Below are 71,388 nucleotides of genomic sequence, written 5' to 3' on the forward strand. Positions count from 1 at the left end.
GGTGGATAAAATTATCCGAACTATCACAATCCATCAAAATTCGGACCTCTCTACCCTGAACATTCCCAGAGAAGCGAATAGACCTCTTGGTCAGTCTCCCCGTTAGCACATTATAGGACAAGTGCAAGGGTTCTGGTGTTGCCACTACCTCAGAAGGCTCGTCTGGCTGCTTAATCTCATGAATTTCTTCTGACAGGGGTTCATCAGATGGCACTTCTTCCATTGTCTGAATTAGAAAGTAATGCTTGGCTGTACATTTGTGGCCAGATAAGTACTTCTCATCGCATGTAAAACACACCCCCTTCTCCCGTCGAAATTGAATCTCAGTAGGGGTTAATTTGCGCAAGGTCCCTGTCTTAGTGGGTGTGGCTAGTAAAGGGGCATTTTGTGGCGAGGTGACCGCAGATGGAGGCGAGAGGGGAGGTTTGGGGGAAAGAGTAGCGGGCGATTTCAAATAAGGGGGAGACGAGAGTGAGTTCCGCCAACGCTGGGGCTGTGGTAAAAATTTTTCGTCAAACAATTTGACCAACGACACCGCATGCCACAGAAATGTGGGGGAGCGAGACTTGACCTCGCGTTTGAGCTCCGGGATTAACCCACCAATAAAACAGTCTAACAACAGGGTATCATCCAATCCATATGCTCTCGCGGCCAGGTCATTAAAAGCATCAAAGTATTTTGTGACTGATGAAGATTGTTTCAGCTTAAACAATTCCTTGCGAGGGTTCTCAAATTGCGATGGTCCAAATTTCTCCCAAGTTTGGAACCAAGCCAGAGCTTTGCCTTCTAAGCTGACCGCAACTATGTCGAGTTTCTGATCCTCGGGAATATCATAAATCCTAAAGAATCTCTCAGCCCTAAAACTCCACTGCAACACATCATCACCGCCGGAGAAGTGTGGAAAGTCCACCTTCATCTGGCGTGGCGGAGCAAAGACGGAGGGCTGAGCATATGGTTTTGGGGATTCCTCCACTCTCGGGGCTAGGTGGGCCTGAGTCGCTGCCAAAGATTGTGCCATCGCCGTGAGTTGTTCTTGCTGGCCATCAACCTGTTCAGTCAATTTGGTGATAGCCACCTGCATCGATTGTAATCGAGTATTTTATGCCATGACTCAACGAGAGCATCAATTGTTACCAAATAAAAAAGGAACAAACGTATAGCTGTATGGAAGTACACAATTAAGACTAGGTATAAATCTGTGGAAGTGTATATGGTATAAAATTAATGAAAAAATTGGAAATGTGTACAAAATTTGGGTAAGATAGGAAGTTCCAAGTTCACCTGTGCAAAAAAAGGAATGAATCAGCACAGAGTAAGTAAATAGAAGGAAATGACAGAGAGAATGAAAGATAGATGCAGAAAGAAGGCTCTCACAATTTCCTCCCCTTTCTCAGTCCGCTGCTGCTCCTTCATATTGGCTCCTCACTCCTCTCCTTCCATGTGAAAGTTTGTTAGATCCCTTCTGTTGCTCCCCTTTTTCTAACGGTTCTTTCTCTCTCTCACTTGTAACAGATATCTCATGCAAAAAAATCTTTTTATCTATCAATTATGTTTGGGTATAATAATATAAAAGTACTTTTTTGTTTATTTATTATGTAAAAATATCTTTTTTTTTAAAAAAAAAAAAAAGATCTTTTAAAAAAAGATGTAAAAGTTTCAAATTCAGTCAGAAATAAATAGCAAAAGAAGTTGCAAAAGGAGACATAGATTCAACCTCTTTCTCTAGGCCATTCACAAACTAACCTTTAATGTACATTTTAATTTTCGTTAGTTATAAATTTTAATGTTTAAAGTTATTTGCGAACTTTTAATAATAAATTATTGACAATTTATTATGTAAAATTATAAAATCTTAAATTTTATTAATTTAAAAATTATTTAATTAAATATTTAAAATTATATATTAAATTTTTAATATTTTTATATTTAGTTAAATCGATAAACTCCAGTTAAATTCTAATTGAATTTTTGAATTATTAAACCAATCGCTGTACGAATTTGGTTCTCGCAACCTTTGGTTAATAATCAACTATGAAAATCTTAGCAGTTAGGAAACCAACATGAGTCATATAAATTGCACAATTGATTTTAGTTCCTCATAATTGATTAGAGTAAAGTATTGTTTTTATCTTTTAACGTTTGGGGTAAATTCTATTTGTGTCCTTAATATTTAAATCATCCTATTTGTATCCCTAACGCTTGTAAAAGTGATTCAATGTTATCCTACCGTCAATTACACATCATGAGCGCTTTAGTTTGAGTTTTAAAAATCACTTCCTGAAGTTAGAATACAAATGTCTGGGATAGAATCGATGATCTATTCCAAAAAGTAGCTCATTAAATGTTGAAACTAATTCCTACAATATTTACATAATTCTCTTTTCTAGGGACATAATTGAATCTAAACACAAATAGTGAGTATAATATTAAAATCGAACACATCCAAGTGAGACCTAATTGAGAATGAATACATCCAACTGAGAATAATTGAAAAATATAATATGATTTGTTAGTATAATTGATAGTAGGATAACATTGAATCACTTTTATAAACGTTAAGGATACAAATAGGACGATTTAAACGTTAGAGACACAAATAGAACTTACCCCAAACGTTAGAAAAAAAAATGATACTTTACTCTAATTGATTATGGATCGATTGAGATCTTCAACACTAATAAAAACATGCTCTCTAACTATATATTTTCTATTTTTAAAATAATTATATTTATATTTTTTAGATTTATTAAAAATTAATGTATAAAATAAAAGAGACATTTATTTTAAAAGGTGAAAAATTTAATTAAAAAAAGTAACATTATGTAATGTAGGAATAATTGTTAACACGTAAAATTATTATAATAATTATTATTAATTTTGTTTAAATCTAATCCCACAACTCTACAAATAAGAATGGATGCAGGTCGGACTATTCAACAAGAATTTGTGACTCTGTTCGATTTGACTTATTTTATTAAACAGGCTAAATTTAAATTTTTTGTAAAACCTATTACTTAAAAATATCAGGTCATAGGCTTTAAGAAAAAGCCTATAAAACTTGTTACATCAGCTCGTCAAAATATCTTTTGTAAAAATAAATTATTCTTAGAGTAAATTATCATTTTTACTCACGAAAATTGAAAACGCTAGTATATTTATTCATAGAAGACATAAATTATCATTCATATCTATAAAAAATAGATTTTAGTTGGCAAAATTATTCAAACTTTAAAAAATAAAATAAAATTCTCAAATTACCCTTATTTCCACCTTTATTGCCATCATCTCTCTTCTCTTTTCTCTCTCTCTCTCTCTTTCTCTCTAAATATTCTTAGGGACTCCAATCCCAAACTCTACCACCATTATCCTTCCCACCTACTACCATTACTGCATCCATTACTATCACCACCACCGCCATTGCCACCCTTTCTCCTCCCTCCACCTCTTCGACCCTGATCTCAACCTCAATTGCAGGCTCCGCTTGCCCCTTACCTTTCTCCCTTCCGAAGATTCAATCCCGTCACCTCCTCCTTTATTGTTTCTCTCTATATACAAAGAAACAACACAATAAACTATACAAAAAGATTCAAAAACACCCTTACACTCAAAATAACACAACAAATTCCAAAATTTTTTTTTCTTTCTACAAAAAAAAAAAAAACTTTTTTCACCTGTCTAAATCACTAATGTTCCAACTAATCTGATACTACGTTCATTTAATGCTAATTTGATTCAAATAAATTTATGAAGATAATAACATAATAATGAAAAGAGGGATCTTTACTTGAGGAGGCAAAGATCGGAGAGAGTGTGTGAGAGCTTGATGTGGCCGAACTCGAAGGCGTGCATGGTAGGTAGATGCAGAAAAGGTCGGTGGCGAATTCGCAGCTATTGAGAGGGAACTTCTCTGATTTGGGCTACTTGGTGGCGGGAGAGTTTTCAAGGTCCCTGAAGAGTAACCTACCGGTATCGACCGCCGTGACGCTCCGTGGCATCCTTAGATTCCAACAAATCACTCATACTACTCGCAGCATCCTCAGATCTAGGATTTCTTTTCGGCATAGATAGAAGCTGAGCTTGCGTTAGATGATTATGCTGGTGATGGTGGTGCTGGTGTTGTTGAGACGCGACCGACACCGATAAGGGAGTGTGTGGCAAAGGGGTTAGAGTGACGGTTGAGGAGGAGGGCAAGGCGGTGGTATTGAGCGACGATGTTGAGATTGGAGTCGCCGAGAACATTGAGAGAGAGAAGAGGGAGAGATGATGGTAGTAGTAGTAGTGGAGAGAATAGTAGTTTGAGAATTTTATTTATTTTTTTAGGTTTTGGATAATTTTGCTTGCAAAAATCTATTTTTTATGGACTAATCCAAACTCAAAAGATTGGATTGATAGTAGATGTGTAATTTTTGTAAGGATTTAGCTAATATGTATTATAAAGACACATGTTAAAATTATTGTTAGTAAATATTTTTAATTTTTATTTAATAAATATATTAAAATTTAAATTTTGTATCTTTTTCTATATAAATTTTTTTAATTAGTAACTTTAATATGTGTATTGTGTTAATTAAATTCTTTTTAATAAGAATTTTAGCTAAAAGTTATTATAAGAATACTCTATAAAGTGTTAAAATTAAAATTTTTATGTTTCTGGTAAATGCACTACAAAATTTTATTTTTAGATTTTTATGATATTAACATCTATAATTTTATACAAATAATATTTATAATTATATATTAGGAGTGTTAGGAGATCAGTAAGTTTTGTGATTTATAGTTATTAATTAATAATTAGTCATCATTGGTATTTTTAATGGTCTGAAATTTCATCTAATGTTATAAAATTATTCACTTTTCTTTTCCTAGTTAAGTGCTGGCAAGATTTTAATAAAAGTGGTGGCCCCTAGACTTTCTCATTATATATTTATTATATTTAAAATACATAATTATTCAACAATAATTAATAAATACTAAATAAAATAATTTTAAATTATTTAAACTGAGTTGTTATTATCTTTCCAACATCATTTTTATATTAAAGAGTCTTTAATTTCATTAGCAAAACTCTCTTGATAAATGTGTGTATCTTAATTACACATGTGTCTATGTCAAGTTATGTGCGGGTAAAAAGATTTCTCGATCAGGAAAAAAAGGCCCAAGGCAAGAGTGTAAGAAGAAGGACTTTAGCCGAACACAGCTAATATAGTTTTTGTTTCGTTGATTTTCTGAGAAAACTGAAAAAGTCTCCATTTCCTTGAGTTGAATTTTGAAGAATGTTAGGAATTCCTAGAGCCACATATGTAACACGTAACAGAGACAAGAAGGAGAAAGACAGAGAGAGGAAAATTAAGGAAGTGGTGGAGGTAGAGTTATTAGAGGCAGAGTGTATTAGTATTATTTGATTTGAGTCCATGGATGGGAGTGGTGGGGATGAATCCCCTTATGGAAATGAAATGATCTCATTATTCAGTATTCACCACGAAATTAATTTGTTGTTTCTATGCAATATCGAATTTTTCTCCACCCGAGAATAATCAGGACATTAATCTTACACCTCAAATATTACTAGTATAATTGAGCCTTAAAAACGATGTCTACATGTTCTTATCTAGAGAAGTTGTCCTTTTAGTAGAGAACAACAGTGACCATAACCAATGCTGTAGAAAGATAATGAGATGAGTCCCAAAGAGGGTTGTGTGGTAACAAAGTCTCCTCAGCATTGGTGGATTAGGGAAAAGATTCAATGGCAACCTCAAAGTATTGGGCCAATAGAGTGTGATGAAGAACTTGAAGCAATATATGTTTGCCACGTGGCAGGGTGCGTAATCTTGGTTGTGTGGACGTTAGAGCCCTAACCACCAATCCTGAGGATGTGAATTTGTGTACACTCAACGAGGCGACTGCTATAAGTCCAAGCCTTGCATCATTTCTGCTCCCAGTGGTAGGCTTCCTCTGCATTTTCTCTCCAGTCTTCCCTTTCTTTGCTAATCGCTTGCTACAAGAGTGCTATGGCTTCCTCCGTCTCCACAGTCGGAGTTGTGAACAGAACCCTAGTACGATTCAGTCTCTTACACTCTACTTATTTGATTTTATACAAGTATAGTATTAATTAAGTATTGCATTGCAGCTGAGCTTCAATGGATCAGGAGGAGGAAGCTCGGTTCCAAGCTCAGCGTTCTTGGGAAGCAGCTTGAAGAAGGTTCAGTCGAGAATCCCAAACACGAAGGTGAGCCCTGGATGCTTGAAGATTGTGGCGGCGAAAGAGATAGACGAGGAGAGCCAGACAGATGGGGACAGATGGAGGGGTCTGGCATACGATATATCGGATGATCAGCAAGACATCACGAGGGGTAAGGGTATGGTCGACAGCCTTTTCCAAGCCCCTATGCAAACCGGAACTCACTACGCTGTCATGAGCTCTTATGAGTACCTCAGCCAGGGGCTTCGCCAGTCAGTCTCTCTTATTCATTAACTCCCACCTTCTTTCTTTCTTTCTTAACCTCATTCATTCATTCTCTTATTCTTATTCATTAGGTACGACATTGACAACATGCTTGACGGCTTCTACATTGCCCCTGCTTTTATGGACAAGCTTGTTGTTCACATCACCAAGAACTTCATGACCCTCCCCAACATCAAGGCATGAGTCTCTTACTTACTTATTTTCACACCTCATTCAATCAACTAATATTTGAGCATACAGGTTCCTCTCATTCTTGGTATCTGGGGAGGCAAGGGTCAAGGAAAGTCGTTCCAATGTGAACTTGTTTTTGCCAAGATGGGAATCAAGTGAGTTGATTGCTTACACACACTACTACTAGAATACCCTATCATTCCGTTTAATTAATGAATGTATATATGCAGCCCAATCATGATGAGTGCTGGAGAGTTGGAAAGTGGAAACGCAGGAGAGCCGGCGAAGCTGATCAGGCAGAGATACCGTGAGGCGGCAGATTTGATCAAGAAGGGGAAGATGTGCTGCCTCTTCATCAACGATCTGGACGCAGGAGCTGGTCGTATGGGCGGAACCACCCAATACACAGTCAACAACCAGATGGTCAACGCCACCCTCATGAACATTGCTGACAACCCAACCAACGTGCAGCTCCCCGGTATGTACAACAAGGAGGAGAACCCACGTGTCCCCATCATCGTCACCGGAAACGATTTCTCCACTCTCTACGCTCCTCTTATCCGTGACGGTCGTATGGAGAAGTTCTACTGGGCTCCCACAAGGGAAGACCGTATTGGTGTCTGCACCGGTATCTTCCGTACCGACAATGTTCCCGCCGATGACATTGTCAAGCTTGTTGACACTTTCCCCGGCCAATCCATTGGTAATTAACTAAATCCATATACATACTTGTGTTGTGTTGTTTAATTCTAAGTAACTCTGATGGGAAATGAAATTATGATGTACAGATTTCTTCGGTGCACTTCGGGCGAGAGTGTACGACGACGAAGTTAGGAAGTGGATCTCAGGAGTTGGAGTGGAGGGAGTTGGAAAGAAGCTTGTGAACTCAAAGGAAGGACCACCAACATTTGAGCAACCAAAGATGACACTGGAGAAGCTGTTGGAGTACGGAAACATGCTTGTGCAAGAACAGGAGAACGTGAAGAGAGTCCAGTTGGCTGACAAGTACTTGAATGAGGCTGCTCTTGGTGACGCCAACGCAGATGCCATCAACAGTGGAACTTTTTTCGGCGCCCAGACATAATTCATCATGTTTCTTAGCGTTTTCGTTTCTGTTATTACGTGCACGGACAACAACATGTTAAGTGTACAATAATTTTTCTTCTCTTATCCTCTTTTATATTCTGGATTCCTGTCCTCTATAATTTTGAGTTATATTGTCTACCATGTTACTGAAATCCACTTTTCTGCCCTTCTCTTTAATTTCTCTGCCTATGTTACTCTATTCTACATATCGAATTCATTCGGAACAGATATCTTCTTTCAAATTCACTGTTAAACTTATCGAGTTTCTTCCCTCCAATTTCAAACAAACATCGCTGTGATTATCAAACGCATGTGGAAGTAACGCTGCTTAGTTACATATACTCAGCTTGTTATTTATGCACGAAAAAGAAAAGGGAAATGCTAACACTAATATTTTATTGAAATTGATTTAAATGTTAGATGGATATAACAGAAAATTATTAGTTAGCTAACAACAAATCCGACGTTATTTTTATTTCAATTTTATTTTGGGTCATATAACAGGCAACATAAACATTTGTGAAATTATATATCATAAATAATAATTTAAGATTTAATATAAAATTTATCACTTTAATGTTTGGTCTTAATTCAATTTAAATTAAATTTTATATTATTTTTAATTATTCTATCAAAATAATTATATAACTAATAAAATTTTATTAAATTTTCATCAAGACGATATTATCTCTTTAAAATAAAACCGATCTCATTTTAATACTCCAAATATTCTATCCTAATTGCTTTAATACTTTTTTTCACTATTTTTTCTCATCCAATATTTTCATGATTGAACTTTAAGAAAATCTGTTAGAACTTAGAATATATCGTTTGAAAGAAAATGGTAACCAGAGAACAAGTGTGTGGGTCCAAACCATATATGTCCTCGTAATAAATGAGTGATTCATTTGTTTATATTTTAGACTGGAAACGAGTGATCCATATTGAAAGTCTCTCTTTTTTTTGGTCAGGGGAAAGTCTCTCTTTTGACCTTATACTGCAAGTCAAGACCAAAAAAAAAGAACTTATACTGCAAGTCTTTTAAAATATTAGCCTTTTTTTTTTTTGGTGACTAAAATATTAGCCTTTGATCCATAGATTGACCATTGTGCTTGTAAAATATTTAAAAAATATGTAACTTGAATGGACCTAACCTAAATGCAACGCAAAATGCCGTGTTGATTTTTTTATTTTAGTTTTTCATAGGTCCAACATGCAGTAAATAAACTGGCCTTTTATTACTGACCAAAAACAAAATTAAAATTAGCCTTTTATTGAATAGGTCCAACAAGAAGATTATATTTTTATTCTTGATCAAATCTTAATTTTTTTTTAAATTTAATTTTGCCTATATACAAATAACTCCCCCCTCTTTTATTTATACAAATAAATTTACAAGTAATTATGACATCAAAAGTATTTCTCAAATCAAGTATTCAAATATAAATGACTTTATAGTTTATACAAGAATAAAGCTCTACTTTAAAAAGAAATTTAAACAAAAAAGGGAAAAAAATACTTTTCCTTTTCTTTGCCACAATGTAATGAAAAATGTTGATTTTACCATGAAAGAAACGATTTTATGATGATCAGAACCAAACATTACGCTGAACATGATTCACAAGATACATACTCATATATGAAGGCTTGATCCTGTGATCAATGTTATTTATAAAATATTGGTGGAGTCATTGACCGAAAAAAGTAAAACAAAATAAAATAGTGCGTGATGAAATGCGTGCCTTTTTACCTAAATGCGCATCTAAAAAACATTAATTCTCAAAATGCGCATGGCTGAAAATTTTTCTGTAAATACGCATAGCCATTTTGTGGCCGCTGCCCGTGAAATGGAAATGAACTCCATTTCAACTATGGTGCCCACGAAATGGGCCACCAATGTCATGCCAACCACACACGAAATGGATATTCCATTTCCATGAGGGCAGCAACGAAATGGAAGGTGATAACTTCAATTGTATAAAATTTATAGTGCTTGGTTTGATTGATTAGGTGTTTAATAATTTTATACTTAAACATAAATAATTAAGATTAATGTTATAATATTGAGTTAAGATGATGCAATGATTGGCCAAAAACAAGAGTAACATATATATATATGCAAAAATAGAATAATTTGAGAATAGATATAATTTCAGATGAAAAAATTAGTAAAAATATTTGATATGTGCTGAATGCTATTTAATGAATTAGAAAATTATATTTTTTTAAAGTAGTTTTTATATTATTATATTTATTAAATATTGTATTTTTTTAAATAATAATTTTTTTATGCGAATAAAATTGGATAAGATAGAATTAGATGTAGAATTTAAGGTGCAAGTAAAATTTGAAAAGAAAAATTGTTGCTAGCGATTAATACGTTATTATGAATTACACTAAAAAAAATTAAATATTGATATCAAATTCTATATTGTTAAAAACATATTCATTAATTCATATACCTTTATATTAATATCAAATTTCTAATTCATTAAATAGCATTCAGCACATATCAAATATTTTTACTAATTTTTTCATCTGAAATTATATCTATTCTCAAATTATTCTATTTTTGCATATATATATATATATATATATATATATATATATATATATATATATATATATATATATATATATGTTACTCTTGTTTTTGGTCAATCATTGCATCATCCTAACTCAATATTATAACATTAATCTTAATTATTTATGTTTAAGTATAAAATTATTAAACACCTAATCAATCAAACCAAGCACTATAAATTTTATACAACTGAAGTTATCACCTTCCATTTCGTTGCTGCCCTCATGGAAATGGAATATCCATTTCGTGTGTGGTTGGCATGATATTGGTGGCCCATTTCGTGGGCACCATAGTTGAAATGGAGTTCATTTCCATTTCACGGGCAGCGGCCACAAAATGGCTATGCGTATTTACAGAAAAATTTCCAGCCATGCGCATTTTGGGAATTAATATTTTTTAGATGCGCATTTAGGTAAAAAAGCCTGAAATGCGTTTTAGTATTAAGTAAAACACTTTTGAAAAAATTTAAAAGTCAAAGACTTGTCTAACTCAAATAACTTACTTATTTTTATTGGGAAATTATTGATGAATTGTTAAATTTATCAAGAATATTATGATCTTCTAATATTGATATTAGAATAAAAAAAACAACTAAGACCTGTTTAATTCATTCGCATACCTTTTAATATGTTATAATATTATATTCGGATTCAAATTTTAGCAATATCAAGCAATAAATAAAAACTCTTAAAAATATTAGATATATAAATAAATAATGTATATAAATTTATGATGTAATGTCTAAAATTTGAGTTATCCAATCTATCTAAAAAAAACAAATCCCACAATTAGTTATTGAAAGAAGAAGAGAATTTTGAAGAATTTATGAAGTAACTTTTATTGAATGAGAAAGAATGTGTACAGAAAGAAAAGGAACCATATTTTTAATTCTAACAAAACTGATTCTTTTTCACACCCACACTTATTAACTATTCTTGAGGGATATTAACTTGATGGGCTGCTCCTGGTTTATTGAGCTACAGTTGACTTATACTTTGGGCTGTCAATACTCCCCTCAAGCTCAAGTTGCTCCTTGGAACAACGCTGAACTTGTCTTTGAGCTTTTCATAACTGGTTGCTGACAAAGATTTTGTTAAAATATCAGCAACTTGTTCAATTTCAAGAATATGTACAACTTGTAATGACTTCTTGTTGATCTTTTCTCGAACAATTTGGATATCTAACTGAAAGTGTTTCGTTTTGTCATGTAAGACTGGATTTGCAGTGAGCAAAATAGTACTTAAATTGTCACAAAATATTGACAGAGCAGTAGTCAATGCAATTTTCAACTCAGACAGCAAATTCTTCATCCATGTAATCTCTTCTTCACAGGCTGCCAAGCTTCGAAATTCTGCCTCAGTTGACGACCTACTTATAGTTGTTTATTTCCTGCAAGACCAAGTAATCAAATTAGCTCCGAAGAATACACAATAACCCGAAACAGACCTCTAATCCTCTAGATCTGCTGCCCAGTCAGAATCAGAAAAATCATTCAACCTATAGTCATTGCATTTATGTAAGAGCAAACCATATTCTTGTGTTCCTTGAAGATATCGTAAAATCCTCTTCACAGCCTTCCAGTGAGCAAGTAAAGGGTTGTGCATGAATTGAGAAACCTTCCTCACAGCAAAACTCAGGTCAGGCCTAGTGATGGTAACATATTGCAATGTACCTACTACAGATATGAAGAGCTTCAGATCCTCAAATTGTTCTAAATCTGTAGACAGTAACTGCAAAGAGGAGATCATAAGAGTAGGCATAGCACTTGCTATACTCATTCCTAATTTAGACAGTAAGTCTTTAATGTATTTAGTTTGAGATAAATGAAGCTGTCCAGTTTCAGTTTTATGAACCTCAATACCAAGAAAATAGGATAACTCTCCCAAGTCTTTTAGAGTAAAAATCTTGTTTAACTTTTGTATCATAACATCAAGTTCATTCGAATCATTACCAGTGATGATAATGTCATCAACATAACATAGAATATAAATGACATAATGAGAGCCATGTTTGATGAATAAAGATGTATCAGACTTAGTACTAACAAAGCCAAAACTGTTTAGAGTATTACTAAGTTTTAGAAACTATTCTCTCGGAGCCTGTTTGAGGCCATAAATAGCTTTATTTAATTTACACATTAAACTGTCAGAATTATGAGAGAAACCAGTAGGTTGATGCATATATATAGTTTCATGTAAATCACCATTAAGAAAAGCATTATTAAAATTCAATTGTCTTATAAATCAGTCTTTAGATAAAGCTATACTTAACACAGTTTGAATGGTGTCAGGTCTGATAACAGGACTAAACACATGTTCAAAGTCAAAACCTTCACATTGTTGGAAGCCTTAAGCCACCAATCTGACTTTGTACTTTTGTATGGTACCATCAGGAAGCCTTTTTATAGTAAAAACCCATTTAGATCCAATAATTTTGGCATTTTGAGGTTTTGACACAAGTGTCCAAGTATGATTTTAGATTAAGGCATCATACCCCTCTTGCATAACATTTTTCCAATGAGAAATAGCTAATGCAGCACTAGGTGTTTTAGGAGGTTTTCATGTAAAATGTTTAAATCAACATTACTAATTAAGACTTTAGGTTTAGAATTTTTAATTTTAGACCTAGTGAGTATGGGATGTTGATTTAGAAATTTAGGAGATATAAGAGCATCTGCAGATGTAGAAACGGGTGCAGAATTATATTATTATTATTATTATTATTATTATTATTATTATTATTATTATTATTATTATTATTATTATTGGTAGGATCAATAGATGGAGGGCAAGTTTGTATCCTAGAGATGGGAATAGGATGTTGTGTTTCAATAGTAAAGTGTATGAAATTAAAATTATTAGGAATATTTGGATTATGACTACTAATATCGCTAGGATTACGATTTGTATATTGAATATTCGAAATAGAAGAACTATGAGATGAAGAGCCTAATACAGAACCTATACTAGGAATAAAATGGTTAAAATAAAGAACTAGATTTATCAGAATCTTTAGAGGAGTCATTCTTATCAGTTTTAACAAATAATTTCTTGTAAGGAAAGGAAGTTTCATCAAATTAAACATGTCTTGTGGTATAAAGTTTACCACAAGGTGAAAGACATTTGTAGCCTTTTGAGTTTGGGATATAACCAAGAAAGACACATTTATGAGATCTAAAATCCAACTTTGTTTTATTGTAAGGCCTTAAAAGAGAAAAACAACTACTACCAAAAATTCTTAGAGAAGTATAATCAGGGACAGTGTTAAATAAGGTCTCGTAAGGAGATTTGTTGTCCGAAATTGGAGTTGGGATACGATTAATTAAGTAAGTCGCTGTTAAAACAGCTTCATCCTAGAAAATAAATGGCAAAGAGGTTGTAGATAGCATGGCAAGACTCATTTCAATGAAGTGCCTATGTTTTCACTCAGCTTTGCCATTTTGTTTTGGAGTGTAAGGAGAACTAAACCTTTGAACAATACCTTTTGTTCATACCCTGGCCCAATAATAAAGGTCCAGGATCCAAGCAAAGAGGCCCAACCCAAAGGGTTGGCCCTCACCCAGTACCAGCCTTCATCTCCAGAAGTCGGTACTGGACACGACCTGCTCCAAAGAAGTCGGATACGAGGGTTAGCTGGCAGATAACACTCATTCGAATGAGTAACTGCCCCTAGAAACTCTCTAACCACTTCATAGAGCCATATCTTAACCTCCCTAAGATATGGGAACGGTTATCCACCTAAAAAGGTGGCACTACTTCAGCGGTGGTTATTGGTTCACCACTATAAATACACTGACACCATTCAGGTATCTCTAAGTTCCAATACTCTCTAACCTGCTCACACTCTTGCTAACTTAGGCATCAGAGTGTCTTTGCAGGTACCACCCCCCATTCTCTCGCACGTACAAGTCGGACGGAAGAACGCCGAATAACGGATCCCCTCGAAAGCCACCTCCTTCATCCGTTTGGGCCAACCAACGCCATCCAGCCCATTAATCTCCGGTTACCCACCGTAACATTGGCGCCGTTGCCGGGGACCCGAGAGATCAACCAGTGATGGCGGATAGATCCCCTGAAGAGGGTCATGTGGAGACAGATTCTGAACAAGAGAATCTGAACACTGGAAACAATGAGGCAGACCAGACCCTTCACCAGGAAGCCAATGATCAACACAGGGAAGGCACCTCCGGAATCAAAAACCCGAAGGTGAATTCCTCGGAGGGGCGCGAATCAGAAAAAGAAGGACCATCCCACGCAATTGAGCTCATGGGATTAGTCCACAGTCGCCTCGAGCAGCTAGAACAGGAACGGGAACGACAAAAGGAAACCGAAAAGAACCTAAAAGAGGAGATGGAGCGACGAAAAGAGTTAGAAAGAAAACTCTTAAAGTTAGAATCCTCCCTCAAAGGTCAGAACTCCCACGACGGTAGAGAAGATTCGCCCTTAGGGGAGAAAGATCCTTTTAGCGAGGACATAATGAGGGCAAAAGTTCCGAGAAACTTTAGAAGCCCCGATATGGACCTCTACGACGGAACCACTGATCCAAAGCATCATCTGAGCAACTTTAAAAGTCGGATGTATCTGGCTGACGCTTCTGACGCTACGCGATGCAAAGCTTTTCCGACAACCTTGTCAAAAGCAGCGATGAAGTGGTTCGACAGCCTCCCTCCGAGGTCGATTACCAGTTTTGAAGACCTCTCAAGAAAGTTCTTGATGAGGTTCTCCATCCAGAAAGACAAAGTAAAACATGCACCAAGTCTCCTGGGAATAAAACAGGAGGTCGGGGAGTCCTTACGGGCCTATATGGAAAGGTTCAACAAAGCATGTTTGCAGATTCAAGACTTGCCTACCGAGGCAGTCATCATGGGGCTAGTCAATGGTCTTAGAGAAGGTTCCTTCTCACAGTCCATATCAAAAAGACACCCCGCCTCTTTAAGTGATGTACAGGAAAGAGCTGAAAAGTACATCAATATGGAAGAAAATGCTAGGCTAAGAGACCCGAGTTGGCGACCTGGTCACCCTCCCTCAACGAAAGAGAGGGAGAGGGAAGCTAAGAAGAAGGAAGAACTCGGCCTCGATAGGCCAAGAAAATATCACTCTTATACTCCACTGAAAGTTCCTGTAGTGGATGTATACAGAGAAATTTGCAATACCGAAAGGCTGCCTCCTCCCAGGCCCATTAAAAATAAAAGAGGGGGGAGCCGCGGTGATTACTGTGAGTACCATAAGATATATGGACACTCCACAAACGACTGTTACGACCTTAAAAATGTGATAGAAAAGCTGTCCAGAGAAGGTCGGCTTGACAGATATCTCATAGAAAGGTCGGACAGTCATGGAAAAAGAAAGCGAGATGATGTGGAGAGAAGAGATCCACCACCACAAACTCCGGAGAGACATATCCATATGATCTCAGGAGGGTTTGCGGGAGGGGGACTCACAAAATCTTCTCGCAAAAGACATCTCAAGAGAGTTTACCAGGTCGGAGAGGGGTCATCCGACCTTCCAACCATTTCATTCACAAAGGAAGATGGGCGAGGAATAATCCCTGGGCACGACGACCCAGTGGTAATTACCATGATCCTGGCAAATGCCCATCTCCACAGAACACTAGTAGACCAAGGAAGCTCAGCGGACATCCTCTTTAAGCCCGCTTTCGACAAACTAGGGTTAGACGAGAAAGAGTTAAGAGCCTACCTCGACACCTTGTACGGATTAGGCGACACGCCAATAAAGCCACTAGGATTTTTGCCCCTCCATACCACCTTTGGAAAGGGGGAAAAATCAAAAACTCTGAGTATAGACTTCATAGTCATCGATGTGGGGTCGGCTTATAATGCTTTAATCGGCAGAGCTACACTTAATCGACTCAGAGCGGTGGTGTCGACACCTCACCTCTGCATGAAATTCCCGACCTCAGCGGGGATAGCAACGGTGAGGGGAGATCAGAAGTTGGCAAGAAAATGCTACAATGAAAGCCTAAACCTAAGAGGAAAAGGCAAAGAAGTTCACACAATAGAGTTCGGTGGAGCAAGGATTAAAGAAGAACTGCGACCACGACCCGGAGGAAAAACCGAGGAGATTCAGGTCGGAGAAGAGGAAGGAAAAAACACTCACATAGGAACCAACCTGGGGGAAACCCTAAGACAAGAGTTGACTAAGCTCCTAAGAGATAATTCCGATCTCTTCGTCTGGAAGGCCTCCGACATTCCTGGGATAGATCCCGAGCTCATGTCCCACAAGCTCTCGGTCTACTCGGGATCCTGACCTGTACAACAAAGAAGACGCAAACTCGGCCCAGAGCGAGCTCTAATAGTAGAGGAGCAAGTACAAGCGCTCCTAGAAGCCGGTTTCATCAGAGAAGTCAAATATCCAACATGGCTAGCCAATGTGGTGCTAGTCAAAAAACAAAATGGTAAATGGAGAATATGCGTCGACTATACCGACTTAAATAAGGCATGTCCCAAGGACCCTTATCCACTACCAAGCATTGACACCCTAGTAGACTCTAGCTCGGGGTATCAATACTTGTCGTTCATGGACGCCTACTCGGGGTATAACCAAATCCCGATGTATGAACCAGACCAGGAAAAGACATCATTCATCACGCCCAGAGCCAACTTTTGCTACGTGGTCATGCCATTTGGATTAAAAAATGCAGGGGCCACATATCAAAGGCTGATGAATAAGGTGTTTGCCCCTCACCTAGGGAGCTTAATGGAAGTGTACGTCGACGACATGTTGGTAAAGACCAAGAAAGAAGCCGACCTCTTGTCTGACCTTTCACGAGTCTTTGACACCATAAGGTTGCACGGGATGAGACTAAATCCTGCAAAGTGCGCCTTCGCGGTGGAGGCAGAAAAATTTCTAGGATTCATGCTAACACAAAGAGGGATCGAAGCCAATCCCGACAAGTGTAGAGCTATCCTGGAAATGAAAAGCCCGACTTGTTTGAGAGAGGTCCAACAACTAAATGGCCGGCTAGCAGCTCTCTCCATATTTTTGGCAGGATCAGCACTAAGATCCCTTCCGCTGTTCTCCCTATTGAGAAAGGGACACCAGTTTGAATGGACTCCCGAGTGCGAGGAAGCGTTCTAGGAGTTCAAAAAGTTTCTGAGCCAACCTCCTATTTTGACCCGACCTGTAGCCGGAAAAGACCTCGTCCTATACCTATCCGTGGCAGACAAGGCTGTCTCAGCAACCTTGATAAGAGAAGACGAGGACGGTCAACACCCCATCTATTTCATCAGTAAAGTTCTACAGGGCCCTGAACTAAGGTATCACAAATTAGAGAAATTTGCCTATTCCTTAGTGGTAGCCTCTCGAAGGCTACGGCCTTACTTTCAAGCTCACACAATAAGAGTCCGCACGAACCAACCCATGAAGCAAATCCTCCAAAAGACGGATGTCGCAGGAAGAATGGTTCAATGGGCAATAGAGCTCTCCGAGTTCGACAAGAAGTACGAAACTCGGACGGCGATTAAAGCCCAGTGCCTCGCCGACTTCATCGCAGAATATGCAGGAGATCAAGGGGATAAACCAACTACATGGGAACTCTATGTAGATGGATCCTCCAACAAAACAGGAAGCGGTGCAGGCATAATATTGGTAGATGAAAGGGGAACCCAGATAGAGGTTTCCCTCAAGTTTGAATTCCCAGCTTCAAATAATCAGGCAGAGTATGAAGCCTTGATCGCAGGATTGAAGCTGGCAGAAGAAGTCGGTGCTACAAAGGTGATGATATGCAGCGACTCCCAAGTGGTGACCTCCCAAATAAGTGGGGAATATCAGGCAAAGGACCCAAATATGAAGAGGTACTTGGAAAAAGCTTTGGAGCTCCTGGGGCGCTTTGCAGAAACCGAGGTGAAACACATAACTCGGGATCTAAACAGCAGAGCAGACGCCCTATCCAAGTTAGCAAGTACCAAGCCAGGAGGAAATAACAGAAGCCTAATTCAAGAGACTCTCCAGGAACCTTCAGTGGTAAAAATGGAAGACAAACAAGAAGTCTTTGAAGTGGTCGGATTAAACCTCGGATGGATGAACCCCTTAGTCGAATACCTGAAATTCGACATCCTCCCTAAGGAGGAAAAGGAGGCCCAGAAAATCCGAAGGGAAGCACAACACTATACCTTGGTGAAAAATGTTCTCTATAGAAGGGGGATATCAACACCATTGTTAAAGTGTGTACCGACCTCAAGAGCCACCGAGGTATTGGAGGAGGTACATAGTGGAATCTGCGGGAATTATCTCGGAGCAAGATCATTAGCCAGAAAGGTGATCCGAGCTGGATTCTACTGGCCAACCTTGCAAAAAGATGCCACAGACTTTGTGAAAAAATGCCAACCGTGTCAAATGCATGCAAATTTCCACGTAGCCCCCCCAGAGGAGCTCATTAGTATCACCTCCCCATGGTCCTTTGCAAAATGGGGAATGGATTTGTTAGGTCCTTTTCCCCAGGCGCCAGGACAAGTCAAATACCTAATAGTGGGAATAGATTATTTCACAAAGTGGATAGAAGCAGAACCACTGGCCACCATCACTGCACAAAGAAGCCGGAGGTTCCTCTACAAAAATATAATCACAAGGTATGGGATACCTTATTCCATTACCACAGATAACGGAACCCAGTTCACCGACTCCACTTTTAGAAGCCTAGTAGCCAGTATGAACATCAAACACCAGTTCACCTCAGTGGAACACCCACAAGCCAATGGGCAAGCCGAAGCAGCCAACAAAGTCATACTGGCAGGGCTGAAGAAAAGATTACAAGATGCGAAAGGAGCTTGGGCTGAAGAGCTCCCACAAGTACTATGGGCTTACAGAACAACCCCCCAATCCGCCATTGGAGAAACACCCTTCCGACTAGTTTATGGTGTAGAAGCCATGATCCCAATAGAGGTCAATGAGCAAAGCCCAAGAGTGATTTTCCACGACGAGATCGGGAACGTACAGGGGTACAAAGAGGAGCTCGACTTACTCCCTGAAATCCGAGAAGAAGCCCAGATAAGAGAAGCAGCGTTGAAGCAAAGGATGGCCGCGAGATACAACAAAAAAGTCATCCGAAGGAATTTCACCCCAGATGACTTGATCCTAATCAGAAACGATATTGGAATCAACAAATCGGGGGAGGGAAAGCTCGCTGCCAAGTGGAAAGGACCATACAAGATCAACGAGGTCTTAGGAAAAGGCTATTATAGGGTAACCGACTTCGACGGCATCGAGTTACCAAGATCATGGCATGCTTGTAATATGAAAAGGTACTACAGCTAAAAGCGAACCCTATTCCCTGATGTACTCTTTTCCCAATTTCATGATTTTTCCCAAAATCAAAGGGTTTTTTCTGAAAAGGGTTTTTAACGAGGCATCATAGTAGGGGCTAAGGGAAAATAAATTATCAAAAGCCCTTAGTAAGCAAGAAGGTACCTCCTCAATTAATAAAGATCTCTTTCATTTTAAATATCTCTTTTAAATTCCCTTTTTATTCTCTTTCTACAAAACGCGCCGATTTAAGCTCGACAAAACGTGAAAATCCCATGAACCGACCTAGATGGTCGTCAGGATAAAACGACGAGGTACAAGTCGGCGTAAAGAGGCTATAGAAGTCGATCATGATAAACTCGGGAGCAGTCCGACTCATAAGTCGGAAAGCGAAGCCGAGTAAAATTAAAATGAATCGCAAAAGTAGCCTAAGTCACGAAAAACTCAATGAAACAAAATTGAGTACTAGGAATAACAAAAAGAGATAGGAAAAACTAAGAAAAAGTTATAAGGCTGCCTTGAAGATTAAAAAAGATTTAGAAAAGCAGGCAAGCCCCAAAGAAAAGGTTTTTTCCAGAAAAGATCAAAGAGTCAAAAGAACCACGAATAGAAAAGCATGCGCGCATAAGGTAACTCAAAACCCTTATCCAAAAAAGGGCATTTATTTAAACGCCAAATTAAACCCTTATTAAAAAGGGTATCGAAAATTTGTTTTGTTTACGGCCCTAAAAGGCCAAAAAATTGTTGCAAACATCAACAAATAAATATAAAAGAGTTTAAAAAGAGGGGCCCACAGGCCGGGCCCCAATAGCCAAAATCACTTCTTAGCAAGAGGAGTAGAAGGATCACCACCAGCAGAATCGGAAGGAACGCCAGGAGCAAGGGCTGGAGAGGAAGTCGGAGGAGCAGTAGAAGAACCCGGAGCGTCCTTAGAGCGAGGAGGGGACTCTATGATCCTCTGCCCCCGAGTCTTCAAATCGGACTCGGACTCCACAACGGGGACAGGAGGATCCACGATGGCACCATCAATAACAATCTTATCAGGGTCCAAGGGAGAAAGGTCCAAGTCAGGAGCAATGACTCCGACCTGTTCCTTAAAAACCCGCCAAGCCTCATCAGCACCATCTGCAATAGAGTCCTCTAACTCAGTATAGGCCTTCCGGGCATTTAGCAAGTCATTCTTTACAGACACAAGATCATCAAATAAACTGTTGTAGCTGGCTTGCGCTGCCTTCCTCAAATCCACCTCCATGTTGCATTGGGCTTGCAACTTCCTCCCACTCTCTCGGAGATTATCTCTCTCCTCCCTCAGCTTGGCGACTTCCTCCTTCAACTTCCCCTCATGCTCCTGATATATGAGAAGCCTTCCTTCCATCTCTTCGACCCTCGAGGTCATCCCTAAAGAGCTGAGAGGGGCCTTCTCAAAAATATCCAAGAGTTTGCCACAAACCCCCGCCGCCTTCAGGCTCTCCTCAACCAGAGTGGTAAGGTGGCGCCGAACAGAAACATCATCCATGTTTATGCGAACGTTGGGATAGATGTTCTTTCGGACGAATGTAAGAGCATCCGCCTTCGCCTCACCAGAAGAGCCAGACTCTAAGGTCTTGCGCTTCTTATTATCTGGTTCAGAAGAAGGTCGAGCAGGGGGGGTGGCTGAGAGAAAGTTGAAGAAGAAATTACAATGGGCTGAGAGGGAGTCCCAACATTCCGAGGAGGAGGAGGAGGAGGAGGAGAGATAACTGCCCTGGCGCCACCAGTCCTGGCGCGAGACCTTGCTTTAGCCTCCTGGACCCTTTGGTAAGATTCTTGAGCGTTTGCCTTTACCATCTCTGAAAAAAGCAACAAATGATAGATTAGACAAGTCGGATGAGACAAGTCAGAAATCCAGCAAACAAATAAAAGCTACCTAGCTGTGCCTGGACAAAGGTCGGAGACCCCTGGAGAAACTTTTTTGTGTCCAAGTATGGGGCCCTCCCCCACACTTCTCGGAGGAACCCCACAATGGCTGCTTCTACCTCATTTAGGTCATCCAGACCATATTTCTCGCAGGGGGAGGCCTCCAGCCAATATAAAGGAAATCGGGGAAAGGAATTATCATCCAGGAAAAAGGGGTGGTGACCCTCTACAGCTTGCACTTTGAAAAAGTAGTTCTTGAAGTCGTGAAAGGATTCGTCAAAAAGGGTAAAGATTCTCCGACCTTGTATGGCTCGGAACGACACCCACTGTTGTTTATTGTTTAGCCCATTGAAGGGTTTTGTCATATGAAAAAGATGGAAAAAAATCTTTAAAGAAGTCGGAAACTCTAAAGCCTGGCTGATGAATTGATAAATTTTCAAAAAACCCCAAGAGTTGGGGTGAAGTTGGGTGGGAGCGACTCGACAGTGACGCAAAACAGATATCTCAAAATTTGAAAAAGGAAGAAAAACACTCAAACGGGTGATCATGCACTCATACATAAAGAAAAAATGAGGGGCCGCCTCATTGACTCTTCCAAAACAAACCCAGTCTTCAGGACCCGGGACTACCAATTCATATTTTGGTTCGTCATCCTCAGAAGTACAAATTCTGTGATGAGTGCGAAGGTTGGTAATGAACTCAGAATCGACTGAGGGCTCCTCCCCTAAGACCGTGACATCAACCCAGTGAGAGAGAGCATCTACAGAAGCCATTTCTTTTTATAAAAAAGGGGGCAACAAAACCTACAAGGGGAAAAGAAAAATCACCAACACGGTCTCTAAAGGGAGGAGGATGCGAAACTAAAGTCTGCAAATCAAATTTATCTACAAGAGCGTACTAAATAACTAACCTTTATCCGGAAATAAGGGTTGGAAGCAAAAGCCTTCGAAAACGCAAGAATGCAGCACGAACGAATGCAAGGAAAATTTGAAAGATCGCAGAAACGAAACAACGAAAGAGAGGGAAAGTATTTATAAGAACGTTAGGGGCATAATGGTAAAATCGGGGCAATCATTAATGAAGATGCACCGTTACCAAGGCCATTAAATCCCTACGCACATCCCTAACGGACACGACGCTTGATTAGATGTAACTGTCAGAACCAAAAGGTCACGAAAAATCACGTCGGTTCTTAAACCACCACGTCGGTCCTCTTGCAAATCGGCTACGACCCCGAGTTGAATACTCGAACCCAAATCCTAAAAAGAAATTGGGCTCGAGTAGGGGCACTGTTCATACCCTGGCCCAATAATAAAGGTCCATGATCCAAGCAAAGAGGCCCAACCCAAAGGGTTGGCCCTCACCCAGTACCAGCCTTCATCCCCAGAAGTCGGTACTGGACACGACCTGCTCCAAAGAAGTCGGATACGAGGGTTAGCTGGCAGATAACACTCATTCGAATGAGTAACTGCCCCTAGAAACTCTCTAACCACTTCATAGAGCCATATCTTAACCTCCCTAAGATATGGGAACGGTTATCTACCTAAAAAGGTGGCACTACTTCAGCGGTGGTTATTGGTTCACCACTATAAATACACTGACACCATTCAGGTATCTCTAAGTTCCAATACTCTCTAACCTGCTCACACTCTTGCTAACTTAGGCATCGGAGTGTCTTTGCAGGTACCACCCCCCATTCTCTCGCACGTACAAGTCGGACGGAGGAACGCCGAATAACGGATCCCCTCGAAAGCCACCTCCTTCATCCGTTTGGGCCAACCAACGCCATCCAGCCCATTAACCTCCTTCATCCTATGTTTTCACTCAGCTTTGCCATTTTGTTTTGGAGTGTAAGGACAACTAAACCTTTGAACAATACCTTTATTGGCCAAGAATTGATTGAACTGATGAGAAGTGTATTCCAACCAAGAAATTTTTATCCTTTGTGAGGTTGAAACTCAAATTTTGACTTTTGATGATATGCTTGATAAATTCCGAAAATCCACAACCTCTATGATTCAAGCTAATATCTCTCAGAGTTCATTTCCTTCCAATTCCAATTCAGGTCGTAGTTTTGGAGGAAGCAGAGGTAGAGGTGGTAGGTTTTCACGAGGAGGCAGATCCTTTTTCAATCAGAATAGGCCACAATGCCAGGTATGTGGTAGATTTGGCCACATTGCTTGGTATTGTTTCAACAGATTCAATCAACATATACCTCCTGCATCACAAAATTTTCAGACTCCCTCTTCCACCTCTTTTACTAATTCACCAAACTCTTCTAATCTGTCACAAGCCAATACCACTACAACTACACCACCACTATCCCCTCCATCTTTTCATCATCCTACTGCCTACATAGCTGCTCTAGGATCTATTGCTGACTTCTCCTGGTACTCAGATATTGGTGCTTCCCACCACATTATTACTCCTAATTCATCTTCGTTTATCACATTTTCAGATTATTCAAACCTTGATCAAGTTTAGATTGGGAATGGCTCAAATTTGCCTATATCTAAAATTGGTACTTCTTTATTATATGCTTATGATTCTAATAGATATTTCAGATTACAACAATTAATTTATTCTCTAAAAATCACCAAAAATTTTATCAATGTCTCTAAATTTACTAAAAATAATGATGTTTATTTTTTATTTTATGCTCATGTGTATTTTGTTAAATGTCAGCAAACTGACAAAGTGCTTCTTTCAAGATTCTCTTCTTCTTTCAGTTATATAGAAGAGGTTGTTCGGTGCACGTCAATATGCGTGCTGACCAACATTAGGTCACCATTCTATCAACGCCTAATACAAATACAAACTATATATATAGCTTGAAAATTTCATACAAAAATGGCGGTTTATTCTCAGCTATAGTAACACTTCTAAAAAGCATAGCAGCCAAGTCAAAGAGCATAATTATACACAGCACAATTCACCAACAAATGTTTACTCGGGTTCCCTTTTTAGAAACTGAGGTTGACCATGGCACAAGATCAGAAGATGTAACTAAGTTGAACTAAGAGTAGTGTGAAATGCTTTAATTTGTTAACTGTTGGGAAGGAATAATATTGAGAGGGACAGTTCAGACTTCCTCACAGCATCTGGCATGAGGTTTGGGATAGGAATGTTAGTGCTATTTTATTATATGGTGTGCTATCTGGAACCGACTTGTGAAATCGGAAATCCAGAATTACATCAACACACGTTTCAATCGCACATTAGACCATCCCTTAACCAATTTTGCTACCAAGATAGCACATAGGTTTGAGAATTGGATTCTTGGCTGGATTAATCGGATTAACTGGTTTTATTTAGACAAAAGAATTGGTTGGAAAAAGTTGATTATTTTTTTTGGTAAATTCAATTAAAAATGCTCTTTATAGAAAAATATATACCACATATATAAAAGTATATTATTTATTACATTTGATTTAATTTCGATTAACTCTTTTTATTGTTATTGTTATTATTTATTTTATAATAGCGACAGCGATAAATTAATTGGGCCAACCCAATTAAACTGAAACTAATTTTGTTCAGACAATTGAAGTACTATGTCATTATAGTTCCAGCAACAAATATTATTACCAATATGATATTGATGGTTGATTATATTATTATATTTATAGCCTTGATAATAACGGAAGGAAGGTTAGAAACACGACGTGTAAACATGAATTAAGTACCATCAAATATACTACTTGAACATTTTCTTAAGTGGAAACCCGGAAATCAGTTTGTTCTAATTTCCTTGGTTCTCAAGTCATGACTCAATTCAATATAAGTATCTTTTTTTTATTTTGACATTAGAGCCGCGTCTTAAAGTCAATCTATAATTACATAAAAATTAAAAGAAATCACAGATGGAGACACGGAGTATTCAGTTCTTAAATTATAGTGAAATTTAATAACACTTTCTTTCATCGGAATTTAAGTTAGATTGTATCAAACATGTATTGAAATGAAAACACGTTCAACCAATATATATGCATGATTGATGGTGGTGTATGTCAAAAATCCTGAAACACATGCTTTGCATACTTAGGTTCACATTACTAAAAGAAAAGAAAAGCCAAAGTTGGTGCCAATAATAAGTTGCAAATTAAAGCAAGAAGAAAGAAGCGGTAGTCCACCACTTGCCTTGGCACCCCATCCCCATGTGCTAAATGCTATCCACATATAGCCAAACATTTCCTCATGTAAATAAACCCCACATCAAATAGTCGATAATGGATATTGGACTCTATACTAATCGAAAGGACAATCGGATAAGAGACCAAGACCAACACTAAATAAATAAATAATCAAAATAAATTATCAATACATGTATATCAAAAATCTGATTTATATATAATATATAATATAAAAAATATATGAAAGAATATATATAAATACATAATAATTAATTTTGTAATATTTAATTTGTTTTGTTATGCACGTAAAGTTATCAACATTCTAAATAGATTAGTATACTACATGAATACTAAAAATTAGTTCAATTATCTATTATAAAAAAATGTTATTCTAACATTTAATTATTTTAGTAATTAATTATTTTATGAAAAAATATGTGAAATAATATATATAATTTTTTTACAACAACAATAATTATCAACATCTAATTTTCAAGGTATTTAATTAAAAAATATAAATTTTGTAGATATACATTAGGAAAAGATTCAAACTTCTTTGCTTTCATGCTTTAACTAATATATTTGAGTTAAGGTGATTGTTATGGTATGTATCAAGTGATGTTTAATTTGTTAAAAAAAAATATTTAATTTAAAAAGTATAAATATAAATAATTTTTAAATATTTAAAATTTATTATAAAAATAAATTTGATAAAAATTAAATATTAAATTAAAATTAAAATTGTGTAAAATAAAAAATTAATAAAATGATAAAATAAAAAACTAAGCACTATCTATGAGATGTGTCTGCCTATTTTATACTGTCTTGTATCCGTGTACCATATTATAAAATAATTAGGTCTTTATTTTATTAATTTTTTAATTTAAAAAATTTGATTTACTGAATCATAGATAGATTTAAATTTTTTAAATTTTACTTTAGAAAATAAAATATAATCTCTTATTATTTATTTTATAAATTAAACAAAAAAAATATAAAAAAAATTATTTAAAAAAAAAAATTACACTTTATTCTTTTAAATAACTTTTAAATAAAAATTTAAATTTTAGAAAATTTAAATTTATTATAGACACCATAAAATTTGTCTTCAACTAAATCCAAAAAACCAGTTACAGTTTATATATATATATGATGGAAAATAAAAAAAATAAAAAAAAAGAGAAGAAAAGAATAAGAGAAAATAAAATAGAAGGGAAAATGAATTTTTTTGTGTGAGTTGTCCTAACTGCAAATCCAGAGTTAGCTCCCTCCCATGTGTGTCGGGGGAGAGTTGAAGTGCGGTGGTGAGTGGTGGACTAATGAAAAAGGTTGGCAGTGCAGTCAAAATCCATAAAAAGTTAAAAACCTCGTGACTATTCCATCAAAAAAGAATAAACAAACACGTTTCATTTTCCAACACACAAACTTGAAACCACACTTCACTCCCTTTTACTTCCCCTTCAATCCATCATGAAAATTTTTCAATAAGCATCATCGCTAACTCTTTTTTTTTCCCTTCTTTGATCTGTCTCGAGCAGAAATTCAACCCTCCTATTATGGCAAAAACACTGCTGCTTCTTTTTTTCCTCTCAGCTCTGACCTCAAGGATTACTCACCAACAAGAGATCTTCTTTGAAGGCTTCAATGGTGGTGAAGCCGCCGTAAACATGTCCCTAAACGGTGGCGCAGTTATTTACCAAAGCGGCACACTTGGTTTAACAAACGACACTCAGAAGGTGGTTGGTCACGCGTTTTACTCGACCCCAATCCAATTCAAGAACAAGAGCAAAGTTGTCTCCTTTTCCACCGCATTTGCATTCGCAATAGTCCCTCAGTACCCAACACTCGGTGGCCATGGCTTCGCCTTCACCATTGCTCCCTCCAAAGACCTTCCCAACGGTTACCCAAGCCAGTACTTGGGCCTCCTCGGCCCAAAAAACCTCGGCAACTTCTCCAACCACCTCTTCGCGGTGGAGTTTGACACCGTTCAAGACTTCGAGTTCGGAGACATCAGTGACAATCACGTGGGCGTTAACCTCAACAACATGGCCTCCAACAAATCCGTTAAAGCAACTGTTTTGGGACAAGAAGAGCTGAACTTGAAGAGTGGCAAAGTGATTCAAGCATGGGTTGATTATGACTCCTCAAAGAACCAATTGGAGGTTCGTCTCTCCCAAACCTCAACAAAACCCAATTCTCCTATCTTGTCGTACGAGGTTGATCTCTCACCGATTCTCAAGGATTCCATGTACGTTGGATTCTCCTCTTCAACAGGGATGCTAGCTAGCTCTCACTATATCTTGGGCTGGAGCTTCAACATCAACAATGGAGACGCCAAAACCCTCTCCTTGAAGAACCTCCCTCCACTCCCTTCGCGAGACAAACCCCATAGAAGGTCCTTAATCTTAGGGCTCTCTCTCTCAGCTTCGATATTGCTCCTCTGCTCCATTGCCTTATCATTCTACCTCACCAAAAAGCTGAAAAACGCAGAAGTAATCGAACCGTGGGAGCTAGAAGTTGGTCCACATAGGTTCCCCTACAAGGAGCTGAAGAAAGCTACCAGAAACTTCCACCACAAGAACATGCTCGGCTTCGGCGGCTTCGGCGCGGTTTTCAAGGGAACACTGGCAAACAACACCGAAATCGCAGTGAAGCGAGTCTCCCATGACTCCAAACAGGGATTCCAAGAATTCGTGTCGGAAATCGAGACCATAGGAAGGTTGCGCCACAGGAACCTCGTACAGCTCCAAGGTTGGTGCAGAAACCACATCGATCTTCTATTAGTATACGACTTCATGCCAAACGGAAGCTTGGACAAGCACCTGTTCGAAGATTCACCAAGAAAAACGCTAACATGGGAACAGAGGTTCAAGATTGTGAAGGGCGTGGCTTGCGGACTCTTGTACCTTCACGAGGAATGGGAACAGACGGTGATTCACAGGGATATCAAAGCAGGGAACGTTCTGTTGGACGCTGACATGAACGCGCGCCTCGGCGACTTTGGTTTGGCCAAGCTATATGAGCGTGGTTCCAACCCGAGCACCACCAGGGTGGTAGGGACGCTGGGGTACCTTGCGCCGGAGCTAACGAGGACGGGGAGGCCAAGCACGTCTTCCGATGTTTATGCGTTTGGAGCGCTGCTGTTGGAGGTGGTGTGCGGGAGGAGGCCGGTGGAGGCGAAGGCGCTGCCGGAGGAGCTTGTTCTGGTGGAGTGGGTGTGGGACCGGTGGCGCTTGGGGGCGGTGTTGGAGGTGGTGGACCCCAAGCTTGGCGGAGTTTATGATGAGCTGGAGGTTGTGGTGGTTATCAAGTTGGGGTTGCTGTGTTCGTGTGAGGTGCCGGAAATGAGGCCAACTATGAGGCAGGTTGTGCGCTTCTTGGAAGGGGAGATCCCGTTGCCGGAGGGGATTCCTCCGCCGGATGGCTTTGGTGGTGGAAAGTCTGGACATTCGTATGGCGGGAACACGTGGTTGTCGCCGCTTGATGATGACGTGGAGGGTACAAGGGATGAGGATGGTAGCTAGGCCTCTCCCTATTTGGTTTGTTTTTCATTTTTAATATTTTGGTTTTAAAGATTTTATTTAAAAAAGTAAAAATAAAAATAGATTTTTTCGTTTTTAGTAAAATTCTTAGCTTGATACAAAATTAGGAGTTCATAATGAAGAGATCTAGCTTGGTTAAGAGCAATCATCCAGCATGTAAATCAATAAAATCATACGACCAGATACACACACCACATTCTTTCATCCAAATTCCAATCTCTCTTTCCGCATCTTGCTTAATTCAACCAAAGCTATATTTTGTTATTTCAACGCGCATTGGCTTTGAATGATAGCTAAACTAGACATAGGAATAGATAATAGATGTTATTAGTTGTATAATTCCATGAAATGCAACTACTACATTTTCAGTATGCAACTATTTTCTCGTAATTATTGAATGTAGGAGGGCATTGGGGGCACGCTTTTATGATTATGGATTCTACCTTGAATGAGAAGTGGCAATGAAATCTTCTTTTTTTTTTTGTCGAAAACTCGAAATGGTAATGGTAGGAGGCGAGAGAATAACATAGTGATGAAGCCGACAATAGAATCTTTTGTGATCTAAAACATACATATCCAGACATTTCGAGTCAATTTTGACACGATGAACGTTCTATCAAGGGGGAGAAGCAAAAAATTATAAATATAAATAAATAAATCAACAATAAAAAATCGAAGAAAAACTCCTCTAGTATAGCACTTTGCTCACAGCTGCACTATCATCATTCGTGTTCTGGATTACTCAATGCTACCTCAAGTGCATACAATTTTCCCCCTTTGGCATTGCCATCAAGGTAGCAAGGAGACAAAACTTACACCAGAAACTACAAAGAACTTGAAAATATGTGAATGTTGTACAAATATGTCTTTCCCAATAGAGTTCAGCATATAACAATTCTGAGTTAGGGAAAAAGAGCATTAGTTGCAAACATATCAATTCATAAGATGAGCAATCTTAGCAAGAAACAAAATCAAGGTTCCACCAACTCCTTTCATTCCATTTAGTTTCAGTTTCTAAGAGCTGTACACTCTCTTGGTGCAACAAACGCTGCAAAACTACCAACTACGCTAGAGCCAACTACACAGAATTGAAAATTATGGCAGTAACATATCTAACAACAATTATAACATCCTCATCTTCCCCACAAGGCCCTACCCAAGATTCCCTCTATTTATTCTGATGATCAATTCTACCAGCTAGCATCTGGAAAACAATTGAAAAATGTGAATGATACACATTTTCTGCATTTGTTAAGCAAATAATGAGGAAAACCGCCAGCATGGATTCTGCAGAAAAAAGAACAGATCTCCGAATCATCCACTACTGGTTTACCAGTTTGTCTCCAGTGTTTTCATCCTCGCCATCTTTCCCACAGCTGAAAATCTCATGGTCATCAAACCCTACAAAAACAAGGAAACAAGATAATTAATGACATTGTCTACCAAGCAGTTTCCATATCTATTACTGAATGATTGGAAAAAAGTGAATGGAGAGGCAGTTTCCATATCTATTGAAACACACATAACTACCTTCGCCCAAGTCTTCAGCTTCATCATTTAAAGGCCTTATAGGCATTGAGTTAACAGAAGATGTATCCAGTACCATGCAATCCAAGTTCCCATTCTCTTGGAAGTATAAATCGTTTGCCTTGATCCATTCCTCAACCATACTGATGTTGTTGAAGGATAAGGGATCACTCAAATGTTGTTCTTTGCTGGTGTACCTGAAAGAAAATCAAACAACAGAATATAAATTCCCTTTCAACTGCAAACTGCATTAACAGAATCTATCAATATACAACCATCTAAGCTCACATTTGTCTTAGTTGTAAGTTGTGTTGAACGAAGACAAGATCGTTGAGATGTTGCCGTTCTATAAAATTCCTTGTATTCATTATTTTTTGTTCAAAAGGAATCTGGTTTCTTTTGTAGATTGGTAAACTGCATGTTTGACTGAGAATACGAATTGCTAAACGTGACATGTTGGGGCAGCCTCCTCCATATGTTGACCACCATTCAGCTACAAAATAAACATATGAAAGATAAGTACATGAAATGGGGTTAGTCTAACCAGTCATCAGAGAAAGGAAATGCTCAAATAGGGTATCTTGAGTATAATATGTCTCAAGTATTGAAGAGACATTCAAAGAACCCAATCATTGTTGGTGTAATAATGCTATGCAGGTCATAACAGAAATTATATCCAACTTTTTACCGGATTTTAGAAGAATTATGCTAACAGTGATTCTACAACGTAAACAAACTTTCAACAACAATGCTAATGGGGTGGTCACATTGCAGTTGCAGTACATTCAGAGCTCATGCAGAAAATTTCAGTTTCCACTCCTATGACACTAGTTTTTATGTCTAAGCATAAGCATTTTACACAAAGGACAAGATAGTTTTTTCCTCTTTCAGTTGATCAGTTTTTATATTTATGCATCATTACTATTTTGGGTAAATAGCATTCGTAAATTTTGATTTTTTTTTTTTTCCTGCCTATTAAGTTACTTAAAGCAAAAGAGAACATGGCAACTGAAAATATATTATTCCTATCTAAGAGAATAGGTTATCGGCCCTTACAAGGAAGTAAATTATCTCTAGCTCTGACTGCCATCTTTCTCCCAAAATCTCCTGCACCAGCCTTGTATAATGTTATCTCTTTGATAATTTTGTCTTGGATTCTTGTATCAGGGACTAATCTCTCTATGCAATCAAACATCCCCGAGAGAATCTCACTGTGGATATCCCCTTGAATACCAAAGAAGAACTTTGGATTAAGATAGAAACCAGCAGCATGAAGGGGATGATTCCACAACCTTTCCCATCTGTGATGTATAATATTCCAGTACACCATATATTCCTCCTTCTTAACAAGTGCTTTCTTAATAGCTTCTTTTGCCCGGTAAATTCCAGCATAAATGTAACCCATTGCAGGTCTTGTCTCACTGGCAGCTGTTCTCAGGACTCGCAAGAGAGGAGCTGTTAGACGAACAATCATTTCACATGAAGACCAAAACGCTTCATCACTTAGGATATCTAACATTTCCAGACCTGCTGGTTTCTTTGAGTATGGGCAATCCATCCACTCCTGAGAAGTGACCATGGCCTGTAAATTGTGTTTGAGATCAACCATTCGTTTCAATGTGGAAAAGTTTGTTGCAAACTGTGAGAAGGCAGGATCCACAATATCATTCCCTAAAGTATACCTTCTAACCATACTCAAGACCGAACTACAATTGTACACAAATCTTGTTATAGATCTAGCTTGTTCAATCACAGTAGTAATCCACTTGAGATTTCCAAAATCTTCAAGAATCAAATCAATGCAATGAGCTACTGAAGGACTCCAATAAAGGGTAGGAAAAGTATCAGTCAGCCGCCTACCAGCATCGGCATATTGCTCTTCGCCTGGCGTAATCACTTGAAGCACTTGCCCGACTCCAATTTCTTCTACTATTTGTCTTAGCAACTCATATATACTCTCTGCAGGAACTGAAACCTCAGTAGCATCAAAAGTTTTCAAAAAGATTATTCCTTCGGGACAGTAAGCGAAAATGTTTAGCAGCATTCTTCCAGCTTCTGAACTCAGCTGATCCACCAAGATAGAGCAGCCTGTCCTCCCCCATGTCATCCTGCACCTATCTACATCATTCTTCATTTCTTCCACAGAGGTTTTCAGGACCCAACCACGAAGTTCATGATGCGAGGGGCACTCGAATCCCGGACCCCTTGAAGCAATTGCCTCCACCATCTGCTTGAAATAGATTGAGTTCACAGCATCAAAAGGTGCACCAACATCGTAGAAAAACCGACCTATTGCCATATTAATGTGACTGTCCATCCTTTTGGGAACCACTGTATTTTTCTCCACCACAGGAACAACCTCAGGGTTGGCATAAGTTGCAGTCGATTGCTTGGGTCTTAACTTCTTTCTCCTTTCTACACCTTTACTCATCCCTTCCCCAGCAGGCACTACCGTATTCGAATTGCCTTCCACTGGATTCTGTATTGCAAGGGATTGTATTCCCTCATTGGCATTCCCATCCACCTGATTTAGAACCGAATTCACTACATTATTCACGACAGTATCCAAAGGAGTAAGATTCATGATCTCTTCCTCGATCTTCTGCTTCTTCCTCTTCCTCATGACAACCCCATCCAAGCTCTGCTGCATATGTAGCCTAACATCATGGGGAACACGGCTGCAGGTGGATGCATTGCCCTTCTGACAAGCAAGATGTTCCTTAATCCTATGAATCCCACCACCCTTGAACATCTTGAGGCAATATATGCACTTCAATTGAACCTTGTCCCCACACTTAAACATCTGAACATGCTTCCATGCAGGGTCATGTTTCTGGGGTGTAATTTGAACCAGTTCAAGATTTGAACCCATCTAGGACTGATCACACCCCCCGCCTTTTTCTTCTTTTGCAGCTGAAATCAAAACAACAAGCACTATCTCATAAAACTAAAACTAAACCCACGTGCAATTTCTCATTTTTCAGTGTCAAATGTTGTAACGATTCAATCCTTGGCAATTTGCATCTAAGAACATTTATTTTCATATAAAACACGAAACTCTGAAAATACCAAAAATTAAATAAATAAAAAACAGGGATACAGAGAAGAAAAGAAAAGAGCTTACCCGGTTCGTGTGTGGTGTTGAGAATCGCAATCGAGATGGAGGAATTGAGTTGGGGAATACGAGCAGAAAAACAGAACCGAGTTAGGGTTGGAGTTCTGTTGGAAGAGAGAAGTAACCGGATGGACCGGTTAGGGCAGAGAGAGGGGAGATTTGAGTTTGCTCTGAATGGATCCGGTTTCGGCGGTCAAAGGTTATATAGCCGGGCCGGTTTGATTCGCAACGAAAAACCGAGATTCGTGCTCTTCCTCCGGAGCCGGACAACACTGGTGGTATTCTGGTTGTCTCTTGTATCGCGTATATTTCTGTTTTGTCCAACCCAACGCAACTCAACCCAACCCAACTCAACCCAATTCCACCGTTCCTTATAAAGTCAAAACCCTTCTTTGATCTTACTTTTTTTATTTTTTTGGTCAAACTTAAATTTCAGTTTCTTTTTTTTTTTTTTGGTGACTTAAATTTCAGTTTCTTTAATCATGCATGTTTTATTTATCCTTTTTTTTCCCCCAAAATAGTGCTCAGATCCCTATGATTCAAATCAATAAAAAAACAAAAAATATGTGTTCTTTAGCTATATATACATGTTAATATTATTATTTATAAAAAGAGTAAACATTTAAATTAATTTTTTAAAATTTATATTAGATATTTTTGTTAATAAATTTTTATTTTTTAAATTTTTCAAAAATTACTCATATCAAACAAATTATTTTTTATTATTTTTGTTAAATTTTAAATATATGTATGTGTTCCAAAAATAAATTCCTAATAACAAATTTTATTTTAAAAAAATTAATTCTCAAAAATATTATTATAATACAAATAAATCCCTTTTAAAACAATTGAGGATCAATCTGTTTGACATGAGTAATTTTCAATGACTTTCGGATAATAAAAATTTATTCGCGAAAAAATGCCCGACTTAGAACTTTTTGAGTGTTTGCTCTTATAAAATTTTTTAAACATTTTACTTTAATAAATATCTAACAAGTTGATTAAAAACTAAAACATTTTATATAAATTATTATATTAATACCTTTAACAAATGTCCTTAACAAATTCTACCTTATTAATATAAGATGAATACGGATCAGATCGAATTAAATATAGAAAAAATTTTAATTTAATATGCACTAAAATTATTGGATTAGATTTAATATACACATTTTTAGCTTAGAATCCAATCCGAACGTTTTTGAATTAGATCGGATTGGATATCGAATAAATTTACAAAAACAGAAAATAACAAAAGTAACAGAAAATTAACAAAAATGATCAAAAGATTATCAAAAAATTAACAAACATTAACAACAATAAAAATGTCCAGAAATAGGGTTTTAAGGCTGCGTTTGGTTTTGAGAACAACATAAAAAAAGACATTGAGAATAAGATATAAAGGATAGAAACACAAAAATTAGTGTTTTTGTATTTTGTTTGGTGATCGATAAACTAGAACAAATTATAAAAATATAATTTATTCTCATTTTTTCATAAAAAATGAATTAAGAAGAAAATTTAATGATAAAAAATATAATTATGAAAATTTGATAAAAATAACGAAAGAAAAAATGAAAAATAAGTTGTATCTTTTGTTAGTATCTCTGTGTCACAAAATACACTAATTTAATGTCTCTAGACACAATGTCTCTGTCCATGTCTTATCTGCCAAATATAATTTTGTATTTCTGTATTCTTGTCTCATGCCTGTAAACAAATACAGGCTAAGTTATGACAAAAAAAATTAACAAATATTAACAAAAAAATAACAAAAACAACCAGAGAGTACAGACATAGGATTCTGAACGTAAATCACAGCATGGACTCTAGAAATAAGGTTTTGGTTCGATTATGGAGAAAGCCAAGAGCAGGAACGCGATTGGAATCGGCAGGGGTGGCAAAGCGGGCCGGCCCGCCCCGCCCGCCTAGGCCCGCCCCATAAACGGGGCGGACCGGCTCGCCCCGCTTTATGGCGGATCGGCGGGTTGGCGGGCTAGCCCGCTTCTTTTTTTTGAAAAATAAAATTCATTAAAATTAACTAAAAAATAATAATTAAAAAATCAAATACAAATAAAAAATAGTCAAATTATAATATAATTGTTTTAATATTTTTTTTATTTTTAAATTCAATAAAATTGTTCAAAATAATATTTGTCAATAGAATCATCTTTATTTTAAAAAATAAGTCACATACTTTGAGCATATATACGAAATTGTAAAATAAAATAAATAAAGTTAATAACTAAAAGAAGAATAAAAACAAAAAAAAAGTGTTTAAAAATTCTATAATTATTAATTTTATAATAGTAATCACTCTTTTATTTAATAAAAAAATAAAAAAAATCTTCAGCCCGCGTGGACCGGCCCGCCCCGCCCCGCCAAAACCCGCCAATTTGGCGGTGCGGGTTTGGCGGGTTTTTTTAATTTGTCGGGCTCCAAATTCTAGTCCAACCCGCCTTTTTTAGCGGGTTTAGCGGATCGGCCCGACGGGCTCGACCCGTTTTGCCACCCCTACCGAATCGCTAAGTTGCAGCATTATGGAGAACACGAAGAAGGAAAAGCAGAAAACGAAACAGAACCCAATTGGAAGTAAAATACCATCAAAGACGAGATTGGAAAGCAGAGAACCGAGGCAACGCCGACGAGAAACACAAACAATGGAGAATATGGGAACTGAGGCAGGGCCAGTAAGGAACACACGTGATGGAAAAGGAGTGAGATAAGCGGCGATTCCGACGACTGAGGAGAGAAAGTAAGGTGAGCGACGACTGAAAGGGAGTGCGGTGAGCGACAACTAAGAGGAAGATGATAGTGAGAACAGAGGTGGCATGGCGGCGCACAGTATAACACCCTCACTATCAGAATGTCAAATTTCCGGCTGCGCCACTCTGATAGCTTGGATATTACGACGAATCTAATCATATTTGATGGTAATCAGGTAGTCCATATGACACTTGATTCACCATGGGAGGGATGCCCCCATCTGCATTTGGAGTGGGTCTGCCGATTGATGTTCCAGCAGATCAGCCTCAGAGACCTTTTAGAGTGAGGCGTCCTCCTCGATGTGGCATAGGCTCTCATTTGCTTGGTGCATTTGGGGACGATGACCATGACAATGGTGATGATTAGTAGCATTATTATGTTTATGATGTATTTGTATCCCGCTTATGTATATTTATTTGGATGACTGTATGACTTTATATTATATCTGTTTATGTTTGCTTATTTGGATGACTGCATGACTTTATTTTACGTCCGCTTATGTTTGCTTATTTGGATGACTGTATGGCTTAATATTATGTCTTTTGTGGTGTGCATAACATTCATATTATATATTTATATTTATATGTATGACATTTAGGGTAACTTTACTGTCGTTATCTTCTTTTTGAATGGAATTAACTTAAACAAAATACCAAAAGAACATTACCATATAACAATCACCATACATGATTTTGAATCCCGTGCAATACTTCAAACTAGTTCAAATAAAGATAAAATGGCAACAACATAAACTAAAAGAAAGGCAGCATAACATCTAACCATCAGATCCGACCATGGAGCCTCGCTAAGGGCAACTCCTACGAGTGTGCCCGGGCAGTCTGCAGAGGTCACAGCACTTTGGTCTACTAGGATCAGCATCATCCATGGTGTTATGGATTCTGGTGGACCTCGGTCGCCCTTCTCTTACACGTCTCATATTAAGGTCAGGGATGACAGTAGGTCCGTCATATGGCGGCCGAAGTCCTTCTAGAATAGATGGTGTAAATCCCATCAGGTACACGTTGAACACCTTAGACATGCTGTAAACATCATCAACATATATTGCTCAGTTCAACCGCGACTGAGCACAGCATGTGATTGCATGGCAACATGGGTAGTGCAGAGTTAAAAGGTAGCCACAGTCGCAGGTACGATCTCTAAGAAAAACTCGATACGTACCCAGCGAAAAGTTACCGGTAGGAGCCGTCTCGGCCATAGTATACTCAGACTGATGCCTGTCAAACAGAGTGACAGTGAAACATCTCGAATATCTCAAGTTGCGCTCTATGGCTTTCACTAGTGCATGGCAAAACTAGTGCCTAGAGACTAATTGCACGTTTGCCATCTGACCTCGAATCACAAACAGTCTGCAATCATAAGTATGTCGACTTGACCAACGAAGTGACTGGTAGATTTCTTGTGCCCTTCAAAACAGAGTTAAAACACTCAGATATGTTGGTCGTTATTTGGCCAAAGCGTCTGCTGCCATTCTTGTGTTGGGTCCACTTATCCTGCTCCATTCTGTTTTGCCAATCACACATAGCCGGATTTTCAGTTCTCATAATATCAAACCAATAGTCAAATTCTGCTTCAGTCTTCGCATAAGTAGCATTTACAAGTAGCCTCTTCGTATCTTGGCCCTTGAAACTGAGGGAGAAATTGGTAGCAATATGATGAATGCAAAATGCTTGATATGCATGAGGAGGTAGCCAATCACTATCAGGTACCTCCAGTGCAGCCTTGATGCCAAGGTGCTTGTCAAATATCACCAAAATATCCTATTGTGGAGTCACATGTCTTTTCAGGTTGGTCAAGAAAAAGGCCCAAGACTCTGTATTTTTCCCTTCCACAAGTGCAAACGTAATGGGTAAGATATTCGAGTTTCCATCTTGTGCGATAGCCAGGAACAACGTACATCCATACTTGCCATACAAGTAAGTACCATCGATGCTGTCTAGCGGCTTGCAATGTCGAAAAGCCTCAATACAAGGAGAAAAGGTTCAGAAAAGATGATGAAAATACACGGTTGATTCATCAACCATAATCACCAACTCTAACTAGAGAGGTCTTTAACAGACCAATGGTTCCCTCCATGGTGGACTGCACAGCAAGAATCTAATGGGGCAACTCGCCATAGGACTCTTTCCAAACTCCGTAGATCTATACTACTATCTTCTACTTCGCCATCCACACCTTCCTGTAGCTAGGCCTAAATACATAGGTTGGTTCAGTACCTTGCTGCAATATCTTTATCATAACCGCAACATCGGCTCTAACCAATGGAAAGATCCTCGCACAAATGACATAATAATCAATCTACTGGTGATCGTTTGAAATTGAGGTGGCCAAGCTAGTGTGAGGTTCGTTGTACCTCCTAACTTTCCAGGTGCTCTTTCAATGCCGGAGTGTGATATGAATCAACTACGTGCAACTTTTACCGAACTCCTTGTATCTCCCATGGTACTTAAGATGGTTTGATTCTATCATCCTATACTCAACTTCACACCGGATGCTGTAATCCTTTACACTCAACATAGCTCTCTCCTTACTTTGGAAAGATTGGCCAATCTGAAACTTCGTAAGAGCAATTGGATCATACAGTCCCTGACTCCCAGAGGTAGGATTTATGTCCGGCTGTTGGCCGATGCCCTCCAAGTTCAAGGTTGACAAATGTGGAAGATGTTGCTATGTGGCGGAACTCGATGGCCCATGATGTGTAGGTGGATTACTGTGAGTATTCTCATCACCGTCCCCAACAATGTCAATGGGCTCTTCGTTCGAAAAATCCTCTCACATCACATTTTCAATTCGATCCAGTCTAGCCTCAACTGCAAAATCAGGAATTAGGCAAGGTGAACTAGCCATCCCAACTGTAATAGATGGAGGACCAACCAACGGACAAGCAGTTGCAACCACAGGCATCGAGGTTGAGGCACCCCCAAAGTAGTCGACTGAGGATTCGGTACTGATACCCCAGAGCTGTCAACACCATCTTTCAACTTGGCAAACAACTTGTGTATTCTAACTTCCGAAAAACTTCACCTACAATGAAACAAGACCTGCATATCTTCATCGGACCCTATCACAAATGTATTGTACGTCTGACGTGGCGGAAATTGGTGAATTAAGAATTGTTATGAGATATGCGTTGCAAGTATAGTTCTTAACCAACCAGAAATCCGCTTATCAATTTAGAGGGGTTGTCACAAAAATCAAAATTAAAATACTGGGAGTATGAATCCCAGGTCGTCTCCCAACGAGTTGCAGAAAGGTGTGCTATTTTATTAATCAGATGTTTTCAAAAAGGGTTTGAGTTGAATAAACAGGAAATTAAATTGGAGAAATTAAGTAAGTTAAATAAAAGCCTTGACTGGGAGTAGATTAGTTGGAAGCCCTATTCTTGTTGAAGTACTCTCAAGATTAATTGATAATTGAAGGTTGTTCTGTTTAGTTATCCCTTACTAGGTAAGGAAAAGTCAAATAAGTTGGAATGTTGTTTCTATTCACAAGTTCCAATCCGCTCAATTGAAAAGGATTAGTGTCAGTGACTAGAGAGCATTTCAACAATAAACCCAATTACAATTTTTCTTTTAAGCATCCCAACTCAAGGGTTCCTTTCAATCAACTCCCCATCAAGTTAGGGAACTACTCGCTCATTGTGAATGTAGAACTCATAACATAGGAAAGGAAATTAAAGAAAGACGTTATAAATAAAACTCAAAGGAATCAATTAAAAATAAAAGTAATTCTTGTATTAATAAATTCTAAAATAATTCAATAGTAAAATTGATTAAATTAAAGGACATGGAAGAGTAAGGCCAAGTAAAGAAAACAAACTAGAATGACGAAATCTTGATGAGGTAATAACTCTTCTCAATATCCCAATGCAAAGAGCAATAGAAATAAAAATCCTAAGAACTATGAATGTGTCGAGAGAAAACCTAGAGGAGGAGTAAAACTAGATCTAAAAACTAAAACTGTGTAGAATGAATATTGTTGTTGGTTTCTGCATGTTCTCTGGCTCTAGTCTGCTTTTCTGGGCCGAAAACTGGGTCAAAACAGGGCCCAAAATCGCCCCCAACGAATTCTGCAAATTATGCAGATCGCGCACGTCACGCGATCGCGTCATTCATGCAGACGCATCATTCGGCGTTTTGCTTTGCCACGCGGGCGCGTCGTCTACGCCTCCGCGTCACTTGTGCTATTCCAATCCGCGCGGTCGCGTGAGCCATGCGGCCGCGTCACTTCTCGCTGGTCATCTCCTTAATTTCTTATGTTCCTTCCATTTTTGCAAGCTTCCTTTCCAATCTCCAACTCATTCATGCCCTATAAAGTCTGAAACATTTAACACACAGATCACGGCATCGAATGGAATAAAGGAGAATTAAAATACATAATTAAAAGTCTCTTAGGAAGCAAGTTTTCAATCATGTAGTAATTTTAGGAAGGAAGTATAAATACATGCTAATCATATGAATAAGTGGGTAAAGATCATGATAAAATCACACAATTAAGCACATTATAAACCATAAAATAGTGGTTTATCAACGTCACACTAGTTGACACAACAACAATAGGGGATCATGTAAAATAACTTTTTCACCCACTTTAACCCACACACCCCAACTTTTGTAATATGCTGATTTTTAACTCTGACAACATATTCGATGCCTGGATAAAGACCCTCAGTAGTTCCCTATACGTAAATTTAACATCGTGCTTTTTGTTTTTCTGAATTTTTCTAGAGCAATGCACTAAAGTTAGGAAACTCTCCTCATCATCCATATGTGAAAATGACACTCTACTACTTCTCAATTGCCTGAGTCGAGTATATATAGAGAATAATTCTATGCATAAATCGCTACTACCTCCAGCGGTTTTTACCTAACCCTCTTTGAACATAAACCACTATAGCCAGCATTATGTGTGTTGCCCCTCCTTCAGAAATCGCTACAGCCTATAGCAGTTTCTGACCAGCTCTATTTCAATGTAAATCGTGGCTACCAGTAGCGGATTACATTCAGTTTAAATCTGCTGGAGCCTGTAGGGATTTTTATAGTTATACAAAAATTGCAAATAAGTATGAAGTTTTAAAAGTTATAATAGAATAAAATTGGTTTCCAATCATTTTAATTCAGTAACTTGTCCTAATAAAAAATAAGGTTACTATTTTAACATTCTACAAAATTTATAAAATAAATTTTGGACAATAAATAAATTTTTAATAAAGTATATATTAGATATTATTATTTACGTAATAATATATATATATATATATATATATATATATATTATTGATTATTAAGTTATAATTAAATTCGAACTCAATTTTTGTTAATTAAAATTTAAATGAATATTTTGCACGTATAATCAATTTTATTTTTGTTATTGAAATTAAAAAAGGGTGAGTTGTTAATCAATTCTAAATTTAAATTTAATTTTAAATAAAAAAATATAAAAAAATAAATTTGTATCTCATTGACTAGAACTAAATTTAAAATAAAAAATTACATTGTATATCATATTGTAGAATAGTATAGTCATTTGGTTTTTTTTAATAGCAATTAGTGTCGAATAAAATGACATAAAAAATTAGAAAAAAAATGTATTTAACAATCCAAAAGATAATAATTTATTTTTTAATAGAATAAATTACTAAATAACAAAAAGTTATTATGATTTCTCCTCACACAAACTAATACTCGACGATGGTGTTACAATAATGTATGTTACTAAAGAAGATTAACTAATCCAATAGCTTTTGTAATGGTATATGTAAGTTTGGAAGTTTGAAAATCGTATCATAAAATGTGTGAAGTTTTAACAAGTAACAACGTCGATCATATTGTTTTGACTTCAATAATGAATATGATATCAATAAATAAAATTGCTTCAAGTAAATTTTAACAAAGATAAATCCCAAAGTATTGCTATATATTGATGAGAAATTGTTCAAATTTAAAAACAAATACTATTTTTTCTACAATATTTTTTAATTCGGTAAGTCGAAGATTAATCTACCGTAAATTAAAACTCATTTAAGGGTTTACAGCTAATCAGTAAGTTATATTTCAATTTCTAATACTTAAACGGATGAATAAGATGATTGCTCGATTAACCCAAATTGATTAAAATAAATAATACTTATTTTTAATATTTTCAACATTCAAAACCATTAAACTTTAGTATTAATTGTAACTTTATAAAATATTCAGTGATAATCACTATATATATTTTTTTATTTTTTATATATTATCTTGTGTAGAACATAAAAATATACACTAATTTATTATAACAAATAAGTTAAGTCATATATATATACAAGAGTGCAAAATAAAATAAATAAAAATAAAAAATGAAATAAATAAATATTTTAAAAATAATAATTTTTATTTTGGGATATATATTTTTATATATAGTACTCACTATTTTATATATATATATATATATATATATATATATATATATATATATATATATATATATATATATATATATATATATATATATATGGGTGTTCGCGGTGCGGTTTGGATCGGTTTTGAGTAAAAAATTCATCCAATCTGAACACTAATTTTGCTTGGGTGTGGTTTAGATTGGATGACTTTAAAAAAAATCCGATCCGATCCGATCCAATTTCAAGCGGTTTGTATTGGATTGGATTTACGGTTTGTAAATTAAAAAAATTAAATACATATAACAAGTCTTAACATCAAATTTTAAATAATCAACAATAACATAACAAGTCTCAACAATATTTTTAAAAGCCAACAATAACATAACAATAGAAATAAAATTATAGGTTAGTAAAAATAAATAAATAAATAACATTTTGAACATAAAATATTTATTAAATAATAATACTGAATAGTATAAAAATGTATAACAAATTGAACATGTTATAAGTATAATTGTAAATATAATAATAAAATAATAATATTATAGTACATTGTGCGGTTTAGATTGGATTGGATCGGTTATGAAAAATAGATCCGAAATCCGTCCGATCTAGCGATTTGTAAAAAATAGAATCCAATCAAATCCGAATTAGTGCGGTTTTAATCGATTTTAAGTTTGAATTGAATTGGATGAGCGATTTAATTTGAATCGGTTTGGATTTGAACACTCCACTACAAGAAAAAGCGTGTTTTTCGACGGCAAAAATCGACGGCTATTTCTGTCGTCGATAATTTTCGACGGCTTGATGTCGGTATTACTAAAAAAAATAATTAAAAATAAAAATATTAAAATCGACGGCCTATTCGTCGATATTTTATAATGCATTAATTTATTTCCCTATTATCGTCATGGTAAAGGCGAACCAGAAGTCGAAAATAAAATCGACGAATATGGCATCTGTTCATACCCTGGCCCAATGATAAGGCCCAGGTCCAAACGAAAGGCCCAATCCAAAGGATTAAGCCTCGCTCTACACCGACCTTCACCCCACGAAGTCGGATCCTACCACGACTTGCTCTAAAGAAGTCGGGATGAAGATTAGCTGGCAGATAAACACCCATTCAAATGAGTAACTGCCCCTAAAATCTCTCTACCCACTTCCTGGAGCTATATCTCAACCCCCCTAAGATAAAGGGACGGTTACTCCCCATAAATAACAGAACTACACCAACGGTGGTTATGGGTTCACCACTATAAATACACTAACACTTCTCAGGTATCTCAGAAGCCCAATACTCTCTAGACCTGTTTTGCTCCCTTTGCTGACTTTGGCATCGGAGTGTCTTTGCAGGTACCACCCCCCATTCTCTCATACCAAAGTCGGACGGGGGCTTCGGATCATCAATCCGCTTGGCGTCTTCCTCATTCAGATGATTGGGCCAGCCAAACTAATCCAACCCAATAATCTCCGGTTACCCATCGTAACATTGGCGCCGTTGCCGGGGACCCGAGAGATCAACCAGTAATAATGGATGTACCCCCTGAGGATGGTCATGTGGCGTCGGATTCCGAACAAGAGAATCTGGATACCGGAAACAACGACGCAGACCTGACCCTCCACCAGGAAACCAACGACCAACACAGGGAAGGAACCTCCGGATTTAAAAATTCGAAGACAAATTCCTCGGAGGGGCGTGAATCAGAAAAGGACGGACCACCCCACGCGACTGAACTAATGGGGCTAGTCCATGTCCACAAAAGTCGCTTGGAACAGCTGGAACAGGAACGGGAGCGACAAAAAGAGATAGAAAAGCACCTAAGACAGTAGATGGATTGACGAAAAGAGTTAGAGAAAAACTTTAAGCAACTTTAAAAGTTGGATGTATCTGGCTGATGCTTCTGACGCAACGCGCTGCAAAGCTTTCCCGACCACCTTATCGAAAGCAGCGATGAAGTGGTTCGATAGTCTCCCTCCAAGATCGGTCACCAGCTTCGAGGACCTCTCGAGGAAGTTTCTAATGAGGTTCTCCATTCAGAAAGATAAAGTAAAGCATGCACCGAGCCTCCTGGGAATAAAGCAGGAGGTCGGAGAACCTCTACGAGATTATATGGAAAGGTTCAACAAAGCATGCTTAGAGATTCAAGACCTGCCCACCGAGGCAGTCATTATGGGGCTGGTAAATGGACTTAGAGAAGGTTCCTTCTCACAGTCCATATCAAAAAGGCACCCCACCTCCCTAAGTGATGTACAAGAAAGAGCCGAAAAGTACATCAACATGGAGGAAAATGCCAGACTGAGAGAGTCGAGTTGGCGACCTGGGAACCTTCCCTCGACAAAAGAGAGGGAGAGGGAGCCCAAGAAGAAAGAAGACCTCGGTCTCGATAGACCCAGGAAATATCACTCTTATACTCCTCTAAAGGTTTCTATAGTGGACGTATACAGAGAAATTTGCAATACTGAAAGGCTGCCACCTCCCAGACCTATTAAAAATAAAAAAGGGGGGAGTCGCAGCGACTACTGTGAGTACTATAAAATATATGGTCACTCAACAAATGACTGTTACGACCTTAAAAATGTGATAGAAAAGCTGGCCAGAGAAGGCCGACTTGACAGATATCTCATAGAAAGGTCGGACAATCATGGGAAGAGAAAGCGAGATGATGCGGATAGAAGAGACCCGCCACCGCAAACTCCGGAGAGACATATACATATGATCTCAGGCGGATTCGCGGGAGGGGGACTCACCAAGTCCGCTCGCAAAAGACACCTCAAGCGAGTCTACCAGGTCGGAAATGAATCATCCGACCTCCCCACTATCTCATTTACAAAGGAAGACGGGCAAGGAGTAATCCCTGGACACGACGATCCAGTGGTAATAACTATGATCCTAGCTAATGCCCATCTCCACAGAACCCTAGTAGATCAAGGAAGCTCGGCGAATATCCTTTTCAAGCCCGCGTTTGACAAACTGGGGCTGGATGAAAAGGAGTTAAGAGCCTACCCCGACACCTTGTACGGGCTAGGCGATACGCCAATAAAACCACTAGGATTTCTACCCCTCCACACTACCTTCGAAAAGGGGGAAAAATCCAAAACTCTGAGCATAGACTTTATAGTCATCGACGTAGGGTCAGCATACAATGCCCTAATCGGCAGAACTACCCTGAATCGACTCGGAGCGGTGGTGTCTACCCCCCATCTTTGCATAAAATTTCCGACACCTGCGGGAATAGCAACAGTGCGGGGAGACCAGAAGTTGGCAAGAAAGTGCTACAATAAAAGCCTGAACCTGAGGGGAAAAGGCAAAGAGGTTCACACCATAGAGCTCGGTGGTGCAAGGGCCAAAGAAGAGCTACGACCACAGCCAGGTGGAAAAACTGAAGAAATACAGGTCGGCGAAGAAGAAGGGAAGAATACCAGCATAGGAGCCAACCTAGGGGAAACCCTGAAGCAAGGATTGACTAAGCTCCTAAGAGACAATTCCGACCTCTTCGCCTGGAAGGCTTCCGACATGCCCGGGATAGACCCCGAGCTCATGTCCCACAAGCTCTCGGTACATCCGGGATCCCGACCTGTACAACAGAAAAGGCGGAAGCTCGGCCCAGAACGAGCCCTAGTGGTGGAAGAGCAAGTTCAGGCACTCCTAGAAGCCGGCTTCATTAGAGAAGTTAAATACCCAACATGGCTAGCAAATGTAGTTTTAGTCAAGAAGCAAAACGGCAATTGGAGGATGTGTGTTGACTACACCGACTTAAATAAGGCATGTCTCAAAGACCCTTATCCACTCCCGAGTATTGATACCCTAGTAGACTCTAGCTCGGGATATCAATACTTGTCATTCATGGATGCCTACTCGGGATATAACCAAATCCCAATGTATGAGCCAGACCAGGAGAAAACATCATTCATCACGCTCAGAGTAAATTTTTGCTACGTGGTCATGCCATTTGGATTAAAAAATGCAGGGGCCACATACCAAAGGCTGATGAACAAGGTGTTTGCTTCTCACCTTGGAAGCTTAATGGAAGTCTATGTAGACGACATGCTAGTAAAAACCAAGGAAGAAGCCGACCTCTTGGCGGACCTCTCGCAAGTATTCGACACCATAAGGTTACACGGGATGAGGCTAAATCCCGCAAAGTGTACCTTCGTAGTGGAGGCCGGAAAATTCCTAGGATTCATGCTAACACAGAGAGGGATTGAAGCAAATCCCGATAAGTGTAAAGCTATCCTGGAAATGAAGAGCCTGACTTGCTTAAGAGAGGTTCAGCAACTGAATTGCTGACTTGCAGCCCTCTCTAGATTTTTGGCAGGATCGGCACTAAAATCCCTTCCACTATTTTCTTTATTAAGAAAGGGATGCCAGTTCAAATGGACTCCAGAATGCGAAGGAGCGTTCCAGGAGTTCAAAAGGTTCTTGAGCCAACCACCAATACTAACCCGACCTCTAGTCGGGGAAGACCTCGTCCTTTATTTGTCCGTAGCAGACAAAGCGGTCGCATCAGTCCTGATAAGGGAGGACGAGGTCGGACAGCATCCAGTTTACTTCATCAGCAAAGTTCTACAGGGCCCCGAGCTAAGGTACCACAAACTAGAAAAGTTTGCCTACTCCTTAGTAATAGCCTCTGGTGCACGAAATTACAATCACACTTTTGTAACTCCGCACAACTAACCAGCAAGTGCACTGGGTCGTCCAAGTAATACCTTACGTGAGTAAGGGTTGATCCTACGGAGATTGTCGGCTTGAAGCAAGCTATGGTTATCTTGTAACTCTTAGTCAGGATATCAGTAATTCTCAGATTTAATTGTAAAAAGTAAAAGAACATGAAATAAATACTTGTTATGCAGTAATGAAGAACAGGTTGAGGCTTTGGAGATGCTTTTTCTTCTGAACCTCTGCTTTCCTACTGTCTTCTTCTTCATGCACGCAAGACTCCTTCCATGGCAAGCTTTATGTTGGGTATCACCGTTGTCAATGGCTACATCCCGTCCTCTCAGTGAAAATGTTCCAAATGCGCTGTCACCGCACGGCTAATCATCTGTCGGTTCTCGATCATGTCGGAATAGGATCCATTGATCCTTTTGCGTCTGTCACACGCCCAACAATCGTGAGTTTGAAGCTCGTCACAGTCATCCCTTCCTAGATCCTACTCAGAATACCACAGACAAGGTTTAGATGTTCCGGATCTCAGGAATGACTGCCAATGATTCTAGCTTATACCACGAAGACTCTGATTTGAATCCTGAGGCTAAGAGATATGCATTCAATCTAAGGTAGAACGGAGGTGGTTGTCAGGCACGCGTTCGTAGGTGAGAATGATGATGAGTGTCACGGATCATCACATTCATCAAGTTGAAGTGCGAATGAATATCTTAGAATGGAAGCAAGCGTAATAGAATGGGAAACAGTAGTAATTGCATTAATTCATGAAGAACAGCAGAGCTCCTCACCCCAACAATGGGGTTTAGAGACTCATGCCGTAGAAAATACAATTAGAAACGTGTAGAATGTCATGAGGTACAAGATGAATCACTGAAAGTAGTATTTATAGTAAACTAGTGACCTAGGGTTACAGAAAATGAGTAAGCTAGGGTGTTTATTGTAAAAATCCACTTCCAGGGCCCACTTGGTGTGTGCTTGGGCTGAGCATTGAAGCTTTCATGTGTAGAGACATTTCCTAGAGTTAAACGCCAGTTTTTATGCCAGTTTGGGCGTTTAACTCCAGCTTTTGTGCCAGTTCTGGAGTTAAACGCCAGAATTCTTGAGCTGACTTGGAACGCCTGTTTGGGCCATCAAATCTCGGGCAAAGTATAAACTATTATATATTGTTGGAAAGCCCAGGATGTCTACTTTCCAACGCAATTAAGAACGTGCCAATTGGGCTTCTGTAGCTCCAGAAAATCCACTTTGAGTGCAGGGAGGTCAAAATCCAACAGCATCTGCAGTCCTTTTTCAGCATCTGAATCAGATTTTTGCTCAGGTCCCTCAATTTCAGCCAGAAAATACCTAAAATCACAGAAAAACACACAAACTCATAGTAAAGCCCAGAAAAGTGATTTTTATTTAAAAACTAATAAAAACTAACTAAAATATACTAGAAACATACTAAAAATAGTGCCAAAAAGCGTATAATTATCCGCTCATCACAACACCAAACTTAAATTGTTGCTTGTCCCCAAGCAACTGAAAATCAAATAGGATAAAAAGAAGAGAATATACAATGAATTCCAAAAACATCTATGAAGATCAGTATTAATTAGATGAGCGGGGCTTTTAGCTTTTTGCCTCTGAACAGTTTTGGCATCTCACTTTATCCTTTGAAGTTCAGAATGATTGGCTTCTATAGGAACTCAGAATCCAGATAGTGTTATTGATTCTCCTAGTTAAGTATGTTGATTCTTGAACACAGTTACTTTATGAGTCTTGGCCGTGACCTTAAGCACTTTGTTTTCCAGTATTACCACCGGATACATAAATGCCACAGACACATAACTGGGTGAACCTTTTCAGATTGTGACTCAGCTTTGCTAAAGTCCCCAATTAGAGGTGTCCAGAGCTTTTAAGCACACTCTTTTTTTTTTGCTTTGGACCACGACTTTAACCGCTCAGTCTCAAGTTTTCACTTGACACCTTCACGCCACAAGCACATGATTAGGGACAACTTGGTTTAGCCGCTTAGGCCATGATTTTATTCCTTTAGGCCCTCCTACCCACTGATGCTCAAAGCCTTGGATCCTTTTTATCACCCTTGCCTTTTGGTTTAAAGGGGTATTGGCTTTTTCTGCTTGCTTTTTTTTTGTATATTTTTTTTATGCAAGCTTTCTATTCACTGCTTTTTCTTGCTTCAAGAATCAATTTTATGATTTTTCATATCATCAAATAACATTTCTCCTTTTTCTTTCATTCTTTCAAGAGCCAACAATTTTAACATTCATAAACAATCAAATTCAAAAATATGCACTGTTCAAGCATTCATTCAGAGAACAAGAGTATTGCCACCACATCAAAATAATTAAACTGTTTTAAAATTCGAAATTCATGTACTTCTTTTTCTTTTTCAGTTAAAAACACTTTTTATTTAAGAAAGGTGATGGATTCATAGGACATTCATAGATTTAAGACATAAACTCTAATTTATTGATTATGGAATAAAAATAAGACTCAAAGATAAATATAAGAGCAGACCCATAATAATAGAAGACAGAAAATTAAAAGCAGAAAAATAAATGACTCTTAAAATAGACTCTTAATAATAAAGGTTATCACAGAGTTAGGACTCAAAAACCTTGATTTTGAGAAGTTGATGCTCCCTCTTTTTGTTGGGTGCTTGGTCCTTCAAGGGAGAGCTTCTGGCGCTTCAGCTCCTGTAGCTCACGCCCCTGCTTCTCCTGTTCCTTTAGCAGCTTGCAGAGCATGCAGTTTTGATTCTGCTGTTCTTCCTTAAGTTGTTTCGTAGCTTCCTGCAGCTTGGTAACAGATGCTTCTAAGCGGGTCCAGTAGTCAATTTCAGGAATTTTTGGGAGGAACTCCTGCGCCCTCTTTTTGATGGAGTTGTCTTGCACTTGTCCTTCCATTGACTTCTTGGTGATTGGGTATTCAATTGGGATGAATTCATCTACTCCCATCCTCACCCCAGCATCTTTACATAGCAGAGAAATTAAGCTTGGGTAGGCCAGTTTGGCTTCAGTGGAATTCTTGTTTGCAATTGTGTAAATCTCACAAGAAATCAGATGATGAATCTCCACTTCTTTTCCAAGCATAATACAATGAATCATCACTACTCTTTTGACAGTGACCTCAGAGCGGTTGCTAGTAGGCAATATAGAACGCCCAATGAAGTCCAGCCAGCCTCTTGCAACTGGTTTGAGATATCCTCTCTTGAGTTGGTTTGGGACACCTTTGGAATTGGTTATCCACTTAGTTCCAGGGAGGCATATGTCCTCTAGAACTTGATCCAACCCCTTATCTACTCTCACCATTCTCCTATTAAAGGATTCAGGATCATCTTGTAGTTGAGGTAGTTTGAAGACCTCTCTTATTTGTCCAAATAGAAGTAAATAATTCTTCCTCTGACCATGGTTCTGTAGGTATGAAAGGCGGTTCCAGTCATTCTCTGCTTATCTGTCAGCCACAGATTTGAGTAGAATTCCTGAACCGTGTTTCTTCCAACCTTCGTCTCAGGATTGGCTAGAATTTCCCATCCTCTGTTTCGAATTTGCTCTTGGATCTCTGGATATTCATCTTCTTTCAGATTGAATTTAACTTCCGAGATCACTGACCTCAGACCCATTATTTTGTAGTAATGGTCTGCATGTTCCTTGGTTAGGAACCTCTCTTGATTCCAAAGACTCTTTGGAGTATTCTCTTTCTTGCCTCTTGATTTGGTTTATTTTCCCTTGGGTGCCATGATCTTGATGAGTCTTAGCTCAGTGATCACGGAAAAGCACACCAAACTTAGAGGTTTGCTTGCCCTCAAGCAAAAGAAAGGAAAGGGAGGAGGGAGGAGAAGAGGTAAATTCGAATGGTGTAGAGGAGGGGATGGCCGAAACTATATTTATAGGAGGAGGGGATGGCTTTCGAAAAATTTGAGAGAGATATGAAAAGATATGGAAAGAATTTGAGAAGATATTTGAGTTTTTGAAGAAGATTTGGAAAGGATTTGAAAGAATTTTCAGAAATAATTTAGAAAATTATTGAATGATGAGAATTGAGGGTGAATGATGAAAGTTTGAAACATGTTTATGCAGAAAATTATGAGTCAAAACATGAAAATTTGAAAAAAATTGAAGTTAGAAACAAAATCTCCTCCCCCTGTCTATCTGGCGTTAAACGCCCAGAATGGTATCCATTCTGGCGTTTAACGCCCAGTTGTTGGCCATTATGGGCGTTTAACACCTAGCCATGTACCTTGGCTGGCGTTAAACGCCAAAAACTCCTTTATCACTGGGCGTTTTGCTGAACGCCCAGAATGGTACCCATTCTGGCGTTTAACGCCCAAAATGGTACCATTATTGGCGTTAAACGCCCAGAATGATACCCATTCTGGCGTTTAACGCCCAAAATGCCCCTTACTGGCGTTTTCTTGCCAGCAAGCTCCTTTTCTCTGCTTTTTGTACTGAATCTTTCTGTAACTCTGTGAATTCCTTCAATTTTGATGCTTAGCCTTTGATGAAAATGTATATCAAACCTCTACAAGTATTAATTAAAATAAATAACTTGCTAATGGCTGGGTTGCCTCCCAGCAAGCGCTTCTTTATTGTCTTTAGATGGACTCTTACTGAGCTTCATTCAAGCCTCAGTTTTGAGCATTCTCGCTCAAAATTGCTTTCAAGATAATGTTTGATTCTCTGTCCATTGACAATGAACTTTTTTTCAGAATCAATATCTTGAAGCTCAACATATCCATATGGTGACACTCCTGTAATCACATATGGTCCCCTCCACCGGGATTTTAATTTCCCAGGGAATAATCGGAGCCTAGAGTTGAATAGTAGAACTTTTTGTCCTGGCTCAAAGACTCTGGATGACAATTTCTTGTCATGCCACTTTTTTGCTTTTTCCTTATAAATTTTTGCATTTTCAAAAGCATTGAGTCTGAACTCTTCTAGCTCATTTAGCTCGAGCAATCTTTTCTCACCAGCTAACTTAGCATCCATGTTTAGGAATCTGGTTGCCCAGTAGGCTTTATGTTCCAGTTCCACGGGCAGATGACAAGCCTTGCCATACACAAGCTGGTATGGAGAGGTTCCTATAGGAGTCTTGAATGTTGTTCTGTATGCCCACAGAGCATCATCCAAACTCCTTTCCCAATCTTTTCTACGGGCAATTATAGTCCGTTCTAAGATTCTCTTTAGTTCTCTATTAGAGACTTCAGCCTGCCCATTTGTCTGTGGATGATACGGAGTTGCTACTTTGTGGCTAATTCCATATCGAACCATAGCAGAGTAAAGCTGTTTATTGCAGAAATGGGTTCCTCCATCACTGATTAGTACTCTGGAAACACCAAATCTGCTGAAAATATGTTTCTGGAGGAACTTCAGCACAGTCTTGGTATCATTAGTGGGTGTGGCAATTGCTTCCACCCATTTAGATACGTAGTCTACTGCCACCAGAATTTAAATGTTTGAGTATGATGGTGGGAAGGGACCCATGAAGTCTATACCCCATACATCAAACAACTCAATCTCTAAGATCCCTTGTTGAGGCATGGCATAACCATGAGGCAAGTTACCAGCTCTTTGGCAACTGTCACAGTTACGCACAAACTCTTGGGCATCTCTATAGAGAGTAGGCCAATAGAAGCCACATTGGAGGACTTTAGTGGCTGTTCGCTCACTTCCAAAATGTCCTTCATACTGTGATCTATGACAATGCCACAGGATCTTTTGTGCCTCCTTTCTAGGGACGCATCTATGGATTATTCCGTCAGCGCATCTCTTAAAGAGATATGGTTCATCCCATAAGTAGTACTTTGCATCAGAAATTAGTTTTTTCTTTTGCATCCTGCTGTACTCCTGGGGTATGAACCTCACAACTTTATAATTTGCAATGTCTGCAAACCATGGTGCCTCCTGAATGGCAAAGATTTGCTCATCCGAAAAGGTCTCAGAGATCTCAGTGGAAGGGAGGGACGCCCCAGCCACTGGTTCTAACTGGGACAGGTGATCAGCTACTTGGTTCTTTGTACCTTTTCTGTCTCTTATTTCTATCTCAAACTCTTGCAGAAGCAACACCCATCTTATGAGCCTGGGTTTTGAATCCTGCTTTGTGAGTAGATATTTAAGAGCAGCATGGTCAGTGTACACAATCACTTTTGATCCTACTAAATAGGATCTAAACTTGTCAATGGCATAAACCACTGCAAGCAGCTCTTTTTCTGTGGTTGTGTAATTTTTCTGTGCGTCATTTAGAACATGACTGGCATAGTAAATGACGTGCAGAAGCTTGTTATGCCTTTGTCCCAACACTGCACCAATGGCATGGTCACTGGCATCACACATTAACTCGAATGGTAATGTCCAGTCAGGTGCAAAGATGACTGGTGCTGTGACCAGCTTGGCTTTCAGGGTTTCAAACGCCTGCAGACACTCTGTGTCAAACACAAATGGCATGTCAGCAACTAGCAGGTTGCTCAGAGGTTTTACAATTTTTGAAAAGTCCTTTATGAACCTCCTATAGAATCCTGCATGCCCCAGAAAGCTTCTAATTACCTTTACATTGGCAGGTAGCGGTAATTTTTCAATTACATCTACCTTGGCTTGATCTACCTCTATTCCCTTGCTTGAAATTTTGTGCCCAAGGACAATTCCTTCAGTCACCATAAAGTGACATTTTTCCCAGTTTAAGGCCAGGTTAGTTTCTTGGCACCTTTTTAGGACAAGTGCTAGATGATCAAGACAGGAGCTGAATGAGTCTCCAAATACTGAGAAGTCATCCATGAAGACTTCCAAGAATTTCTCTACCATATCAGAGAAAATAGAGAGCATGCACCTCTGAAAAGTTGCAGGTGCATTGCAGAGACCAAAAGGCATTCTTCTGTAAGCAAATACTCCAGATGGACATGTGAATGCTGTTTTCTCTTGGTCTTGAGGATCCACTGCAATTTGGTTGTAGCCTGAATAGCCATCCAAAAAGTAGTAGTATTCATGACCTGCTAGTCTTTCTAGCATTTGGTCTATGAATGGTAAAGGAAAATGATCCTTTCTGGTGGCTGTATTGAGCCTACTGTAATCAATACACGTACGCCACCCTGTGACTGTTCTTGTGGGAACTAGTTCATTCTTTTCATTATGGACCACTGTCATGCCTCCCTTCTTGGGGACAACTTGGACAGGGCACACCTAGGGGCTATCAGAAATAGGATAAATAATCCTAGCCTCTAGTAACTTAGTGACCTCTTTCTGCACCACTTCCTTCATGGCTGGATTTAGCCGCCTCTATGGTTGAACCACTGGCTTAGCATCATCCTCTAATAGGATCTTGTGCATACATCTTGCTGGGCTAATGCCCTTAAGGTCACTTATGGACCACCCAAGAGCTGTCTTGTGTGTCCTTAGCACTTGAATTAGTGCTTTCTCTTCCTATGGATTTAAAGCAGAGCTTATGATTACTGGAAAAGTGTCACCCTCTCCCAAAAATGCATATTTCAGGGATGGTGGTAGTGGTTTGAGCTCAGGTTTAGGAGGTTTCTCCTCTTCCTGAGGGATTTTCAGAGGTACTTTTATTTCCTCTGATTCTAGACTCTCAGTCATATTGATCTCTTCCACTAAAGAGTCAATAATATCAGTGCTCATGCAGTCATTTGATGTGTCTGGATGCTGCATAGCTTTGACAGTATTTAACTTGAACTCATCTTCATTGACTCTCAGGGTCACTTCCCCTTTTTGTACATCAATAAGAGTTCGTCCAGTTGCTAGGAAAGGTCTTCCTAGAATGAGAGTTGCACTCTTGTGCTCCTCCATTTCCAACACTACAAAGTCAGTGGGAAAGACAAATGGCCCAACCTTGACAATCATGTCTTCAATGATGCCTGATGGATATTTAATAGAGCCATCAGAAAGTTGAAGACATATCCGAGTTGGTTTGACTTCTTCAGTCAACCCAAGCTTTCTGATAGTGGATGCAGGTATTAGATTGATACTTGCTCCAAGGTCACATAGGGCTATCTTGGTACAGGCACCCTCTAATGTGCATGGTATCATAAAGCTTCCTGGATCGTGAAGCTTCTCTGGTAAGCTTTTCAGAATGACTGCACTACATTCTTCAGTGAGAAACACTTTTTCAGTTTCTCTCCAATCCTTCTTATGACTTAAGATCTCTTTCATGAACTTAGCATAAGAGGGTATTTGCTCAAGTGCCTCTGCAAATGGAATCTTTATTTCAAGAGTCATGAGATAGTCTGCAAAGTGGGCAAATTGTTTATCCTGTTCCGCTTGGTGGAGTTTCTGAGGATAAGGCATCTTGGCTTTATATTCTTCAACCTTAGTTGCTGCAGGTTTATTCCCTACAGAAGTGGTTGGAGAAGCCTTCTTAGAGGGGTTACTATCAGCACTTGCAGGTGTCTGATCCCTCATTGGAGTTTGAACGCCAGGATTGGGTGCTGGATGGGCGTTTAACGCCAGCTTCCCACCCTTTTCTGGCATTTGAACGCCAGAACTAGACAAGGAATGGGTGTTTAACGCCAACTTTTCCCCCTTTTCTGGCGTTTGAACGCCAGAGTTATTCCTCTCTAGGCTCTTGATGTCCTCAGAGGGATTTTGGGCAGTGGTTTGGTCATCCTCTGTCATTTGTTCCCTTCTTGACTTTTTGCTACTTTGAGCTGAGTTATTCAATGTCTTCCCGCTCCTTAGTTGGACGGCTTGGCATTCTTCTGTTATCTGTTTAGATAGCTGCTGTCTTGTCTGATTCAATTGTGCTTCTATATTCTTGTTAGCATTTTTAGTTTCTTGGAGCATCTCTTTGAATTCTGCTAATTGTTTTGTCATAAGGAGTAATTGCTGATTAAGTTCCACAATTTGTTCTTTAGGATTGGGATCAGTAGTTACTGCCATAGCCTCTTCTTTTATGGAGGACTCACTGTTTGAGTACAGATGTTGATTTCTAGCAACTGTATCTATGAGTTCTTGAGCCTCTTCAATTGTTTTTCTCATGTGTATAGATCCACCAGCTGAGTGGTCTAGGGACATCTGAGCTTTTTCTGTAAGCCCATAGTAAAAGATGTCTAACTGTACCCACTCTGAAAACATTTCAGAAGGGCATTTTCTCAGCATCTCTCTGTACCTCTCCCAGGCATTATAAAGGGATTCATGATCCTCTTGTTTAAAGCCTTGGATGTCCAGCCTTAGCTGTGTCATCATTCTTGGAGGGTAAAATTGATTCAGGAATTTGTCTGTTAATTGCCTCCATGTTTTTATGCTTGATGTGGGTTGGTTATTTAACCACCTCTTAGCTTGATCTTTTACAGCAAATGGAAACAATAATAATCTGTAGACATCCTGATCCACTTCTTTATCACGTACTGTGTCAGCAATTTGTAAGAACTATGCCAGAAACTCAGTAGGTTCTTCCTGTGGAAGACCGGAATACTGGCAATTTTGCTGCACCATGATAATGGGTTGAGGATTTAGCTCAAAGCTGCTTGCTTTGATGGGAGGTATACAGATGCTACTCCCATATGCAGCTGTAATGGGGTTAGCATATGACCCTAGAGTCCCTCTGGACTGTTCACTTCCACTTATGTCCATGATGAAAAAAAGGGAATTGGTATGAATTATTTTTTATTTTTATTTTTTTTAAATTAACCGAAAATAATAAGTAAAATAAATAGAAAATAAAATAAAATTTCGAAACAAAAAAAAATAAAAGAAAATTGAAAACTAAATTAATTAATCAATTAAAAAGATTTTGAAATTAGCAATTAAAAAGATATGATTGAATATTATTTTGAAAAAGATATGAAAAGATCAATTTTTGAAATTAGAATATTGACTTGACTAAAAAAAAGATATGATTTTGAAAATCTTTGACTAAATTAATGCAAAATTTCGAAAATTATGAGTAAAATAAGGAAAAAATATTTTTTTTTATTTTTGAATTTTAATGAGGAAAGAGAAAAACAACAAAATGACTCTAAACTTAGAAATTTTAAATCAAAACAATGAAAACAAACAAGAAAACTTTGAATGTCAAGATGAACACCAAGAACACTTTGAAAATCAAGATGAACACCAAAAACAAATTTTTGAAAAAAATTTAAGTAAATAAAAGCACAAGGGACACCAAACTTAAAATTTTAAAAATCAAGAAAGTACTAAACACATGCAAATTTCGAAAAATAAAAGAAAGTAAAAGCATGCAATTGACACCAAACTTAAAATATGAAACTAAACTCAAATAAAAGACTCTAAACCAACAAAAATAAATTAGTCCTAATCTAAGCAACAAGATAAACCGTCAGTTGTCCAAACTCGAACAATCCCCGGCAACGGCGCCAAAAACTTGGTGCACGAAATTACAATCACACTTTTGTAACTCCGCACAACTAACCAGCAAGTGCACTGGGTCGTCCAAGTAATACCTTACGTGAGTAAGGGTCGATCCCACGGAGATTGTCGGCTTGAAGCAAGCTATGGTTATCTTGTAACTCTTAGTCAGGATATCAGTAATTCTCAGATTTAATTGTAAAAAGTAAAAGAACATGAAATAAATACTTGTTATGCAGTAATGAAGAACAGGTTGAGGCTTTGGAGATGTTTTTTCTTCTGAACCTCTGCTTTCCTACTGTCTTCTTCTTCATGCACGCAAGACTCCTTCCATGGCAAGCTTTATGTTGGGCATCACCATTGTCAATGGCTACATCCCATCCTCTCAGTGAAAATGTTCCAAATGTGCTGTCACCGCACGACTAATCATCTGTCGGTTCTCGATCATGTCGGAATAGGATCCATTGATCCTTTTGCGTCTGTCACACGCCCAACAATCGCGAGTTTGAAGCTCGTCACAGTCATCCCTTCCCAGATCCTACTCAGAATACCACAGATAAGGTTTAGACATTCTGGATCTCAGGAATGACCGCCAATGATTCTAGCTTATACCACGAAGACTCTGATTTGAATCATGAGGCTAAGAGATATGCATTCAATCTAAGGTAGAACAGAGGTGGTTGTCAGGCACGCGTTCGTAGGTGAGAATGATGATTTGTGTCACGGATCATCACATTCATCAAGTTGAAGTGCGAATGAATATCTTAGAATAGAAGCAAGCGTAATAGAATGGGAAACAATAGTAATTGCATTAATTCATGAAGAACAGCAGAGCTCCTCACCCCCAACAATGGGGTTTAGAGACTCATGCCGTAGAAATACAATGAGAAACGTGTAGAATATCATGAGGTACAAGATGAATCACTGAAAGTAGTATTTATAGTAAACTAGTGACCTAGGGTTACAGAAAATGAGTAAGCTAGGGTGTTTATTGTAAAAATCCACTTCTGGGGCCCACTTGGTGTGTGCTTGGGCTGAGCATTGAAGCTTTCATGTGTAGAGACATTTCCTGGAGTTAAACGCCAGTTTTTATGCCAGTTTGGGCGTTTAACTCCAGCTTTTGTGCCAGTTCTGGAGTTAAACGCCAGAATTCTTGAGCTGACTTGGAATGCCTGTTTGGGCCATCAAATCTCGGGCAAAATATGAACTATTATATATTGCTGGAAAACACAGAATGTCTACTTTTCAACGCAATTGAGAACGCGCCAATTGGGCTTCTGTAGCTCCAGAAAATCCACTTTGAGTGCAGGGAGGTCAGAATCCAACAGCATCTAAAATCCTTTTTCAGCCTCTGAATCAGATTTTTTCTCAGGTCCTTCAATTTCAGCCAGAAAATACCTGAAATCATAGAAAAACACACAAACTCATAGTAAAGCCCAGAAAAGTGATTTTTATTTAAAAACTAATAAAAACATAATAAAAACTAACTAAAATATACTAGAAACATACTAAAAATAGTGCCAAAAAGCGTATAAATTATCCGCTCATCAGCCTCACGAAGGCTACGGCCTTACTTTCAAGCACATACAATAAAAGTCTGGACGAACCAACCCATGAAGCAAATCCTCCAGAAGACGGATGTTGCAGGGAGAATGGTTCAATGGGCAATAGAGCTCTCCGAGTTCGACTTGAAGTATGAAACTCGGACAGCAATCAAAGCCCAATGCCTGACCGACTTCATAGCAGAATACGCGGGAGATCGAGAGGAAAAGCCAACTACATGGGAACTTTATGTAGATGGATCCTCAAACAAAACAGGAAGTGGTGCAGGCATAATACTGGCCGACGAAAAGGGAACTCAAATAGAGGTATCCCTCAAATTTGAATTCCCAGCTTCAAATAATCAGGCAGAATATGAAGCCCTGATTGCAGGATTGAAGCTGGCCAAAGAAGTCGATGCAACAAAGGTGATGATATACAGTGACTCTCAGGTGGTGACCTCCCAGATAAATGGAGAGTATCAGGCCAAAGACCCAAACATGAAGAGATACCTGAAAAAAACTCTGGAATACCTCGGACACTTTGCTGAAACCGAGGTTAAGCATATAACTCTGGATCTCAATAGCAAAGCAGACGCCCTCTCCAAGTTAGCAAGTACTAAGCCAGGAGGGAATAATAGAAGCCTGATACAGGAAACTCTCCAAGAGCCCTCTGTAGTGAAAGCAGAGAGCAAACAAGATGTCCTTGAGGTATCCGGGCTAAATCTCGGATGGATGAATCCTCTGGTTGAATACCTAAAATTTGACATCCTCCCCAAAGAGGAAAAAGAGGCCAAGAAAATCCGGAGGGAAGCACAATATTACACTCTGGTGAAAAATATCCTTTATAAAAGAGGAATATCAACGCCATTGTTGAAGTGCGTACCGACCTCAAGGACCACTGAAGTGCTAGAGGAGGTCCACAATGGGATCTGCGGAAACCATCTCGGAGCCAGGTCGATAGCCAGAAAAGTAATTCGAGCTGGATTTTATTGGCCGACCTTGCAGAAAGATGCTACTGAATTTGTGAAAAAATGCCAACCTTGCCAAATGCATGCAAATTTCCACGTGGCTCTCCCCAAGGAGCTCATTAGTATAACTTCTCCATGGCCCTTCGCAAAATGGGGAATGGATTTGTTAGGTCCTTTTCCCCAGACGCCAGGACAAGTCAAATACTTAATTGTGGGAATAGACTACTTCACAAAGTGGATAGAAGCAGAACCATTGGCCACCATCACCGCCCAGAGAAGTCGGAGGTTCCTCTACAAAAATATCATCACAAGGTATGGGATACCTCACTCCATTACCACAGATAATGGAACCCAGTTCACCGACTCCACCTTCAGAAGCCTAGTGGCCAGTATGAAAATCAAACACCAGTTCACCTCGGTGGAACACCCACAAGCAAATGGACAAGCCGAGGCAGCCAACAAAGTCATACTGGCAGGGCTAAAGAAAAGATTACAAGATGCAAAAGCAGCGCTGAAGCAAAGGATGGCTACCAGGTACAACAAGAAAGTCATTCGAAGAAGTTTCGCACTAAACGATCTGATCTTGATCAGAAACGACATAGGAGTCAACAAGTCGGGGGAAGGAAAACTCGCTGCCAATTGGAAAGGACCCTACAAAGTTAGCGAGGTCTTGGGAAAAGGTTATTATAAGGTGACCGACTTAAATGGCACCGAGCTACCAAGGTCGTGGCATGCTTGTAACATGAAAAGGTACTATAGCTAAAAGCGAACTCTACTCCCTGATGTACTCTTTTCTCAACTTCATGATTTTTTCCCAAAAATTAAAGGGTTTTTCTGAAGAAGGGTTTTTAACGAGGCATCATAGTAGAGGCTAAGGGGGGAATAGATCATTAAACCCTTAGTAGCCGTAAAGTACCTTCCCAAATAAATAAAGATCTTTTTTATAATATCTCTTATAAATTCCTTCTCGTTTACTTTTTCTACGAAACGCACTGACTTAAGCTCGACAAAACGTGAAAATACCATGAACCGACCTAGATGGTCGTCAGGATAAAACGACGAGGTACAAGTCGGTGTAAAGAGGTTATAAAAGTTGATCGTGAGAAACTCGAAAACATTCCGACTCATAAGTCGAAATGGAGAACCGAGTAGAAAAGAAAACGCATCGCAAAAATAACCTAAGTCATAAAAACTCAATAAAAACAAAGTTGAGTATAAGGAATAACAAAAAGGGATCGAAAAAATCTAGAAAAAGCTTAAAAGCTGTCCTAAAAGTCCTTAAAAGCGAAAAGGCTCAGAAAGACAGACAAGCCAAAGAAAAGGTTTTCAGAAAAGATCAAGGAGACTTCGAAAAAGCAAAATCAGAAAAGCATGCACACAAAAAGGTAGCTGAAACCCTTATATCAAAAAGGGTATTTTTTGTTAAATAAAACCCTTATCCAAAAAAAAAAGGGTGATTATAAATATTTTTGTTTACGGCCATAAAAGGCCAATGTCAACACACCACCACCACATATAAAGAGTTTAAAAAAGAGGGGACCCACAGGCCGGGCCCCATATAGCCAACAAATAAATTTTTAAAGAGCATCACCACCAGGACCAAAGGGAGTAGTCGGATCACCACCAGAGTCGGAAAGAGAAGTCAGAGCGCCATCAGGACCAGGGAGAGAAGTATCCATAGGAGTCGGAGAAGAGGTGCCGTGAGGTCTTGAGGAACTCGGAACATCCTTTTGACGAGGAGGGGACTCAATGATTCTCTGCCCCCGAGTCTTCAAATCTGACTCGGTGACGACCTCGGGAGCTGGGGGATAAACTATGGCACCGTTGACAAACCCCAATTTGACGGTTTGTTTTGCCTTGAATTTAGAACATTTTGATAACCTTTTGTCACATTTAGCCTAAGAATTAGCATGGTTTTGTTATCTCTTCCATGATTGTGCTTAAGTGTAAAAACATGCTTTTTAAGCCTTATCTTGGTGAATTCTAGTTTCTGTTTGATTCCATACGATGCCTTGATGTGATTGCTAGTAACCTCAGGTTGAAACTAGGCATGGATCAAAGGAAGCAAGGAAGGAAGCATACAAGTGGAGAGAAGCATAAAAAGTCAAAGAAGCAAAGTCAGCCATGCACGCGCACGCGCACAAGGCGCTCGCGCGCACATTGCAGAATCGACCAGGGACGCGCACGCGTACCATGCGCGCACGCGCCGATGATGGCACATGACCTCATTAATGCAACACGTGCCTGGCGATTTGAGAGGTTTTCTGAGCCCATTTTGGCGCCATATTGCTAAGGGAAAGGAATAAAAGGATGAAGGATTAAGGAGAAGGCATCATCATTGATCACTTTAGAGGTTAGTTACCAATTAGTTTAGTTTTATCTTTGTAATTAGTTTCTAGAGAGAGAAGCTCTCTCTTCTCTCTAGGATTAGGATTAGGTTTAGGTTAATCTCCCTTCTTAGATCTAGGTTTAACTCATGCTTTGATTCACTTTTCATTTACCAATTCTTAATCTTCTCCTCTTCCTCTTTCTAGTTATGTTCTTTAATAATTGTAATTCTCCATTTTTGTTTTGGATATATTGTTGTTCCTTTGTTTTCCTTCAATAATGCAATTTGAGGTAATTCATGATAATTGTGATCTCCTTGATTGTTGTTGTTAATTCTTTACATTCAATTGTAGTTAGAATTCATTCTTGTTGTGATTGACTATACTTTTCTTTTGTGCCTTCCAAGTGTTTGATGAAATGCTTGGTTGGATTTTAGTGTAGATTTTGTTCCTCTTGGCCTAGGTAGAGTAATTAGTGACTCTTGAGTTATCTAATTCCTTTGATTGATTGATAATTAGAAGTTGCTAATTGATTTGAATGCCTCTAAAACTAGCCATTCCTTAGGAGTTGATTAGGACTTGAGGAATCAAATTGATTCATCCACTTGACTTTCCTTTATTTAGTAAGGGTTAACTAAGTGGTAGCAATGAACAATTCTCATCACAATTGAGGAGGATAACTAGGATAGGACTTCTAGTTCTCACACCTTGTCAAGAGCCCTTTTTTTATAGTTGTTAGTTTATTTCCATTGCCATTTACTTTTCATGCTTCTTATCCAAAACCCCAAAATAACTCATAACCGATAACAAGACACTTCATTGTAAGTCCTAGGGAGAACGACCCGAGGTTTGAATACTTCGGTTTATAGAATTTAGGGGTTTGTACTTGTGACAAACAAATTTTTGTATGAAAGGATTAGTGATTGGTTTAGAAACTATACTTGCAACGAGAATTCATTTGTGAAATTCTAAACCGTCAAAAATCCAATCGTCAACTGTCAATAACGACCTTGTCAGGATCCAAAGGAGAGAGATCCAGGTCGGGAGCAAGGACTCCGACCTGCTCCTTAAAAATCCTCCAGGCCTCCTCGGCCCCCTCAGCAATAGAGTCCTCCAACTCGGCGTAGGCAGTCCGAGAGTTCAACAAATCCCTCCTTACAGCCACAAGGTCCTCAAATAAACTCTGATAACTCTCCTGCGCCTTCTTTCTCAAGCCCTCCTCCATGTTACATAGGGCTTGTAACTTGCTCTACTTCTCTCGGAGACCATCCCTCTCCTCCTTCAATTTGGCGACCTCTTTCTTCAACTCCTTCTCATGTTCCTGATATATGAGAAGCCTTCCCTCTAACTCTTCAACCCTAGAGGTTGAACCTAGAGAGCTAAGAGGAGTCTTCTCAAAAATATCGAGGAACTTGGCACAAATCCCCGCCGCCCTGATACTCTCCTCAGCCAGAATAGTGAGGTAGTTCCGAATAGAAACATCATCCATACCTATACGGGTATGGGGGTAGATGAATTTTCGGATAAAAGCAGGAGCATCCACCTTAGCCTCACCTTCAAAAGAAGAGCCAGACTCTAAAGCCTTGCGCTTCTTCTTCTCTGGCTCAGGAGAAGGTTGGGGAGGAGGGGACGGCTGAGAAGAAGCCGAAGAGGAGATAACAATGGGTTGAGAAGGAGTCCCCAAATTTCGGGAAGAATGGGGAGGAAGAGGAAGAGGAGAGCTAGTTACCCTGGCACCACCGGTTCTGGCGCGAGACCTCGCCTTGGCCTCCTGGACTCTCTGGTAAGACTCATTGGAATTTTTCCTCGCCATCTCTGTAAAAGAAAACAATTAGTAAAACAAGTTGGTAAACTTCAAGTCGGTAGAAACAAGTCGGAAACAAAGTAGATAAAAGCTACCTAGTTGTGTCTGAACAAAAGATGACGACCCCTGGAGAAATTTTTTGGTATCCAGATATGGGGCCCTCCCCCATACTTCTCGGAGGAACCCTACAATGGCTGCCTTCACCTCATCCAGATCCTCCAAACCATATTTCTCACAGGGGGAAGCCTCTAACCAGTACAAGGGAAAGCGAGGAGAAGAATTCTTATCCAAGAAAAAGGGGTGGTGACCTTCTACGGCTTGAACTTTGAAAAAATAATGTTTGAAGTCATGGAAAGATTCATCAAAAAGGGTAAAAACCCTCCGACCTTGTATAGCTCGGAAGGACACCCATTGTTGCTTATTATTCTGCCCACTGAAGGGCTTGGTCATGTGGAAAAGAAAGAAAAAAATCCTCAAAGAAGTCGGAAATTCCAAGGCATGGCTGATAAACTGATAAATTTTCAGAAAATCCCAGGAATTGGGGTGAAGCTGGGTAGGTGCAACACGGCAATGACGTAAAACAGCAATCTCAAAATCGGAGAAAGGGAGAAAAACGCCCAGGCGGGTGATCATGCTCTCGTACATATAAAAGAAATGAGGGGCTGCCTCTGAAGCCCTCCCAAAGCAAACCCGGTCTTCCGGACCCGGGGCCACCAGTTCATACTTTGGCTCATCCTCATCAGAGGTGCAGAGCCGGTGACGAGTGTGAAGGTCAGTGATAAAATCAGTATCAACCAGAGGTTCCTCTCCTAAGACCGTGACATCGACCCACTGAGCAAGAGTTTCTATGGAAGTCATTTTTCTTTTCCTAAAAAAGGATTAGCGAAACCTACAAAGGAAAAAGGAAAAAGATCACGAACAGGGTCTCTAAGGGGATACGAAATCAAACAAAAAAGCCTACGAAGTCAACTCCTCTCTCTAAAGTAAAGGCATGCAAACAGAAGCATTTCACAAAAGAGACAAGGACAAAAAGGCTAACCTTTACCTGGTAATAAGGTAGAGGAAAATGAAAGCCTTCAAACGAGGAATGCTCCACGAACGGATGAGAAGAAAATTTGAAAAATCACAGAAACGAAGCAACGAAAGAGAAGGGAAGTATTTATAAGCACGTTAGGGGCATAATGGTAAAAACAGGCGCAGTCATTAATGGGTGCACCGTTACCAAGACAACCCCTACGCAAACCTCTAACGGACGCGATGTTTGATTAGACGTAACTGTGAAAATCAAAAGTCACGAAAAATCACGTCGGTTCCAAACCATCACGTCGGTCCTCCAACAAGTCGGCTACGACCCCGAGTAGAATACTCGAACCCAAGTCCTAAAAGAAATTGGGCTCGAGTAGGGGCACTGTTCATACCCTGGCTCAATGATAAGGCCCAGGTCCAAACGAAAGGCCCAATCCAAAGGATTAAGCCTCGCTCTACACCGACCTTCACCCCACGAAGTCGGCTCCTACCACGACTTGCTCTAAAGAAGTCGGGACGAAGATTAGCTGGTAGATAAACACACATTCAAATGAGTAACTGCCCCTAAAATCTCTCTACCCACTTCCTGGAGCCATATCTCAACCCCCTAAGATAAAGGGACGGTTACTCCCCATAAATAACGGAACTACACCAACGGTGGTTATGGGTTCACCACTATAAATACACTGACACTTCTCAGGTATCTCAGAAGCCCAATACTCTCTAGACCTGTTTTGCTCCCTTTGCTGACTTTGGCATCGGAGTGTCTTTGCAGGTACCACCCCCATTCTCTCATACCGAAGTCGGACGGGGGCCTCGGATCATCAATCCGCTTGGCGTCTTCCTCATTCAGACGATTGGGCCAGCCAAACTAATCCAACCCAATAATCTCTGGTTACCCATCGTAACAGCATCTATTTTATTATTTTAAATATCGACAACCTTGCCGTTGATAAATTTGAACGGTCTAAATTACTCTCTAAAATGAAATGGACGGTCTAAATTTAATCTATATAATAGACGCCATATGTATTTTTTTTTAATATTAAAATCGACGAATATAGAGTCTATTTTATTATTTAAAATATCGACACCTTTGCCGTCGATAAATTTGAACGGTTTTGATTGCTTTCTAAAATGGAGTGGACGGTGTAAATTTAATCTATAAAATAGACGCTATGTATGTTGTTTTTTTAATTAAAATCGACAAATATGCCGTCAATTTTTATCACTAAAAACATATATTCTCGCGTCCACTCCCGCTTCCAAATTCAGAGATGCAAACTTCCCCAAATTCAAGCTAGGTATTCTTTGGTTGACTTCCTTTCTCTTCACCACCGCCTCCGTCCAACACCACCACCGGCGACTACTATCGCCTACCCTCTCTCTCTTCTTTCTTCTCTTTCTTCCCCATTTCTCCATTTCTTCGTTCCTGCGTGCAACATCCCTGTTCGTGGAGTCACCCTCTGTCCGCGTCTTCAAGCACCGACAAGCAACCACCAGCGGCGGTGACTTCTGTGCCACCGCGACATCACCACCACCCCACCGCCTCTCCATTCTTCTTCCTCCTTTCATCAATGCAGGTTCTCTTTCCCTGTTCCTGTCTTTCTTTTCTTTATTTTCACTGCTTTTTAATTCTGTTTTTTAGAAATTTTGGTTAGGCTTAGGTTTGTTAAAACTTGTGTTTCTGGACTGAAATTGTTGTTGACTGTATCTTTCTGAAATTACTGGGTTGAATGCTGCTTAGATTGAACTGAAATTTACTATTTTGAACTCTGCACACCACATGTTCGGAGAAATGTCTGCTGCTTTGTAAAAACGAAAAATAATAATGTTAATGCTAACTTCACAACTTCATCGTGACTGGATCAGCATTACTCAACGTCACAGCATTACTATTTATTTGTTAAGTAGTAGTGAGTGTGGTAGCTAATAGGATAGCTAGCAATAATAAAGTAATGACAAAAAGAGGTTTCACTACTTATATTCACTATTAATAGGATAGCTAGCAATATACTTATGTGATTTCTGATTCTCTCTTTTCTTTTTTTCTAAACAAAAATATTATTCATATTTTTATAATAATAAAATTAAATATTTCAGTACATGTCCATTGCTATTGTCATTGCCATATTTTAAAAAAAAAGTAGTACTTGTCTCAGTCTCAGGCTTTTCTTTTTGGTTTTGCTTCTATTATTTACACTTCATTTGTTTTACCCTTATTTTCTTTTCCAATTGCTTCCCCTTTATTTTATTTCTGACATGCTTTCTATTGTGTGCCCATATAGGCCAACACCATACATTCACAAGGTAAAAGAGATTATTTGACAGGGGACCTTGATATAATTTCACTTATATTACCTCTTCTCACGTTAAATTCACCTTATCCACCTCTTCATATCCATCTCTAGATTTAATTTTATTTGAATCAAGATAACATACTTTATGCACTTATATATAAGTTAATCTATTTACCTTGATCAATTATATAATGTGTTTCTTTAATTTATTTTTTCATTGTAAACTTGAGCTATCTGTAGGTAATAAGTTGCTTATCCTTTTTCAATTATTTTTGGGTTTTCAGGTTTTGATTGAACAGTTGACATCTTCTCTTCTGAACAATTTGCTTTTCTTGATTTATTATGGATTAGTTATTGAAGGTTAGCCCTTTCTATATACCTAATTAACTTGTATCTTTTTAGAAAATTGGCTATGGTAAAAGACTAATAAAGTTAAAGCCATTATTGTTCATGTCAGAATAAATAAATAAATAAATAAATAAATAAATAAATAAATAAATAAATAAATAAATAAATAATTGTTATTGGTGAGTACTTGGTTTTGTTGTGATTATAATATTTTCATTGCAAGCAGAAACAACTTCTTCCATTTTGATGATTGATTATATATCAATAAAACGTCCCACACATTAAATATCACACATCCTATAAAAAGTTCATTTATTTTTTCGATTTTTTCCTATAAAGTTTATATATGAAAGTTACATGGTATCCTATAGTTGGACTACTCATGAACTTGCTGCATTACTTTCCTTGATTGTTAGAAAATTGGAAGATGAAATTTTAAATCACTGAATTGTAGTGTTATTTATTATCCGTCTGAGTGGTTTTACTTACTAAAATAGAAAAAGAAAACTTAAATTATGTTCGAAATATTGATTAGATAGAATATTATGTTCGAAATTTGAATATATAAATATTTACTTTAATTTGATACTAAATTAAATTATTAATTTTGTCTATTATAATATTATTTATTTTATATATTGGCTAAGTTATTTGATTGGCATATATATAGGATGCAAGAAAGTTCACACCTATCAAGAATTTGTTAAAAATATTAATATGTTAATTTTCTAAACTATTTAAACTATTAATTATTTAGAGTACTGCATTTGATATTTAATTATATAGAGTACTAGGTTTGACGTTTATTAATTTCCTAAATTGTATTGTAAAAGAATTAATTAATTTAATATTATTTATTTTGTTTTTTTTTATTTATAATCTATTTTACATTGAATAATATTATTTTTTATTAATTATTAATTCGACATATAACACAATAAATATAGTAATATAAGAATTTTGTTAATTAATTTTTCAAATAATCTGGACCTAAGATAAAAATTTTGTTAATTGATTTTGTTAATCTCTTTTTTATTTTTAATCTATTTTACATTAGATAATATTATTTTTTTATTAATTATTAGATTTATATATAACATTTAAATGTGATAAAATATATAAGAACTATGTTATACATTTTTTATTGTTTCAACCTTTATGATTATTTTCTTCTTTTTATTTTTCTATCTCATCTCATGAACCATGTAAGAATTTATTATTATTATTATTATTATTATTATTATTATTATTATATTTTTTAAACCATTTTATTTTATTAGATTTTTTAATTTATTTTATTGTATTTTTTTTACTTTAAAAATTTTAGGGATCTAATGATCTTCTGTTTAAACGATTCCAATTATATGATCAAGAAATAGTTCAAGAGAATATGTTTAAATTTTGATAATTTATTAAGTCTAATTATTATATAAAAAGTTAAAAATATTCTGAAATTAAAAAATTATTTAATAATAAAATTGTGTTTGTTCAAAATCGTAAAGAGAGACTGAGAGAAAAAGAGAAAATTCAAATTTTTTAACTAATTACAAAAATTCACCACCATCAAAACTATTAAATTTGAGTATATTAAGTGAGGATTAATAAGAAGCAAACCAGAACGATAAATCTAAAAATTTTCTATCTCTCTTTATATAGTGTTTCACTTTAAGTAACTATTTTAAATGGATAGTATTCAAATGACTAACAAAATAATAAAAAGATTTGCATTAGATTATGAAAATTAATCTCATCCTTATAATACAATGGCATTATTTCAAAATATGTAAAATAAAATAATAAAGTACACTTAAATTAATGTGCAAAATAAAATAAATGTAAAACTTAGATAGTAGCAATCAAACATAAATAGCAATGGTTGCCTTTTTGTCCCAAGGTACTATATTAAATTGTGACTTAAATTTACAATTATGTATTTTTTATTATTTTAGTTAAAAATAATATATTTTGATATTGTTTTTTAGGATGACTGACATCAAATTTTGATAATTTGAAACAAAATTTTAAATATTTTATGTCTTACTTCTTTTAACAAAACTTCAACAACTCATAAAAGTTAATAGAATAGATGGTTATAAATCAAAGTGATAAATCAACGTGATCGACAAGATTAAAAGTTGCAATAATAATATTCGGTGATAATTAATTACAGTCGAGTGAAGAGAAGGTGGAAGGAGAAGAAAAAAATGAGAAAGGAGACCAAAGTAATATAATAATGGCGATGAGACAATACCAAGTACGTGTACAAAGAATAATAATAAAAAAAAGTGTTTAATATAGTAAGAGAATATAATAAAAATATAAATTAATAATTTTGAAAAAATAATAAAATTAAAGATAATTTAAAAAATTAAATATAAAATTAAAAAGAAAATTAAAATATTTTTTATCAATTGAAATTATGCATGAAGATAAATAATGTTTTAAATATGAATTTTTATCTCGACTTCAAATTAAATACTATTAAAAGTAAATAACAAAACTTAATAACGTTTATAAATAGTTAATTTGTAAATAATGTTTCAAAATTTTTATTTTGATTTTGTTACCCATAATAACAACATAATAAATTTGTTTAATATCTTATTTAATTTAAATTTATAAATTTTATACATTCTAAAAGTTAATTTGATAATTTGGGTAAAAATTTTAAATGCTTTACGCCTTACTTCTTTTAGCGAAACTTTAACAACTCATAAAAGTTAACATAATAGATGGTTATAAATCGAAGTGATAAACAAGATTAAAAGTTGCAATAATAATCCTTGGTGATAATTAATTACGGTCGGCTGAAGAGAAGGCAGAAGGAGAAGGAAAAAATGAGAAAGGAGAACAAGGAAATATAATAATGGCGATGAGGCAATGACAAGTATGTATTTAGAGAATAATAGTAAGAGAAAGCTAAGAATAGTGTTTAATATAGTAAGGGGATATAATAAAAATATAAATGAATAATTTTGAAAAAATAATGAAATTAAAGAAAATTTAAAAAATTAAAAATAAAATTAAAAAGAAAAATAAAATATTTTTTAACAATTGAAATTATGCATGAAGATAAAGAGTCTTTTAAATATAAATTTTTGTCTCAGCCTCAAATTAAATACTATTAAAAATAAATAATTAAACTTAAT

The 71,388-nt window shown here is 38.0% G+C and overlaps 3 protein-coding genes across 3 annotated transcripts; 2 read left to right on the forward strand and 1 right to left on the reverse strand.

Annotated features, from left to right (window-relative positions):
• Positions 1–5,780: 5,780 nt before the first annotated feature.
• Positions 5,781–7,897, forward strand: LOC107631286 (ribulose bisphosphate carboxylase/oxygenase activase, chloroplastic). The gene is made up of 6 exons (XM_016334685.3): positions 5,781–6,053; positions 6,128–6,450; positions 6,535–6,640; positions 6,704–6,789; positions 6,865–7,337; positions 7,423–7,897. Exons 1-6 carry the CDS (start codon positions 6,009–6,011, stop codon positions 7,716–7,718), a joined length of 1,329 nt encoding a protein of 442 aa, XP_016190171.1. The 5' UTR covers positions 5,781–6,008; the 3' UTR covers positions 7,719–7,897.
• Positions 7,898–26,881: 18,984 nt separating this feature from the next.
• On the forward strand, positions 26,882–29,345 carry LOC107631284 (L-type lectin-domain containing receptor kinase S.4). The gene has a single exon (XM_021119532.2). It carries the CDS (start codon positions 27,150–27,152, stop codon positions 29,115–29,117), a length of 1,968 nt encoding a protein of 655 aa, XP_020975191.1. The 5' UTR covers positions 26,882–27,149; the 3' UTR covers positions 29,118–29,345.
• A 745-nt stretch (positions 29,346–30,090) lies between these two features.
• Positions 30,091–34,134, reverse strand: LOC107631283 (uncharacterized). The gene is made up of 5 exons (XM_016334683.3): positions 33,787–34,134; positions 31,719–33,575; positions 30,951–31,155; positions 30,666–30,859; positions 30,091–30,536 (listed from the first exon to the last, which is right to left on the reverse strand). The coding sequence occupies exons 2-5, from the start codon at positions 33,532–33,534 to the stop codon at positions 30,457–30,459; spliced, it is 2,295 nt and encodes a 764-aa protein (XP_016190169.1). The 5' UTR covers positions 33,535–33,575; positions 33,787–34,134; the 3' UTR covers positions 30,091–30,456.
• Positions 34,135–71,388: the final 37,254 nt, after the last annotated feature.

Source organism: Arachis ipaensis, chromosome B3 (assembly GCF_059453495.1).
Source record: "Arachis ipaensis isolate K30076 ecotype BB chromosome B3, ASM5945349v1, whole genome shotgun sequence".
Taxonomy (NCBI): domain Eukaryota; kingdom Viridiplantae; phylum Streptophyta; class Magnoliopsida; order Fabales; family Fabaceae; genus Arachis; species Arachis ipaensis.

Bases quoted from the DNA above. Each gene is read 5' to 3' on its own strand.
- LOC107631286 (XM_016334685.3), top strand. From the start codon at position 6,009: ATGGCTTCCTCCGTCTCCACAGTCGGAGTTGTGAACAGAACCCTA. The intron at 6,790-6,864 runs GTGAGTTGATTG...GTATATATGCAG, and splicing joins TTTGCCAAGATGGGAATCAA to CCCAATCATGATGAGTGCTG. The intron at 7,338-7,422 runs GTAATTAACTAA...TATGATGTACAG, and splicing joins TTTCCCCGGCCAATCCATTG to ATTTCTTCGGTGCACTTCGG.
- LOC107631284 (XM_021119532.2), top strand. From the start codon at position 27,150: ATGGCAAAAACACTGCTGCTTCTTTTTTTCCTCTCAGCTCTGACCTCA.
- LOC107631283 (XM_016334683.3), bottom strand. From the start codon at position 33,534: ATGGGTTCAAATCTTGAACTGGTTCAAATTACACCCCAGAAACATGAC. The intron at 30,860-30,950 runs GTGAGCTTAGAT...ATTTTCTTTCAG, and splicing joins AACTTACAACTAAGACAAAT to GTACACCAGCAAAGAACAAC. The intron at 30,537-30,665 runs GTAGTTATGTGT...TTGTTTTTGTAG, and splicing joins AGCTGAAGACTTGGGCGAAG to GGTTTGATGACCATGAGATT.